Source organism: Nerophis lumbriciformis, linkage group LG09 (genome assembly GCF_033978685.3).
Source record: "Nerophis lumbriciformis linkage group LG09, RoL_Nlum_v2.1, whole genome shotgun sequence".
Classification (NCBI taxonomy): Eukaryota; Metazoa; Chordata; class Actinopteri; order Syngnathiformes; family Syngnathidae; genus Nerophis; species Nerophis lumbriciformis.
In genome coordinates this window covers 18636979-18695269 of record NC_084556.2, presented here as the reverse complement: position 1 = coordinate 18695269, position 58291 = coordinate 18636979, and the positions used below count along the sequence as shown (strand labels likewise).

General features: G+C 38.8%; 2 protein-coding genes across 5 annotated transcripts; one reads left to right on the top strand and one right to left on the bottom strand.

Moving 5' to 3' along the window:
- Window positions 1-11417: 11417 nt before the first annotated feature.
- Window positions 11418-21828, bottom strand: LOC133607607 (pyruvate dehydrogenase E1 component subunit alpha, mitochondrial-like). The gene is made up of 11 exons (XM_061962400.2): window positions 21682-21828; window positions 19778-19846; window positions 19528-19701; window positions 19333-19459; window positions 17041-17132; window positions 16812-16904; window positions 16570-16725; window positions 16420-16491; window positions 16260-16327; window positions 12455-12563; window positions 11418-12358 (listed from the first exon to the last, which is right to left on the bottom strand). The coding sequence occupies exons 1-11, from the start codon at window positions 21727-21729 to the stop codon at window positions 12194-12196; spliced, it is 1173 nt and encodes a 390-aa protein (XP_061818384.1). The 5' UTR covers window positions 21730-21828; the 3' UTR covers window positions 11418-12193.
- A 200-nt stretch (window positions 21829-22028) lies between these two features.
- map7d2a (MAP7 domain containing 2a) lies at window positions 22029-57931 on the top strand. Of its 4 annotated transcripts, XM_061962403.2 has the most exons (18): window positions 22029-22286; window positions 30024-30116; window positions 30201-30296; window positions 30374-30451; window positions 34014-34177; window positions 34359-34455; window positions 40731-40820; window positions 44805-44914; window positions 44992-45104; window positions 45178-45455; window positions 45532-45679; window positions 46554-46704; window positions 47715-47819; window positions 47884-47934; window positions 48143-48173; window positions 54164-54528; window positions 54601-54650; window positions 54723-57931. In XM_061962403.2, the coding sequence occupies exons 1-18, from the start codon at window positions 22250-22252 to the stop codon at window positions 54967-54969; spliced, it is 2304 nt and encodes a 767-aa protein (XP_061818387.1). In that variant the 5' UTR covers window positions 22029-22249; the 3' UTR covers window positions 54970-57931. The 4 variants fall into 4 exon arrangements, with proteins under 4 accessions (XP_061818387.1, XP_061818385.1, XP_061818388.1 ...); XM_061962401.2 differs by having other exon boundaries at window positions 54164-54650; XM_061962402.2 differs by lacking the exon at window positions 22029-22286 and adding an exon at window positions 22377-22766 and having other exon boundaries at window positions 54164-54650.
- Window positions 57932-58291: the final 360 nt, after the last annotated feature.

Sequence of the window (58291 nt, the reverse complement as noted above, 5' to 3'; positions counted from 1 at the left end):
CCCGCTGTAAGTTCTTTTTGCATTCTGGACGTTCTTCCTTAAAGCTCCCGAGTTTTGACGAGCTCCTCACCCTAGCCCATCTTTCCCACAAATGATTTTTCGCGCGCGGGGTCTGATTCCGGAGGTGGGGGTTGTTTCCGAGTGTGAGCGTGAGAGTATCGAATGAAAACGACAACGCCACATGCGGATAAAGCGTATCGTGTTTTTCCATACTTTATTGTTACAACCCATAATGCCAACGAACAATAAAGATGGTAACTTTGTTTAGAAATATTTATTCATACCGTAAATGTGCTGTTTATTACGTTGTTACATGAACACTAATAACTCTTAAAGTTTTGTCCATTTTTATAGCAATGAAAAGTGTTGATAAAAAAAAACAACTAGTAATCAATGTTTTGAGGACGGTCAAAATAGCGGTAATAAATATAAACAAAACAACACCAAAGCTTTCTTGATGTGTTAAGAAAGCCACACATATGTACAAAACACATTAACGTCTTACAAACAACAAGCGTTTTGCCTCTAACAATAAACGCTCTAAAACATTTACGAATTAAAACATATAAAGAAAAAACATATTTTAAAAACTCATATAATAGTAGAACAATATTTATAATGTTTGTTTTTGCTAAAGAAAGTATATTATATAGGTATGTTGCTAATGTTTTACGAATTAAAACATATAAAAAAAACATATTTTAAAACTCATATAATAGTAGAACAATATTTATAATGTTTGTTTTGCTAAAGAAAGTATATTATATAGGTATGTTGCTATCAATCAATCAATCAATCAATGTTTATTTATATAGCCCTAAATCACAAGTGTCTCAAAGGGCTGCACAAGCCACAACGACATCCTCGGTACAGAGCCCACATAAGGGCAAGGAAAAACTCACCCCAGTGGGACGTCGATGTGAATGACTATGAGAAACCTTGGAGAGGACCGCATATGTGGGTAACCCCCCCCCCCCCTAGGGAGACCGAATGCAATGGATGTCGAGTGGGTCTAACATAATATTGTGAGAGTACAGTCCATAGTGGATCCAGCATAACAGTAAGAGTCCAGTCCACAGTGGGGTCAGCAGGAAACCATCCCGAGCGGAGACGGGTCGGCAGCGCAGAGATGTTCCCAACCGATACACAGGCGAGTGGTCCACCCCAAGTCCCGACCCCGGACAGCCAGCACCCCATCCATGGCCACCGGATCTGTGTGTCTCCCCTTCCACAAGGGATAGGGGGGAGCAGAGGAGAAAAGAAAAGAAACGGCAGATCAACTAGTCTAAAAAAAAGGGGGCTATTCAAAGGCTAGAGTATACAAATGAGTTTTGAGATGGGACTTAAATGTTTCTACTGAGGTAGCATCTCTAACTGTTACCGGGAGGGCATTACATAGTACTGGAGCCCGAATAGAAAACGCTCTATAGCCCGCAGACTTTTTTTGGGCTCTGGGAATCACTAATAAGCCGGAGTTCTTTGAACGCAGATTTCTTGCCGGGACATATGGTACAATGCAATCGGCAAGATAGGACGGAGCTAGACCGTGTAGTATTTTATACGTAAGTAGTAAAACCTTAAAGTCGCATCTTAAGTGCACAGGAAGCCAGTGCAGGTGAGCCAGTATAGGCGTAATATGATCAAACTTTCTTGTTCTTGTCAAAAGTCTAGCAGCCGCATTTTGTACCAACTGTAATCTTTTAATGCTAGACATAGGGAGACCCGAAAATAATACGTTACAGTAATTGAGACGAGACGTAACGAACGCATGAATAATGATCTCAGCGTCGCTAGTGGACAAAATGGAACGAATTTTAGCGATATTACGGAGATGAAAGAAGGCCGTTTTAGTAACACTCTTAATGTGTGACTCGAAGGAGAGAGTTGGGTCGAAGATAATACCCAGATTCTTTACTGAGTCGCTTTGTGTAATTGTTTGGTTGTCAAATGTTAAGGTGGTATTATCAAATAAATGTCGGTGTTTAGCAGGACCGATAATCAGCATTTCCGTTTTCTTAGTGTTGAGTTGCAAGAAGTTAGCGGACATCCATTGTTTAATTTCATTAAGACACGCCTCCAGCTGACTACAATCCGGCGTGTTGGTCAGCTTTAGGGGCATGTAGAGTTGGGTGTCATCAGCATAACAATGAAAGCTAACACCGTATTTGCGTATGATGTCGTCTAGCGGCAACATGTAAATACTAAAGAGTGCAGGGCCAAGAACCGAACTCTGGGGGACTCCGCACGTTACCTTAACATAGTCCAAGGTCACATTGTTATGGGAGACGCACTGCATCCTGTCAGTTAGATAAGAGTTAAACCACGACAAGGCTAAGTCTGACATACCAATACGTGTTTTGATACGCTCCAACAAAATGTTATGATCGACGGTATCGAAAGCAGCGCTAAGATCAAGAAGTAGCAACATAGATGACGCATCAGAATCCATCGTTAGCAGTAGATCATTAGTCATTTTTGCGAGGGCTGTCTCCGTAGAGTGATTTGCCCTGAAACCGGATTGAAAAGGTTCACAGAGATTGTTAGACACTAAGTGTTCATTTAGCTGCTGTGCGACAATTTTTTCGAGGATTTTCGAGATAAACGGAAGGTGGGACACCGGCCGGTAGTTTACCATGAGGTCAGGATCGAGGTTAGGTCTTTTGAGCAAAGGATGAATAACCGCTTTTTTGAATGCTAGTGGAACAGTGCCAGAGGAAAGTGATAAGTTTATAATATTTAGCACTGATGGACCTAATAATACAAAAGCTCCTTAATAAGTTCCCCAGGAAATAGGTCAACTAAGCATGTTGTTTGCTTTGTCCCCTTAACACATCTTAACAATTCCTCTAATGTTATTTCATCAAAGAGAGAGAAACTATTTTGGAGGGCGGTATCCTTCGTAGATACAGTCGTATCTGTGTTAATAGAACCCAGTTGTAGCTGCGATGCATTGTCTTTAATCTCCTTTCTAATGAGTTCAATTTTCTTATTAAAGAAATTCATAAAATCATCTGCTGAGTGGGTGGAGCTACTGGGAGGAGTCCCTTGTTGGGTTAGCGATGCTACTGTACTAAACTAAAATTTCGGATCATTTTTGTTGAGGTGGATGAGATTTGAGTAATATTTAGCTTTAGCTAGGGTAAGCATGTGTTTATAAGTTATTAAACTATCACTCCATGCTTGATGGAAAACCTCAAGTTTAGTAGCACGCCATTTGCGTTCCAGCTTTCTACATGATCATTTATGGGCTCTAGTTTCTTCTGTAAACCATGGGGTGCGCCTTTTAGGGGCTCTTTTAAGCTTTAGCGGTGCTATACTATCAATGGTGTCGCGCAGGGCGTCGTTAAAGTTGTTAGTGAGGTTATCAATAGAGCCGACATAATTTGGGAATGGTGCCATTACCGAAGGCAGCAGGCCAGCAAGAGTCATCGTTGTGGCAGCATTAATGTTGCGGCTGCTATAATAGTTATTATTATTAGTTTGTTGACAATGAGTCAGAACTTCAAATTTTATAAGGTAATGATCGGACATTACTTTAGTACACGGGAGTATCGTAACTTTGGAGGTGGTGACACCCCTGACCAGCACTAGATCTATCGTATTACCGTTGCGATGCGTAGGTTCATTTATTATTTGTGTATGACCACAGCTATCAATTATAGTCTGGAGCGCCACGCACTGAGGGTCCGATGGGGTATTCATATGGATATTAAAGTCCCCCATTATGATTGTATTGTCGGGGTGCGTCACTAAATCAGCAACGAACTCTGAGAATTCACTGATGAAGTCCGAATTGGGTCCTGGGGGGCGGTAGATAACAGCGAGGTGGAGAGGCAGCGGTGTGACAAACCTCATAGTAAGCACCTCAAACGAGTTATATTTATTATTTAGGTTCGGGGTAAGAATAAAGTTTTTGTTGTGTATGATTGCGACTCCCCCACCCCTTTTAATGGGACGGGCAATATGCGCTCCCGCATAGCCAGGAGGAGACGCCTCACCCAGCGCAAAGAAATCGTCTGGTTTGAGCCAGGTCTCGGCGAGACCAATGACGTCAAGATTATTGTCTCTAATGGCCTCATTAACTAATAATGTTTTGGAAGATAATGATCTTATGTTTAAGAAGCCCATATTATAGGTAGTGGGCTGTTTTGAGGAGTTTTTGTTGAAATTATCCGTAGTAGCAATATTAATAATGTTGTGTTTATTATGTGTAGTGCACTTTAAATAATTTCGACCATATCTAGGAATTGATATGACAGGAATTTTCCGATTGTTTGCTTGATGTTGTGATAAACCGAACGCATCATAACTTGCCACCTCAGTAGAGTGCATGTCTACTTCTGACACAGAAAAAACATTTTTTGAGTTGTGTATTGTTCTAAAATAGTTGCCATGTGTGCAGGTATTATCCAGCCTGGCGCTGGCTAGTTCTATTTTAACAAACTTCTCACCTGGACTAGCGCTTCTTTGAGGATTAGCCTTTCGCTTTGTTGTTAGCCCCGCTCGGCATCCCCGCTTCTGCTTCCGCTCACACCGCTTACGTGTCTTCCGTTGATGGTCCCCGCTGGCACTTAACTCCGCTGTTTCAGAGGCCGCTGGATGTAGCCGGCGAAGTAATCCCATGCTAGCGAGGAGGTCGAAAGTACACGTATCTTTCAGCCTATAACGGCCCGATCTATCCACATCCAGAATCGTCTGTCGGTCGTATCTGATCACGAAGTGTCCACGCTGTGAGCCAGCCATGAAATAGACAGAATTGACGGGTATTTTTGCCAAATCGCTCTACACTTCCAAGAGCGTCTGCAAGTATTAGTTATTTTTGAGCACATTTGACAATTGTTGATAACTGTGATATGATTTTTTTTTTTTTTAAACATTTCTAATTTACATAAACTTGTTGTAAAGCCACCATGTTTGTTTCATGTTTTAACATTAAGGAAAGTTTGTATTGTTTATTATTGTTGTTTGGCACAGTTTATTTTTTTTAATAAGCTAAGCGTTTTATTAAAGTACATCACAGATTAACATTCGCACATGTCCAAAAAATTGTAACGTTGTACAAGTTGGAATAATAGTAGTAGTTGCAACACACAAACTGTCTGTTGTTTAGAAACGTTTTTGAATCGTTGAAATGAAAATGCTGTACACAATGTGTTTGATGAATAAAAAAAAAACATTTTATTGAAACAAAAGTTTTGTCACATCATTCAAGGTTTAGCCAATGCGTTAACAATGTCACTTTTTAACTTCTTTCCATTCTGGCAAACACACACACACAACAAATGGTTGGAATGTGCACGGCTCAGAATTTATACATTTACGACCGTTATAAAGAGACAGATTTAATGTCATGGGGTCACCCCGGTCGGAAACCAGGTGCTCTTTCTTTACGCGTGACCACCCAACACACACACACACACACACACACACACACACACACACACACACACACACACACACACACACACACACACACACACACACACACACACACACACACACAACACTTTTTAACTTCTTTACTTAATCCATTCCGTAATTTTTATTTTACATACTGATATGCTAAAAGTTTTAAGTGTTGTATGTGCATACAAAGGTTTAAAATGATTTTTTAAGGTTTTATTTCTCCTTTTTTTTTGTTGAGAATAATTGTTGTACGTTCTTGGATAGCAGAGGTGACAACATAGGTTGTAGTGTCCAAAGTTCATTGTCATCTGCAGTCGGTATTGTTTATCATGATGCTGGTTATTATTATTTAAAACATGACCAACATTAGCATTTGAATAGAACATACGTCCTCAAAGAGGTTGTTTCTTCCATTTGATGGATTGAATTATTACATGTACTAAAATATACATGTACTAATATATACAATACATGTATTGAGACAGAGGTCTCCAAATATTTTCCAGCAAGGTTTGCATACTGAAAAAACAAAGCCATTTTGATATTGTTATTACACACATACATGCATACATACATATACTACATATGGATATATGTATATTGTTATATATATACCGGTACATATATACACATACATATACATACTGTATATACATATCCATATATGTATATATATATATATATATATATATATATATATACACACACACACACACACACACACACACATACATATATATACATGTCTATATAAATAACTAAAAATGTTCAGCCTGTGCTAAAGGTGACAAAGCGTATCATTATTATTATTTATTAATATTGAAATGTAATGTTTTTGTCATTATATTACATATTTTTGCTCTTTTCAACATTTACATACTACAGTGGAAGAATGGCCGTGCGCGACCCGAGGGTCCCTGGTTCAATCCCCACCTAGTACCAACCTCGTCATGTCCGTTGTGTCCTGAGCAAGACACTTCACCCTTGCTCCTGATGGGTGCTGGTTAGCGCCTTGCATGGCAGCTCCCTCCATCAGTGTGTGAATGTGTGTGTGAATGGGTAAATGTGGAAGTAGTGTCAAAGCGCTTTGAGTACCTTGAAGGTAGAAAAGCGCTATACAAGTACAACCCATTTATCATTTATCATTTACTTCCGAGTCACATCAAGCTTGTATTCATTCAACTAACAACACAAAAAAACCAACAGTCTAAACTTCTTCTTCTTGCCTCTAACTCGCAAATGTTTCTTCATTTTACCAACAAAAACTTCTGTGACCGAAGCAAAAATATGGATACTTCAAAATACTCTGTGAGTACTAGTATTTCAAAGTTGGTCTTCTTTTGTGTGTAATACCCTGCTAGTATTGCAAACTTATTGTTATTATTGTTATAGTAATTGTCAATTTATTTACACAACGTATTGAACTTTCTGAAAAAACCTCAACTTGAAGTAAGAATACAAGAACACCTTTTTCCTATTTGAGATATTTAGTTGTAATCAAAATGCAATACGATATAATAACATAATAATATGTATGTGTATGCACATATTTATGGAATTTTATCTGATCATTTTCACACTGCTTTGTTTTGATTTTTGTAAAAAAAAAAAAGACTGTAAAGAATGTGTTTTTATTTGATTATTCTTTTTGTGTTAATGAAGAAATGTGGCGTCATAAACTCCTGGTGCATTACACAACATTTATATTATCTATTTATTTATATTTATATATTCTACTGTCATGAGTTGAGGATAAAATAGTTTTTTTTAGGAAATATGTAGGTACAGATGAATAAAGCATTTATTTAGATGTTGTATGAAATAGCAAAATTCCACCATTCATTTACATTTTACTCAATTTATGATGTATAAAATGTAATTAATCTTACTTTTTTAATCAAAGGGATCTGTAGCTTGAAGAAGATACAATAAGAGTGATAATATAAAAAAATGTATAATATGTGCAAGCTATAAGTAATAAACAACCTTAAGTTGCCAAAAGAGGCTAGCAGAAAAAGTATTTTTTCTCATCAAAAGGGGAGAAAAACAAGTTGAGATCTAAACATACTCTAAAACATTTGTATGCACAACATTGTATGTATTTGTATGTGGAATCAAAGTATGTAATTAAAAAAAAGGCTTGAAATAATATCAAATATGTATCAGTTTGAGAAACAGTATAAGCATATGGTGTTTTCAAAATACAACAAAGGAGAAGAACTGTACTTAATATCGTGTCAAACACTTCATATTTATTGAACATGATTTGGATCAAGTAAGTTTGGCTTCTTCACTCTCCCTTTTTTCTATGTGTTGAACTGTTTGAGTATTAATTGTTTATTTTGAATATGATCACAATAAACCGTATTGTTTTGTAATAATTGCGTGTGAAGCAGTCAACCCCATCTTTTTTATCACGTATTTGTAAAAAAAATCCTCTAAATGTTTCATGTAGCAACACCAGATTTAACTCTGACAACTCGATTATTCCAAAAATAGGTGAAATAATTTTCTCTTTTTGAAGCTTTTTTTTTTTGCTGCTGATTTTTTTTTTTTTTTTTTTTTTTTTTTTTTCTACCATCATATTTGACATTTTCCCTCTTAATAAACTGAAGAAAAATTAAGGCATAATTGACGGCCTTTAGAAGGAGCCCACAGGTCAAAGTGGCGTCTGACTCACGGCGTTTGGATTGTAGTTTTTACAAAATAAACGCAGGATTGGGACGCATCAAACAGCAGGTGCCGCAAACAGCAGCAGGAAGTAATCGTTCATTAAAAAATAGGGAGACCGAAAAAATGGCCTGCGATAAACATGTCGTCTGTTATTATTATTATTATTAATGATTACGGTAAAAAAAAAAACTTGAATCATGTGATTGTTGTAATTTTCCAAATAAACTTAAGATATGTCTTTTTCATTTTTAAAAAAAAAATTAAAAAAAAAAAAAAAAAATTACTGAAACGGACTTCTAATTTAGATTTTTTTATTTTTTTATTTTTTATTTTTTATTTTTTATTTTTTTAAAACAATATTTATCTTTGGTATAGAAGCACCTTTTTGCCGATAAGTACTAGAAGCGTGGGAAAAAAATAACTTGTTTAGTTGTATTTCTTCTTGCTTTTCTTTATAAATGTTGTATTATTTCAACCAACATACATTTACAGCACATTCTTATGACATCTATGTATATTTGTTCCCTCTAAAAAATGTAATAAAAACTAAGCTATAAATGTGATAAAACACATACTCCACGACTCAAAATACTCAGTTTCATCCCAGACAACTTCATTTTACAAGGTTCCGAAGCTGAAGATGACACATTTTAATAACAGCACTGAAAGTAACAGGAGTGAGATTTTAGATGAAATATAACCTTATGGCATGTACGCTAATGTCATGTTGACACAAAAAACATTACAATCATCAACAAAAACATGTATTTAAAAATAATAATAATAATGTATGTAACAGGACTGTGTTGAGATTTGAACCCCCCCCCCGTCATAGTGTTCTATATATGATGGAATATACATAACAATTTATAAACTTACTTTTAATGTTCCTTCCCTGTAGAGGATGTGAATGATGCAACTACCTGTGGACCATGTGACTTATGGAGGAATATTATGTCATGTGTTAAGGTAACGGCGTGGCGCAGTGTGAGAGTGGCCGTGCGCAACCCGAGGGGCCCTGGTTCAATCCCCACCTAGTACCAACCTCGTCATGTCCGTTGTGTCCTGAGCAAGACACTTCACCCTTGCTCCTGATGGCTGCTGGTTAGCGCCTTGCATGGCAGCTCCCGCCATCAGTGTGTGAATGTGTGTGTGAATGGGTAAATGTGGAAGTAGTGTCAAAGCGCTTTGAGTACCTTGAAGGTAGAAAAGCGCTATACAAGTACAACCCATTTATCATTTATCATTAACAGGACTGAATGAAAATAACTAAAGCGTACATTTTAACATTATATTAAAGTATAGTTTGGATAACAAGTAACACAAAAATGTAAAAATTTGGGTTGTAAAACTTTGCTAATGTGAATTATCAAAAATTAATGCATTAATTATGTATGAATTAAGATTAATCACACAATTGATTTTGTCCACTCTTTGACATTAAGTGTGGATATTTACCTGGAAGGTGTGTTGTTATACGTCAGTGATCAGGTCAATCAGCACACGTCATGAAAAAATATTTTTATGGTTAAGAGGGGAGGAGTATATTGACAGCTAGAATTCACCATTCTACATCCTGAAAATATGCAAACAAAACTGTGTTTAGATAATTGATACTTCAAACTTGCATAAATAAATCTTAAGGAATATAACATAACTTGGCTTCTGAGAGCTAAAATTAATTATTTCAAATATGTTTATTTTAATGTATAATTCTATGGCTGGATGTAATAAGGAGTCAGAAAAAATACAAAATAAAAATACAATTAATTTTGATGTTTTTAGCAAAATATAGTAAAAATGTATTTATTTATTTATTTTTTTTAATTAATAGATATATTTATTTTTAGGTAAGATAAACATAATCAGGGGCGCCGCTAGGGATTTTGGGCCCCATGAAAATAATCTTTACAGGGCCCCCAACACAGTGTCATTATTTTTTCTGTACTATAATTTCATCATCATTAGGGGCCTCTCTGGGCCCCCCTCCATCATGGGCCCCTAGAATCCGTCTCCTTTACCCCCCCCTTTTCGGCGCCCCTGAACATAATAATACAATGTATCTCTAGTCTGGATGATTTAGTTCTTGTCACCCTGTTGTCCTCCCGTCGTGAAAAAAGGCTGTCCTCACTCAGGTCCGCATGGAGTTGGGGGCCAGGCCCCTCCACCTCCGGCTGAAAATCGGGAGATTTTCGGGAGAATATTTGTCCCGGGAGATTTTCGGGAAAGGCGCTGAATTTCGGGAGTCTCCCGGAAATTTCGGGAGGGTTGGCAAGTATGGCCAAGGCACATTTTTTTCGTAGAAAAAATACGGAGGCACACCACTAGCAGAAAACGTAAAAAAAATCAACTCCACCGGGTTGTCGTGCTTTATTTTGAGTTTGTTGTTGTTTTCCTGTGTGTAGTGTTTTAGTTCCTTTCTTGCGCTGTTATTTTGGTGGCTGTTCCTGTTTAGTTGGTGTTTTCCTGTAGCAGTTTCATGTCTTCCTTTGAGCGCTATTCCTCGCACCTGCTTTGTTTTCGCAATCAAGACTACTTAAGTTGTGCGGACGCTATCCTTCTTTGTGGGGACATTGATTGTCATGTCATGTACGGATGCACTTTGTGGACACCGTCTGCTCCACACGCTGTAAGTCTTTGCTGTTGTCCAGCATTCTGTTTACTTTGTAGCCAGTTCAGTTTTAGTTTAGTTGTGCATAGCCATCCCTATACTTCAATGCCTTTTCTTAGGGGCACTCGTCTTTTGTTTTTGATTTAAGTGTTAGATACCCTTTTACCTGCCTCCCGCATATTGTGACCGACAAACCATGTTCCTGACATCTACAAAGCAATAAGCTACCTGCTGCCACCTACTGATATGGAAAAGTATTACACAGTTACTCTGATGAGCTCTAGACAGCACCAACACTCAACAATGGCACATTATAATTACTGGTTTGCAAAAAAACCCAATCACAATCTCCCACGGCACACTGGTTGAAAAACACTGGTCTACAGTTTAAAGCACCGTCAAGCTGCGGGAAAGGAGAGGAAAGCCGCGTCGTTACTAGTGATAAGAAGCTGATTCTGAAAAGAGTGCGTTGTAGCGCATAGTTAGTCAATAACATGTACACACAACACTATATTTAATCACTTATTTTTTTACATTTTAGGGTCAGCTGAGCTTCCCTTGCAGTCTTAGAGCAATCGCCTCTGATCCACACACAGTAAAGGAAAAGGAAAGCAAATAGAACTTATCAACCACCTTTTAATTTAATTACCCTGATTAACGTTTCTACTTCAGCATCTACTATTGACTCTAAATGAGATTTAATGAGTCGACCAAAGAATGCAGGAACTCTTGTTAGGACTTTTTAATACATGATGCGCACATACAGTAGGACCAAAATTGCCATGGAGTGTTTCTACAAATAATCATCATTCTTGCCATGTACAAGATACCAGTGGGAAATTATCAGTTTGTTGCAAAATATTTTTCTTGTCAAGATACTTCTCACATTGTGGAGGGGAAAAAAAATACACGTATTTTTTGACTCATAATATTCCTAATTCACTTGAACGGTAACTTGCTGTACAAATATAAGGGCAACTAAGGACATTTAAATGTTTGATTTGGAATGCAATACTGCCAGTCTACGGCACCTTTGGAAGACCACACCTTTCAGGCATAGTTCAGTTTCATAATCTGGCACTATTAACATTCCCCTTTGAATTTTTGGCAGCCAGCAAAATAATATTTAAAAATGTAACAGCTGTTGCTTTATGTGGCATAGAGTACAAATTTCACTGTATTCAAAGTGCTTAATTTAAAGAGAAGCCAACATATTTTCAAATATAGTACTAAATGTTACATCTAATCTAAGACTACATTTTAAAACATCCAACCTTAAAAAATCTTACATGTTTTTTTAAGGAAATTGGCACATTAATAGAATAGTCCTTTTTAAGGGGGAGCTTTATTGCAGGGGTATATTTTACATAATACAGTTGAAATAAAACAACTTCCACTTGCTGTGGGTCTGATGTGTGACTTAGCTTAATGGCTAAACGATGACGGCGTTAACGTTGGGCAAGCGGGCCGCTATATTGGAGTGGAGGAGGTGCTGACAATAATTTAACTGTGAGATTTGAGCTTGGTCCATGGGTTGGTGCCGCGCACCTCCAGCGGGGGATTATTGTGAAAGATATGGTTGCACAGTTCTTCTAGGGGTGGTTCAGGATCGGTGGTGGCAAACAGGGCAGCATCTTCTATCTCCTTCCTCACCTCAACATCGATCTCCTAGGGACACAAACAGACAGTTGACTTGTGAATAATAGCGCACGTGGACAAAATGCCGAGAACCATGCGGTATTGCAAAGTTGAACTGGTTGCTACCTTGAGCTCCTCCACACTGGCCATGTTGTTGCTGAGCATGCGGTCTTTCAGCAAGGAGATAGGGTCGCTCTTGCTGCGCACTTCCTGGATCTCCTCACGTGTGCGGTAGCTGTGAGGGCAAAGGTTGGTGCAGGGATGTTGTCAGGATGCTCAAAACAGAGCTTTACAAAATGTGAAACACTTGCTCAAGCAGCTTGTGAAGGTCTTTTTTTTAATTTTTTTTTTTTTACCTCCGCCAAAGTTGTGTATTCACTGAGCTTTATCCGTCAGTTAACAACATAGCTCAAAAATTAATCGGCGGATTTGTGTTAAACCTTCTAGAAATGTAAGAAAAGGGATAGGGAACAAGTGATTTAGATTTTGCAGGGGATCTTGATCATTTCTACTTCACTACCTTATGAGGCTGAACTTCTCTGTGTTTCTATGCTAGCCGTCCAGCCTCCACTCATAGACACAAAAAGTTGATGACTGACAAGAGGGTAGGCCTGGGAAAATAACACATTTTGCTGGACGACACACGCACAAATTATTGCCGATAAACGATATTATTGTCATTATTTTGAGATCAAATTAAGCACTACTGTAATCATAATATATTAGGGATGTAAGGGTATTGTACATATCGCGGTATTGCGGTTTCAAGATCAATAATAGTGACGTGTGACGGTATCAAACAAAAACTTGGTGAGTGTAGTTGTTTTCTGGCACTTTTGCTTTGGCGGGTCTGAAAATAAACTACATTTCCCAGAATCCTCTGCCCAGCGCGGTACATTAATGTGGGGGCGCGGAGCGACGTAAAAGTGAGAAAAAGAGGAAGTAGCAGATAAGAGAAATGTTTTTTTGTTTTTTGTTTTTTTTTTAAATCTGTCCGTTTTGAGTTATGTTGCTAACAAACCGACAAACAAACCTTGGCGAAAACATAACCTCTTTGGCGGAAGTAATAAAGGTCCATCATTTTTTAATTAACCTACATAAACAGACAAAATAAAATGGGCTCTCTGTTTGTTAGCAAAAATTGTCAAAAGTGCAGTTTTTCCCCAGTTGGGAAAACTGGGTTGTGTTTTTTTTTTGTTGCCATGAGTTTCCCAAAAAATTGTCTTACTGACCCGTTTGTCTGTGTTGATGGGCTCATTTTGGCCATTCGGTTTGAAGCTGAAATAATCCCACGCCAGGACATTTGCCTGTGCAATCACCCCACCCACCCCATCAATTTGTGTTACCCTGTGGTGCTTCTCACCAGTGACTAGCAAGGCTTTGTTGGTGCATCCTGAATGTGTAAGCTAGCAGCCCTCACCACCACCCACAGAGACAAACACAGTGGATGACTGACAAGAGGGTTTACTCTGTTCATTTTATTCTGCTATTGAACAAATGTGCTCAGGTGCTAAGATCAATGTACAGAGTGAACCTTCCTTCACCATGTTTGAAAGACTAAGAAAACAAACACAAAGACGTAGCAACTTATTGATGCCAACAAATTATCAAGTTAATATTCATTTATTGATTATCAGCCCAGTTCAACAAAAGAGCTTACTTTGTTTGTTCAATTCCGCTCTAGAACAAGTGCAATTTTGGGCGGATTTTGACTAAACTCTCAGGAAATGTCAGAAAAGGGATAAAAAAACAAGTGCTTACATTTTGCGGGTGATCCTGATCACCATTTAAAGGGGAACTGCCCTTTTTTTTGGAATTTTGCCTATCGTTTCCAATCATTAAAAGAGACAAGAACACGCATGTCTTTTTTGGGGGGATTTTAAAGATGATAAAAAACACTTGAAAGATGCGTCTAATGGGAGTCACCGTTGTAGCCTTCAAAGCCTCTAAATCAACTTTAAAATATTCGATCAATGTTCCGTATACACACTCCAAGTCTATATAAGTATTGTAGGAACAGACACGTTCATAACAATATGTAATATGTTCAATATTTACCGTATTTTTGTCATTTTAATCAATGCTGGAACTAATTTCTTCAACGCATTAATTTCTGTTTCTATAGCAGCACACGTCTGACTTCTGGCAAGAAATGTGTGTTCCTACTTTGGGAAACAAATGCATGTGTTTGTGTTTCAATTAATGGCAGACTTGGTAATAGACAACAAAGACGACTATTTTTGAACAAATGAGGATTCACAACCATATAATTTTGAAGCTGAATATAGTGAGGAGGAACTACTGCTTATTGAAGCAAGCACAACGTTGGGGCAGACGGAAGCCGAGAGAGTGAGGTGAAAGTGACTTTGACGTTATAAATGTGGAACTTGGAGCCAAGCTATTTTGGCATAAATGGAGTGCTTCCACAAAATCAATAAGAAAAAAAACCTCCCCGGACAGCTGAATCAGACTAACAGTCCATCGAGTAAGGCCCAATCCCAATACACCCCCTCACTCACTACCACTAGCCCTCACTCACTACCACTAGCCCTCACCCACTACCACTACACTTTTGCAATGAACAAAAAACAAAACAAAAAGAGTACAGCTTTGCTACGTCACTGCATAGTTTATGTTCGGGCACGTAAGAGACTACATAGTTACGTTTGCACATACGTCCCACCTAGAGTTGTACCGACACCAATACTTTGGTACCAAAATGTATATAGATATGTATTTCAATACTTTGATACTTTTCAAAATAAAAGACAACACAAAAAACTTCATTATTGGCTTCATTTTAACAGGACATAAATGATAAAACTTATGATTAAACATATCTTTCTTATTGCACTCAAATAACAATATTAGAAATAAAATTAAAATGGGCATTAAAACACATGGGCTTTTCCTATTGCACTCAAATTACAGTTTACAATTATTTTACATATTGGATAAAGCCTGAAATAATCAAGAATTATGTTAGAATAGAATAGAAAGCTGTCTCGACGTATTAAATGCTTCATGATTTATGGTTGTCAATTGTGACCTGTGCTTTAAGACAAATACAATATTTATTAAACACTGAAAACAATTTTGATGCTATAAATATGGAACTTGGAGCCTGGCTAGCTTTGTACAAAACATGAAATGTGGGCTAATATTAAACAGATACTGGAATATAATTGTTCATGTTTTTCAATCAGTACAGATTGTGTTCTATCGCATTGTTCTGCATTACAAACTCCTACGCGTTTTGTGTTGTCTTAGAAGCAAACTTATCTCTCGCCGTAGTTAGCTTTTACGGCTAATACCAAGGCATTCCGATGTGTTACTACGCTAGAAAAGGAGTTACAATGTCATTACAGCTCGGTTATTATACAGGTTACGGAACGCAAAATAAGCATTGTTGACAGTTTTAAAAGAATTTTTAAAGTGATTTAGAGGTATAATGGATTGCTTTCATTAGCTGCATTGCCAGCCACAGAGAACAAGTTGATTTTTACATGATGAAATGCAAAAAAACCCCAAAACCTTTAATCTTCTTGTCTCTCATCAGGATTGTGAACAATAGGCATATTCCCATAAAAGTGCACTTTCCCTTTGAATTCAGAACTTTTATTAAAGGATTGTTTTACTATCGGTAGATAAGGCTAACTTCAGCTACATGTAGATGATGACATTCCTCCATCCTTTTTAAATACTGACATTGAGAGACGAGACAGAAAATCAGTCATGACTGAACAGGAAACAGGAAGTAAACAATAAGCTAAAGAAAATGAATGTATTGGAGATTTGGAGAGACAAGTCGTGTTACATCTACTGTTTCTGACGGGAGGTTTACTGTGCCAAAAACTACCACTGTAGTATATACTTTTTTGATATGACTGATGCAAGAGCATGGGCAAAGAAACAACAACATGATTTGTACCTAACACCAGGATCGCTCATACTGTGACCGTGGTAGCGGTAAGTCTGAAGTTCCATTAGAACAGGACCCTGGGCAAAGAGCAGGCAACTAAATAAGACAGCTGTTAAAATAAACAACAGAACATTTTCTGATTCATATAATTAAATATGCTTTTACATACCTTGCCGGCTCGACACAAATCAGCTGCAAAGCGTGTTGCTTCCCGAACACAGAGGATATCCATCCCATCCACCTGAACTCCAACACATGATTTTGTTAAGAACACACTGCCACCTGCTGGCCAAAATGTTTAAGTGAGAAAGCCATGTACCCTAAGACCAGAAATGAACTCTCCTCTCTTGAAGTAGTCTGTACTAGCGGCTGCTCGCTCCACAGACGTGCCCATGCCATACCTGTTGTTCTCACAAATAAAGATGAGAGGCAGCTTCCAGAGTGCGGCCATGTTGTACGTCTCAAAGATTTGACCCTATGGAATACAAAACGGTGTCGCTAAGGTGTAAAAACCGATATGGTGTGTATGTGAAAACTATAAGGACTACAATAGTTACTAACCTGGTTAGCAGCACCATCACCATACAAACAAACACACAACTCATTGTTGCCCAGATAGTTGCAGGCAAGAGCAACACCAGCACCCAATGGAACCTGTGGAGAAGTTACATATGAACATGACAAGAACATACATTAAAAAAGTCAGTAGATTTTGATAAAGTTTCATAAGCACAACAAGACATTCACTGCTTACAAACTGATGAGATAGTAAACATTTAAGACATATTACCTGAGCTCCAACAATGCCGTTTCCACCATAGAAATGTTTACAGTACATGTGCATGGAACCTCCTTTTCCCTTTGCAATGCCACCTCTTCTCCCTGCACGTAAAAAAAGAAATGATGAAAGTCTAAGTTAAAATTTTTAAATTGTAGTCAGTACTGGTAGTTAAATGTAACGCATGCCCAGTCCCCTTTGAACAGAAGTCCTCAAAGGCCTACTGTTTGAGAGTTAAGTCGGCAGGGCAGGTCAATGAGCTAAAAGCCTCAGCTGTCAACTCACTGTCCAGCACAGCTTTTTAGGTAGGGATGGGCGTCGAAACCTGGTTCCATAATGGCACCGGTGCTGATTTACATGGCAGTAACTTGACCGAAAAAAGAAGCAGCTATTAGTGCCTTAATTCGGTGCTAAGTGAATGCAGACTCAGCCACCTGCAACAAGTGCTTGGTGGTGATATTGTAAAAGTAACATTCTTATAAGTAATGCAGCATCCCAACGCTCTTTTTCAACTTCATAGCCAACCTTAACACGCCAACAGTAGCTCTCATAACACCGTTAAGAACACAGCGTGAGCTTAGCCAGTAGCCATGATGACAATAACACACCAGTTTTTCATTATGCACCAATGTGGCAAGCATGGTTGCATTCAGGAACACCTGGAATTTTGAGCATTAAACATTACGATTCAAGTACCGTATTTTTCGGACTATAAGTCGACGTTTTTTTCATAGTTTGGCCGTGGGTGCGACGTATACTCCGGAGCGACTTATGTGTGAAATTATTAACACATCACCGTAAAATATCAAATAATATTATTATATCACATGTCAGCAATCGTCACTCACATGCCAACCAATAAGAATTCAGCGGGGGAGGGTCATGGCAGAAGTGCATTGTGGGTCATGGAATGCTAACTGCTATATGCTATAGGCTACTGCTGGAGCTATTAAAATGGATCACATCAACATTGGCGGTAACTTGTAAAAACTGAGAAGAGCTGAACTAAAATAGCACCAAAAAGGAAATCATATAATGCAGATTACAAGCCTGGACGTAGTGAAATATGCACCAGAAAACGGCGATCGAGCAGCAGAAAGAAAGGGAGCGGCACAAACCAGGAGTGACAACTAGGAAGAATATTAAATCGGATTTAGCGATCAGGAGTGACAGATTGTTTGGTTAACGTATAGCATGTTCTATATGTTATAGTTATTTGAGTGACTCTTACCATAATGTTACGTTAACATACCAGGCACGTTCTCAGTTGGTTATATATGCCTCATATAACGTACACTTATTCAGCCTGTTGTTCACTATTCTTTATTTATTTTAAATTGCCTTTCAAATGTCTATTCTTGGTGTTGGCTTTTATCAAATAAATTTCCCCCAAAAATGAGACTTATACTCCAGTGCGACGTATATATGTTTTTTTCCGTCTTTATTGGGCATTTTTGGCCGGTGCAATGTATACTCCGGAGCGACTTATAGTCCAAAAAATATGGTAAATCGTTTTTTACATGTTCTTTACGTTTTGTATTGCTGTAATAATTATGACAATTTTATTTCTTATTTTTGATTTATACAATTGAAGTATTTAAAAATACTTGTATGTTCAACTAAAATATCACACAATTCTATAAAAATAAAAATGCATTGCTTTTTTTTTTTTGCATAGTATTTTACAAAAAATTGCACCTTTTCAATTTTTTTAGTACCGGTTTGGGCACCGCTTTTAAGGTACCCTGTCCGATGCCAGTATCAGTTAAAATGTTCACGATACCCATCCCCACTCCTGAGGCAGTTGGAGGAGAGGTTCACAAAACATAATATCACACAGCCACACTAGCTCGTATCCATTACAGTCACCCCACCCCAACCTCACTTACAGCCAGGTCACAGCACCAGTGTAACAGTAGTCATCCCAAGCAGTGCTAACCAGTGAGCTAAAAGCCACAGGCTGTCAAATCATTGTGCAGCACAGCTCCTCAGGCATTAGGAAGTAAAGTTTACACAACATACTATTGCACACCACTAGCTGGTATCCGTAACATACTATATGATTTTATATTTTTATTTTTGTACATGTTCAAAAAAACTAAAAAAAAGTTCTGAAGTACTTTTAAATCATGTATTAAACTTTTAGTGAACATTTGAAACCATTGAAAGCAATATAACAACACAGAGTGGCCTAAAATGAGTATCAACAATTAGTATATACAAGAGGGTAATGGGCAGGAATGTTTTGGGTTTTTGTGTGTGCACTCAATTACATTTTACACAACTTAGAGAATGTAGCCTCACCAGTGAGCTCAGCCATGATCTCCTTCACGGTCCCTCCCCTGGTGTAAGTGTAGCCGTGGGCACGGTATGCGGTGATCAGGTGGTCTGACAAATTAATTGATGCTTCAATACCAACAGCACAAGCTTCCTGTGAGGAGGGGAAAAAAAGTTTGTGATGCTGATAACTACAGGTGTGAATAAAAAAAAAATGTCTACCTGGCCGTCGTACAAGTGACAGAAACCTCTAATGATCTTCTGCTTGTACAGCTGATCTGCCTTAAGCTCCATTCGCCTCATGGTCTGCATGGTGCGATAGTATTGAAGACCCTCATCGCGAGTCATCACCACCTGAGTGGCTGGAGCTTCATCCAGCTTGTGAATGTCGCATTTCTAAGAGGAAAAAGGGCGTTCATTCTAGACCTGTACTGGCACGGAAATTGACCCGCACAGCTTTGTATAAACCAACCTTTATCTCAAAGGTAGCCTGGGTTGTGAAGTCAGCATATGTTCTTGCTGACATGACCACGGCAGCACCCTAGAAAGAGACATGCAATGTCTAACGTTTTTTTTTGCAATGTCATAAGACACTTTGTAAAACACATTTTAATGTTAATGTTATGCCCATAAGTATTAATATTTCCCCAATCCGCATGTAAACAGTCAACTATACAGCGTTTCTCATAAATTTATGTTTTTACTGCCATAGGCGCCGATCCCGTGGGTGCTTCGGGGCCCGAGCACCCACGTGGGATTGATGGCAACTTTCAATCTTTAAAATAATTTTTGAAAAATCAATCTTGTCGTTAATTTTGTGGCGAGTTTGGTCCGTTTTACAAAATAATAAAGCCACAAATCATATGGGATATTAAATTCGCTGAACGTCTATTTTTTTTTAATACACACACACCGAGCACCCACTGGCAGAAATGTAGATCGGCGCCTATGTTTACTGCTGTCCGCCATATTAGATTTGGCACAACCTGTTGAGAATGCATGTTTATGTAAAGACTTATTTCGAAACATTTTAATTTTAGGATGCCACTTCCAGTTTTGCTTGTGTTTCATACAAACCTATAATCGCCGCTTGCTACAACGCTGAAGTCATTGGCAATGTGAGTTATTTTGCCTCTATTGGCCATCCATCCATCCATTTTCTACCGCTTATCCTGTTTGGGGGTGCGGGGGTGCTGGAGCCTATCTCAGCTGCATTCGGGCGGAAGGCGGGGTACAACCTGGACAAGTCGCCCCCTCATCGCAGGGCCAACACAGATAGACAAGATTCACACTCACATTCACACACTAGGGCCAATTTAGTGTTGCCAATCAACCTATTCCCAGGTGCGTGTCTTTGGAGGTGGGAGGAAGCCGGAGTACCCGGAGGGAACCCACGCAGTCACGGGGAGAACATGTAAACTCCCCACAGAAAGATGCCAATTATGTAAATGTATCAATGAGGTCAGCACTACAAGGTAGCGCAGTCCTGTTGTTGTAAAGTAAATTGTCATTTTCAAACAGATTTTCAACATGAATTACCGTAATTGAAAATACAGTACAAGACACAATTTCACCTGTATTCTCAATTACATTAAGCAGCTGTAATATTTCTGAATCTTCAACTTACTCTTCCATCCATCCATCCATTTTCTACCGCTTATTCCCTTTGGGGTCGCGGGGGGTGCTGGAGCCTATCTCAGCTACAATCGGGCGGAAGGCGGGGTACACCCTGGACAAGTCGCCACCTCATCGCAGGGTCAACACAGATAGACAGACAACATTCACACACTAGGGCCAATTTAGTGTTGCCAATCCATAATAACTTACAATGTTTTTTTAACACACATATGTTTATTGGCAACACTAAATTGGCCCTAGTGTGTGAATGGGAGTGTGAATGTTGTCTGTCTATCTGTGTTGGCCTTGTGATGAGATGGCGACTTGTCCAGGGTGTACTCCACCTTCCGCCCGATTGTAGCTGAGATAGGCTCCAGCGCCCTCCGCGACCCCGAAGGGAATAAGCGGTAGGAAATGGATGGGTGGATGGACGTATGTTTACATTCTGTAATATGCACCAGTGGCATGTTGATATGAAGTTACCTACTAAGCCAGTTCATGATCATAACGTGAAGTACTAAGAGGTCGATCTCTAAGGGTCTGAGGTCGTAAAAAAGACTAGAAAATGTCATTAAATGTGTTAGATAGATAGTAGCTTTTACTGCTTGCAGCCAGTTGTGTTAGCAAATAAGCTACTGTTCGGCCTTACAAGGTCAGGAGAACGTTAGCATTTTTGTTGTATGCATGGATATACACAGCTTTAGGCAGAGGTTGTTGAGGCATATGAAAATAAAGTCACCATAATATCAAAATACTTACATTCTTCTGAGCACACGCCCTCAGCACATTAGATAAAACTGACATCATATTTCCTGAGCTAAATTGCTACCGCCCTACACGGCTACGTCCTTCTGACATGTACTTCCGGTTCTACTTCCGCTTCTTCTTCTATTGCGATTCCAAAATGAACTACGCTCTGCTGCTATCTGCTTTTAGCGGTTAAAGTTGGTACGGCAATAGAATAAAACAACACGCCAGTACTATATATTTTTATAATGCATTTTTTTAATCGATTAAGAATCATTAAAAATAAGAATCTAGATTCATTCGATTTAAAAAAAAAATTTTTACACCCTTAATATATGTATGAAAGTTCCAAAGAGACTCCCCCCATTTCCAGGCTATAGTGCGTCACACGGTCAGTGCATGCTTACTGGGTACTGCATGTCAGCATCTCTCTCCTACATCCTCACTCAACTCTCGACCTTCATTTGGAACCTTTTGCTGCATGCTGAGGTAGAAATTGTATCCCTCGCCGATGAAAAAGGCCACCGAAGCTGCATAGCGGAGTCACTGCAGCTAGTTTTGTCCCCTTTCTCTCGCAGCCATGGATAAAACAGTAGCATCATCCGACACGATGGCAGGTAAATAGTCATATTCTTCATTTTCAGCTTTTTTTTTTTAATCGGTGTAGTGTTCTGCACGAGGACTTATTGCAGATGACGTCATTGTTTTCATACAGCTGCGTGCTCGATTCAAACAACACTTGATGATGATGATGATGATGATGCAGCAGCATGGCCATGCTTTACTTCCGTGTAAACATAACTGAAATGCACGACACGGACGTCCTCGTTTCCTCCTCAGTGGTTTAATTGTTCTTGAATATGGATTTGTGCCAGCTGGTTATTTAAAAGCAAAACGCACGCGTACGTCGTTATTGCGGTGACGTCATTCAGAGCTTTAAAGGGTGCTATAAGCGCATTGATATGTGCGGCCCCTGGGGACTGTATTATGGTGTTTTTTACGACCACTCTAATGATGGTGATGATGATGATGATGATGATGATAGTTGAAGTCATTGCAAGGCCCTCCACACCCTGAAAGAAAAGAAACATCAGCAGGTCAGTAATCACATTTGCTGTAGCCATGTCAGTGATGTCCAACTCCATGTTATGTCACAATTCTTTTAAACAGCTTCAACAACTTTTACCACACCGAACTAACTGTCTTTCATTTGACAGTTTGGGTCCATTTGCTTTCCAGAAAAAAACATAGTTGTCTCATTATCATAAAGCACAATGCAAACTGTAATATTAAATGTTTGGGCAAATTTATGACAGTTTAACCCAGATTGCACATTCTCAGAAATGTGCACATACATTTTTAAGGGTATGGTGCTCAAACCAGAAAAAAGGTCACTCATCATAAAATAATAATTAGTAGGGGTGTGGGGAAAAAATCGATTCAAATTCGAATCGCGATTCCCACGTTGTGCAATTCAGAATCGATTCTCATTTTTAAAAAATCGATTTTTAAAATTTTTTTAATATATATTTTTTTTGAATATTTTTTTTAAAATGAATCAATCCAACAAAACAATACACAGCAATACCATAACAATGCAATCCAATTCCAAAACCAAACCCGACCCAGCAACACTCAGAACTGCAATAAACAGAGCAATTGAGAGGAGACACAAACACGACACAGAACAAACCAAGACTGGTGAAACAAAAATGAATAATATCACCAACAGTATCAATATTAGTTACAATTTCAAAAGAACAGTGATTAAAAAGCCCTAATTGACATTATCATTAGACATTTATAAAAAAAAAAAAAAAAAGAACAATAGTGTCACAGTGGCTTACACTTGCATCGCATCTCATAAGCTTGACAACACACTGTGTCCAATATTTTCACAAAGATAAAATAAGTAATATTTTTGGTTCATTTGATAGTTAAAACACATTTACATTATTGCAATCAGTTGATAAAACATTGTCCTTAACAATTATAAACGCTTTTTACAAAAATCTACTACTCTGCTTGCATGTAAGCAGACTGGGGTAGATCCTGCTGAAATCCTATGTATTGAATGAATAGAGATTAGTTTTGAATCGGGAAAAAATCGTTTTTGAATCGAGAATCGTGTTGAATTGAAAAAAAACAAATTGATTTTGAATCGAATCGTGACCCCAAGAATCGATATTGAATCGAATCGTGGGACACCCAAAGATTCACAGCCCTAATAATTAGTATCATGATAAAAATGTGACAGCACCAATACAAACTCAAATGATCAAATTGAATGAAAAAAAATGTGTACTGTCCACACATTTTTTTAAACTGTTTTCTGACGGTTAAAGCATATAAGCAGCATCACACTAATAATATATCACCTGTGTGAAATTACGCCCCACCTTTTGTCCAAATCGCCCCAAACTTGTCCCAATTGTTTGTGCGTTGTCTTTTGCTGCAACATTTTTTAGTTTGCGCCTTTACGGTTTTAAGTTATTCTAAAATATAGTTTCTGGCTAATAACGTCATCCAACCCCCACTTTGTCCAAATCAACCCAAACGTGTTGCATTTGTTTGTGCTGTAAAAATATTTTGTCTAACTATTATAGTTTTTAATTGGCAACACTAAATCGGCCCTAGTGTGTGAATGTGAGTGTGAATGTTGTCTGTCTATCTGTGTTGGCCCTGCGATGAGGTGGCGACTTGTCCAGTGTGTACCCCGCCTTCCGCCCGATTGTAGCTGAGATAGGCTCCAGCGCCCCCCGCGACCCCGAAGGGAATAAGCGGTAGAAAATGGATGAAAATGGATGGAAGTTATTAAAGCTTCAGTATTCATAACCAGCCCTCCCACCTTGTCAAAACCTTTCCAAACGAGTCCCAGGCGTTTGTGCTCCGTTTGTGCTGCAAAAATTTTGGGAAAATCTTGGGATGTTCAGGACCAGTTTGGGGCGATTTCGACAAGGGTTGGGTCCAACTTCACACAGATGAATTACACCATGTTAATAACTTAAAAATTATAATAGACCAACAATTTTTGCAACAACAAACGAATGGGACAAGTTTGGGGGGGGGTTTTACATAAACGGGGGAGGGGAGGGTTCGTTAATATAAAACAACAAAATTGTATTAACTTAAAAACTATAAAAGTCATACTAAAAAAAATTGCAGGGGGGCCAACTTCATACAGGTTAATAACCTCACAATATACCTCACCTGACCGTCATTGCTTAAGTTAAGACCCACCTTACATCTCAACAATTACGTTTTTAAATGAAACTAAACTAGTGAATTTATCTAATTTCTAGAACAGTGAACTTTTGTTAAAATAATTGCCTGCTCAGCTACATTTCTCCTAGGATCGATAGCTCAATGGTTGTGATGTTTCTCTTGTCAAGGATGTTTGTTCAAACTCTGGACAGAGGGTATTCAAATGTTTTTAGTTTTTTTTTTTTTTAAACTGATTTAAAATGAATTTATAATGAAAATAAAAAACTACAGGTGTCCCAATCTGATATTGATATAAAAACAAGTATCGGATGATATCAGCTTGCATGTAAAATCTCCGATATAAGCTCTGATACAAGCATTCCTGCTTTGTGTTTCCTTGTGCAGAGATGGACAGCCAATCAACATCTAAATGTATTTTAGTGAAGTCATTTACAAAAGGTAATACACATGGTAGGCTATATAGACAACTAGGAGCTAGTAGACACACAACAGCTAAGCACACAATAGCACCCAATCTAGACATACATATACAGTATGTGTCCTTAATGGAATAATAATGCAGTCCAAAACACCACATTTGTCAATAAAATCAAATATCAAATAATTATAGTTGCATATTACTTACACACACAAAGTTTTCAAGGCAGAAGCGAATTAGAAAGTATTCAGTAACAAATGTGTGAGCATCATTCAACTTACTGCGTCATTAGCCTAATTTAATTATTATGTAATAGGTGTTGCCAAAACACAAATTCAAAATCAAAAATAAGGTTTAGGTATTATCAGACTAATATCGGCCAATAGCTAAGGCTCTAATATCGGCATTGTATCAGTAGTAGAAAAGTTGTATTGGGACATCCCTATAAAAATGTATAATTTTTCCACGAAATTTCACATATATTGAATATTACAAACGTCAGTAAACAGCTGGACTAGGCTGTGAGTTATTTTTCTATTTTGTTCAGGAAACATCGGACCAGTAACGACATAATGTTTTCAGCGACCTGTCTGCCTGATGCAGCGCGTCGGAGGAGGTGTACTGTAGGGTGCAGTCGTTTGTGCTGGCGCTCACACTACATTATGGGCTTGTGAGCGCTGTGAAACAGTTTGGGGAGGAATTCGTACAATACCTCAAATGTATGCTCTGTCAGATGTCAAAACATTTTGAGGGGAATTGATGACTTTCATTCTTAAATAAATGGAAAAAATTCCAGCAGAAAAGGGCACTTTTCTGTCGAAGAGCAGAAGGGCAGTTGCTTGAGCACTACATGTGTGCACATACATGCCTGTTGATTCTAAATCATGTTACATTTACACTATAACCTAATCTTTATTGTTTATTTTCCATATTTATCCAAATACTTGATAATCAATACGATATTTCTCTGTGTGTTGTGGTATTTCCTGTGTACTACATAAGCTTGCTGCTACAACCACTGACATGAAAATATGGTATTACCAGACTTGGAGGATGTTCATTCAATTGTTCAATTATGTAAAAAAAAAACAGATAACAGACATGACACAAATCCAGTTACTTCAAATGGCAACTTTCTGGCTTTGAGAAACACTAAAATAAATCGAAAAAATACACTGTTGTAGGCAGTAACAGTTTCATTTTTAGATCAAGCAGAGTTAAAATGATGGAATCACTCAATTGTGAGGAAAAAATTATGGAAATATTGAATGAACAACCCTGTAAATTTTCAGTCTGCAGCTGGAGAGGACCCTTCGTATCACGCATGCGCCAGTCTCACTGAGCGGGATAAAACCCGGAAGCAGATACCATTCAATAAAAACAGCAACAATTGTAATGAAGAGTAGACTGTTTATTTGCTTCACTAATTAAAAAGAACTGAACATTTTGAAGTGCATCGATGGTAGAAAAAAAGAAACAGATTTATTTAAGAAGGTAGCTAAGGAATTGTAGAATGCCGGATTACTTTGGAGTCCCGAACAAAATACGAATGAGATGAAAGATAATGAAGCGGGTATATAAAAGGCGAATAATAAAGCGTACACAAACCTCTTCACGCTGCATTTTTTTTCCTGTGGATTTAAAATTACCAATCCACAGAGCCTTTTGAATGAACTTTGAGACATTCAAAGGTTTTGTTTCCACGATTTTCGTCCAAAAATTCATTCGAAAAAACTATTTTGCCGCATTTCTTTGCATCCGACCCAATACATTCTTGGTAGTAGCGTCATATCCGTAGCGCAATCCAAGATAATTTCCTGATGCTGTCTGCTATTTAACATAAACAAACCCATTAAAGACGTAATATTTGTAATCTGTGCCAATATTATAGCGGAAATCAGTTAAAACAAGTTGTAAGGATCCGCAATCCTAGTGTGACGTTGTTGGTCAACCAGAAAAGTAATACATTTATCAGCGCTAAATTGAAATAAGCGCCCCCCAGTGTACGGGTAGCACATGGCGTATGACCAATAGTCGCATTTGAGAGTGTGCATGGACACTTGGACTTCACACGTAGGTGTGAAAATAAAATACAAAAAACGAACTAGTTGAGAAATCAGACTAATTTAGTGCATGGAAACGTAGTGATTAACATATATATACAAACAGAAAAAACAAGGGTACAGTGGGCTGAGGGAAAGCAATCGTGGACTATGGATGACTGGATGAAAATAATATTCAGTAATGAATTGTGAATGTGCATTGGGCAAGTTGATGATGCTGGAACTTTTGTTTGGTGCCGTTCCAATAAGATTTATGAAGACGACAGCCTGAAGAAAACATGCACATTTCCACAGTCATTGATAATATGGGGCTACATGTCAGGTAATGACACCGGGGATGGCTGTCATTACATCTTCAATAAATGCACAACTTTACGTTGACATTTCGGACAATTTTCTTATTCCATCAGTCGAAAGGATGTTTGGGGGTGATAACATCATTTAATAAGAAGATAATGCATCTTTCCATAGAGCAAAAACTTTCCTTGAAGAAAGATACACAAGGTCAATGTCATGGCCTGCAAATAGTCCGGATCTCCATCCAATTGAAAATCTGTGGTTGAAATTGAAGAAAATGGTCCATGACAAGACTCCAACCTGACAAGCTGTTCCGACATCAGCAATCAGAGAAAATTGGAGCAAGATCGACGAAGAGTAGTTTGTCACTCGTTAAGTACATAGACTCAGAGACTGCAAGCTGTTATAAAAGCCAGAGGTGGTGCAACAAAGTCCAAGTGATGTGTTTGAATGTTTTAATTTTTTTCATGATACCATAATTTTTTTTCTCAGAACTGAATGGTTCCATTTTTTTTTACTCTGCTTGATCTAAAAATGAAACTGGCACTGACTACGACAATTTATTTTCATGATTTAATTTAGTGTTTCTTAAAGCCAGAAAGTGGCCATTTGAGATCACTAGGGATGTCCGATAATGGCTTTTTGCCGATATCCGATATTCCGATATTGTCCAAATCTTTAATTACCGATACCGATATCAACCGATACCGATATCAACCGATATATACAGTCGTGGAATTAAGACATTATTATGTCTAATTTGGACAACCAGGTATGGTGAAGATAAGGTACTTTTAAAGAAAATTAATAAATTAAGATAAATAAATTAAAAACATTCTCTTGAATAAAAAAGAAAGTAAAACAATATAAAAACAGTTACATTGAAACTAGTAATTAATGAAAGTTAGTAAAATTAACAGTTAAAGGTTAGTACTATTAGTGGACCAGCAACACGCACAATCATATGTGCTTACGGATTGTATCCCTTGCAGACTGTATTGATATATATTGATATATAATGTAGGAACCAGAATATTAATAACAGAAAGAAACAACCCTTTTGTGTAAATAAGTGTGAATGAGTGTAAATGGGGAAGGAAGGTTTTTTTGGGTTGGTGCACTAATTGTAAGTGTATTTTGTGTTTTTTATGTTGATTTAATTAAAAAAAATAAAAATAATTACCCCGATACTGATAATAAAAAAAACGATACTGATTATTTCCGATATTACATTTTAACGCATTTATCGGCCGTTAATATCGGCAGGCCGATATTATTGGACATCTCTAGAAATCACCATAGTTTTGTCTCATGTCAGTTATCTACTTTTCAAGCAAAACTAAACAGCTGAATAAACAGCAACTGTGCACCATTGCTAACAATAACCACAACAATAAACATTGTTAAAAAAGTGCCAGTCAAAGCGCAGCATTATTGCATTTGTAAAGACAACATGTTTGGATTGCTGTTGGATCACATTATTAGTATATCCTACCTTATTCTGACACGAGTATCTAACATCATTTATAAGCCAGAAAAGACAAGAATCATCATACATCATCTTTAATTATTCTGCCTGTCATTATTCTATCTATGTCATGCCTGGCATGGATAGATCATCAATCAATGTTTATTTATATAGCCCTAAATCACAAGGGTCTCAAAGGGCTGCACAAGCCACAACGACATCCTCGGTACAAAGCCCACATAAGGGCAAGGAAAAACTCACCCCAGTGGGATGTCGATGTGAATGACTATGAGAAACCTTGGAGAGGACCGCATATGTGGGTAACTCCCCTTCTCTAGGGGAGACCGAATGCAATGGATGTCGATTGGGTCTGACATAATATTGTGAGAGTCCAGTCCATAGTGGATCCAACATAATAATAAGAGTCCAGTCCATAGTGGGGCCAGCAGGACACCATCCCGAGCGGAGACGGGTCAGCAGCGCAGAGATGTACCCAGCCGATGCACAGGCGAGCGGTCCACCCCGGGTCCCGACTCTGGACAGCCAGCACTTCATCCATGGCCACCGGACCTGTGCCCCCCCCCCCCCCCTCCACAAGGAAGAGGGGAGCAGAGGAGAAAAGAAAAGAAACGGCAGATCAACTGGTCTAAAAGGGGGGTCTATTTAAAGGCTAGAGTATAGATGAAAATTATTTGTAGAAAATGTATTATTTTCAGAACAATTAAGTGAAATTTGATCATTTCTTATGGCACAGTGGTTGGGAATCACTGCATTGGCGTGTGCAGGTGTCCGTAATTAAGTTTCCCATTGATGTAATTGCGACCAACATGACTACTGACTGAGACAGCATCATGACGAGCTTCACGTTTTTTCTGCCCTGCAGTTGCTAAGATGGCGCCGCCAACTGCTCCTCTAGTTCCCGACAAGAGAAATGTAACAAACGGCCGCAGCTCGCCAGCCAGGACTGGAAAACCAAGTGAGTAATCCTAATACACCCTGCTTGTTTTGAGAAACAAACCCCCAAATTGTTCAATCTTTCTTTCTGCCTTGCTGATGACAGCTCCGGCTAACGTGGAGAAGAAGCCGCTCCTAAATGGATTTGCATCGCCTTCACACTTGGTGGCTAATGTCAGTACCAACCATGTGGGCAAACCAAGTAAGTGTCACTCTGTTGTTTAAGCCACATTTTTCTTTCTGTTTGAATTGTTTTCCTCTTGTTTGTCCATCCTTCAGTGGTCGAAGGTTTCTTGAAGACAGACGACAGGATGCGTTTAGCCAAAGAGAGACGAGAGGAGAGGGAGAGAAGCCTTGGTAAGTAATTGAGCTTCTTTTAGTGCGCAAAAGTTTGTTTTTTTTTGTCTGAAAGGATTTAGATTGTTCATCCTGGCATGCTTAATTGCATGGCTTTGCCAGTGGAATGTTCCAGGGGAGTTCACTGGCTTGCTGATGTGATGAGCTGTGTCAGAGCAGAGTCTGACCTCCTCACATACAGTAGAGCGCAAATGTGGGTCTCCTACTCACTCACAGATAGCCGAGAAGTTGCCTCACAATGACAGTCATTTGTCGCTGACCTAAAATGACTAAAGAAGGAATGAAATGAGGATATAACGCTGTTAAACACGTCACAGCTAAACATAGTTGCTTAAAAAGTGCAGTGTATATTTAAAATACAGTTTTATGTATCATTGCATGGTTTTGTTTTGACTTCTGTCGAGCAAAAGTGTGATCAAAGTACAAATTCAACAACTACGGATAAAGTTGTAGACTAAGGGCCTGATTTCCTAAAGAAAGGTTTGCGTGCACTAAAACATGAGCAAACTTAATAGCACACGCAAGGCTGATCTACTAAACGTGTGCAAAGTGGATTGTGTCTGTTAAGTGAGCAGATTAAGCCATGCAATCCATTTTGCGTCTGTCTTCATTAATATGCAAAATATATGCTGATTATCAAAACGCCCACAATACTGGGAGGAGAAAATGCAAATATATTATACAGCACACGCAATGTGATCTATCAACAGTCATTTAGTTGATCAATATCATGTACCCAGAAATCATTTTTTACATTTTATCTCTTTAAAACACGCTGTAAATAAATGCATATCTTCTGAAAGTATGTCCTTAAATAGCCATGAACTGGAAGATGCACTTTTTAATCAAGATACAATTAAGAAATTAATTAAACTATTTTATGGAATAATAAATGAACACCACACTAGAAATGCAAATGATGCGTGTGTTCGGAAATGGATGATGGACTTAAACAGTTTAGATGAAAGAGACATATCATGGAATGATATTTGGAAAAATGCCAATAAGCCCTTTAGAAGCATTAAAGATAAGCTGACTCAATTTAAGATATTGAATAGAATGTATTTGACATCTTCTCAGCTGTTTAAAATTGGTGTAGTAGATAGCAAGTTATGTATGAAGTGTCGGGCAGCTGAGGGAACTCTTGTTTATTCATTGTGGGAATGTCAGAGAATAAAAGAGTTATGGTTGAAAACAACAAAAGAAGCAATCACATTCCTGAATATAAACATCCCAATGACACTGCAAACGTGTATTCTTGGGGATCTACATCAATTTAGCAACGTGTCATCAAAGAGTAAAAATACTTTTCTTTCAATATGCATAATAACAAAAAGGGTAATATTTAAAAAATGGATAGCTGTTGATAGTCCAACTCATACTGACTGGTACACACAAGCTATGGAGATGATATCAGTAGAACAAACTGCATTTAGTTTAGATAATAATGAGTCATATATTGGAATATGGGATCCATTATTTAAATTTGTTTCAACTAATAAATGAACCAAAATATGACTTATTATATCTTTGTGGAAAATGTTGGACGCGGTGTGTTGTCGGGCTTATGGGATGTGATGCAAGTGTAAGCCACTGTGACACTATTGTTCATTTCTATTTTTATTTTTTTTTATTAATGTTTTTAATGATGATATCAATGAGGGTTTTTTTAATCACTGCTATCTTGAAATTGTTATTAACATTGATGCTGTTGTCGTTAATGTTCATTTTTGTTTCACTACATTTGGATTTGTGTGTCCTCAATTGCTCTGTTTATTGCTGTTCTTAATGTTGCTGGGACGGCTTTGGTTTTGGAATTGGATTACATTGTTGTGTATTGTTTTGTTGATTGATTAATAAATTCATTAAAAAACAAAAAAACAAACAAACAAACAAAAAACAGTCATCACCGTTTTGGAAGCACTATTTTGCATTTTGTTTACCACGTCTGAAAAGGACGCGCAAACTGAAGAGGAGTGTTTGTGCTGCTCAATAAATAGAGAAGCCTTTATCCTATGTGTACATTTCAACGTATTTGGACGGTCAGAAATAAAACACATTAGACACAATGTCTATAGCTGCAACCTTGCAACAGGCGCTGCCATTGACTTCTCCCAAAGCCAGTCTGAACGTTGTTTCCCATCACTTACACAAACGAGTGACCTGGAGACAGTTCTTCTGCAAAATGTAATATATTGTTGATCAGTAAAGCAAACTGTTGAGCAGCTAAGCAACACAATATATTTTTGTTACTGCAATCAATTATCTTGTCTTTTTTGTCTTGAAAAATGTTTGTCCAAAAACTGGTTTTGATGTAGAAGGGTCATCTAGGTCATCTAGGTCATCTAGGTCATCTAGGTCATCTAGGTCATCTAGTAAGGGTCATCAACAACCCTTACTATAGTAAGGAAATTTCTCGTCCAATATTCTGGTCAATATGTTCAGTATATGAATCACTGCCTCATTCCCTATTGGTGTAATGGTACATTTTTCTGCCTTCAGTGGAAGGGGGCGTGAGTTCGATTTCTGGCTGGGGTTGTGTCTGATTTAAGAACTAAACCAAAAAGCGTCATGAAAATTTCTCGTGGCGAGTCCAAATAGGAAAAAAGACGAAAAACAACATACAGAAAGTATCAATGAATCAAGAGTTGTCGCACAGCTGTTGAGCAGCTCGAAACAAAATATTCACATTTTGTAACTAATTAAAATCAATTGGATTTTCTTTATTTTTCTGTCTTTGATTTTGTGTCGACCCCAAAAGGGACAAGCGGTAAAAAAATGGAATGGATGGATGGATGGATTTTGTCTAAAAAAGAAGGATTTTGAAGAAGACGGGTTATTTTATATTTAGAGTCGTCTTATATTTGGGTCAATCCGATATCAATGAGTCAGAGTCATGGAAACAACTTTCAACAACTGAGAACAAGCGGTAGAAAATGGAAAGATGGATTAGATATTTTTCCAAACAAAAGCGTCTGGAAGAAGAGAAATCGTCTTATATTTAGGTCAACACGGTTTTTGACAATGACGCAGGTGTATTGTGTGTATGTTTAAATCAGGGGCCCCCAAACTTTTTGACTCAGGGGCCGCATATATGTATATATATATATATATATATATATATATGTATATATATATATATATATATATACATACATACATACATATATATATTCCGAGCGCGATGATGTCACGTTATCAATAGGAAAATGCATTTTTAGACAATATGATTTGCCTGAGCGGCTAGGAGACACAGAGAGTAACAAGCGGTACAAAATGGATTAGAAAGGAAAGTTTAAAAAAAAAAAAAAATGATTCAAATTATTTATTTATTTATTTTATTTTATTTTTATTTTTTTAACTTGGGACTTTCCGCGGGCCGGATTTTGGACGCTGGCGGGCCGCATCTGGCTGTAGTTTGGGGACCCCTGGTTTAAATGAATCTCATTAATGGTTTTTTGTGGTTCATGTTCAGGAATCTACAAGAGAAGCTGAGAAGCAAAACGCTGCTTGTGTGGTTTCAGGAAGCCGTCAGTAACCAGTAGCTTCTTGTTTCTTTCAGTGGCCCGAGAGCAACTGATCAGGGAGAAGGAGCGGCGATCTCAGCTGCAGTATGAGCGCACGGTGGAGGAGCGCTGGAAGCGTCTGGAGGAGCAGAAGCACAAAGAAGAGCTCCGCAGGGCCGCGGTGGAAGAGAAGCGAAGGCAGCAACTGGAGGACGAGAGGGTCAGCTGAGTCCAGATCCGTCTACTAATCACGCTCTGCTCTCACTATATGTCGTTAACGTCACCTGTATGATTTGTATTTAAGTGTCTCTCTTTATGTCCAAAATGAACCAAAATAAGCTGATTGTATGATGAAGAAAAGGTAGGATGACAAAAAAAACGCTTTGCTATGATGCGTTCAGGAGCGGCTGGAGGCCTTGATGAGACGCTCTCTAGAGCGCAGCATACACCTGGAGCACAGACACAAACGCTGGAGCAGAGGCTACCCTGCAGGAGCAGGTAAGATCTGAAGCTAGGACAGGTTATAGAGGAAGCATATGCATTACAGTGTGTATGCAGTCTTTAGCCACAACATTAGGTACACAATCTCATGTGAGCATGAGAGCTCCACGGACACAGACTGACTCCCCCTCCCTTTCCGTTGCCTTCCTCACGCTCATGGGCACAACTACCGTATTTTTCGGAGTATAAGTCGCACCGAAGTATAAGTCGCACCTGCCGAAAATGCATAATAAAGAAGGAAAAAAACATATATAAGTTGCACTGGAGCCCGGCCAAACTATGAAAAAAACTGCGACTTATAGTCCGAAAAATACGATACCTACCTTAGAAGGGTTATGCAAACACATCACAGGTGCCCTCCTAAACCCTCTTCTTTTTTTTCGATCACTGGTGCACAGAGTTGACGTGTGTGTGTGTGTGTGTGTGTGTGTGTGTGTGTGTGTGTGTGTGTGTGTGTGTGTGTGTGTGTGTGTGTGTGTGTGTGTGTGTGTGTGTGTGTGTGTGTGTGTGTGTGTGTGTGTGTGTGTGTGTGTGTGTAAGTGTAATAGAGAAGGGCGAGAGGAGAAGTGTCTCAGTGACTATGTCTTTTACACATGCACCACATTTATCAGCTCTAAATAAACGGCACCCCTATGCTCCGTATACTAGCCCGGCAGGCACAAGACATTGTTACAGCGTTGATTATTCATACACGTCCTCTGAAACTGACTTTGAAACAACGTTTCTAAATAGTTGTATTTGTAAAGTGAGACAACGTTGATGTCTAACTGTGGATCCATGTTGTTGGTTAGAAAACAACCACATTTCAACGGTCAATTCAACGTCACTTCCTGACATTGAATAAACGTCATCAAAAAGCATGTTGTTTCAACGTTGTATTTGTGTTGTAGAATATTGGTTAGGAAATGACCAAAATTCAATTGTCAAATAAACGTCAGAAACCAACATTGATTAAATGTTGGTTAAAAGAATGTTGTTCCAACATTAAATTTGAGTTTCTCAACGACGACCTAATTCAACAAGTTCTCAATGTCATTTTAATGTCTTGTGCCTGCTGTGAGGGATACTCAAAATTTTTTATTTACGATTTGATTTGAGATTTGTATTTATTCCCGTTCTAAATTGATTCATAATGTTTAAAAATCAATCAAAAAAATAATAATAAAAAAATAAAATATAATATATATATATATAGATATATATATATATATATATATATATATATATATATATATATATATATATATATATATATATATATATATATATGTGTATATATATATATATATATGTATGTGTATATATATATATATATATGTATATATATATATATATATATATATATATATATATATATATAAATATATATATACATATATATATATATGTGTATATATATATATATATATATATATATATTATATTTTATTTAAAAAAAAAAAATATATATATATATATATGTATATATATATATATATATATATATATATATATATATATATATATATATATATATGTGTATATATATATATATATATATATATACACATATATATATATATATATATATATATATATGTGTATATATATATATATATGTGTATATATATATATATATATATATATATATATATATATATATATATGTGTATATATATATACATATATATATATATATGTGTATATATATATATATATATTTTTTTTTTTATATATATATATATATATTTAAAAAACAAAACAAAAACAAAAAAATATATGTATATATACGGTGTATGTATATATATAATATTTTTTGTACTTGTAATTTTTTATTTACTTTTTTAAGAATTAATTTAAAAAAGTTTTTTAGGTCATCTTTACGGTGTTCGACAGGGGCAAACATGCAGCGATGTCAAAAACACACACAATTCCCCAAAACACATGCAATACGGAGAAAACACAACAGAAGTACAGTGAAACCGGAAGTAGTCATGTTACAGTAGGTAGGGGATTCATATGGTCCCACTCGTCATGGTTTACCTAACACATGAAACGCGACAAATTGGGATCCACTTTCGCTGCCGGATGGCAGTAAAGTGTTAAATATCTTCAAATGTGTTGCTACATAGAGTGGCGATTTCCATCGTTTTTAGCAGACTGCATTGTAAAATGAATAACCCTCACCTTCCTCCCACGTAAGATCCACCTAGGAATGGGGCCATATGAATCCCTTCCCTACTTTACTAGTAAATAAGCCCCATAGATATGAATATGTAAATGCCGCCTCTGACCTTCTGTCTGTTGGAACAATTTCAACTTGACCGCCATGTTGAGCAGGGGGAAGCTGTGTCTATTTACTGCATTATTCAACTGAGACAGATGTCAATGATTACAATTTTGGTACAAGTGAGACGCATACCAGTCTGATAGGTCTGACGAAACTCCTGCTCAAGATGTCGGCCGTGTTGATGTTATCAGAAGCTGGAAACGCAGCTTAGTTGCGTGACCCCAAGGACGCTGAGACGGGAAGGCAGACGGTGAGTAAAAAGAATATTATTTTTTAAAAACAGAAAACTCGCCCACAAAAGGAGTGGAGAAAAGAACAAAAGAAGGCGAGTGCAAAAGAAAGCGCACAAGTCATGGAAATGATTTAATTTTTTTCCCCATTTTTTATTTTTCATTTGTATTTTTTGTGTTGACCCATATATACAATTATTTTGGCATTGCAGACAGGGTCGGACAAAAAAAGGGGACTAATTGGCAACCGGATGTCCTAGTTGCCAATCAGGCAGCAGGTGTGGAAGCCTGCACATGGCACGAAAAATAAGGGCAAAGGACAGGAAGTAAGATACCACACACAGAGAAAAAACCAACAAATGTGCAAACACAGTTACAATCAATCAATGTTTATTTATATAGCCCTAAATCACAAGTGTCTCAAAGGGCTGCACAAGCCACAACGACATCCTCGGTACAAAGCCCACATAAGGGCAAGGAAAAACTCACCCCAGTGGGACGTCGATGTGAATGACTATGAGAAACCTTGGAGAGGACCGCATATGTGGGTAACCCCCCCCCCCCCCCCACCCCCTCCAGGGGAGACCGAATGCAATGGATGTCGAGTGGGTCTGACATAATATTGTGAGAGTCCAGTCCATAGTGGATCCAACATAATAGTAAGAGTCCAGTCCATAGTGGGGCCAGCAGGACACCATCCCGAGCGGAGACGAGTCAGCAGCGCAGAGATGTTCCCAACCGATGCACAGGCGAGCGGTCCACCCCGGGTCCCGACTCTGGACAGCCAGCACCTCATCCATGGCCACCGGACCTGTGCCCCCCCCCCCCCCTCCCCCCTCCACAAGGAAGAGGGGAGCAGAGGAGAAAAGAAAAGAAACGGCAGATCAACTGGTCTAAAAGGGGGGTCTATTTAAAGGCTAGAGTATACAAATGAGTTTTAAGATGGGACTTAAATGCTTCTACTGAGGTAGCATCTCTAATTGTTACCGGGAGGGCATTCCATAGTACTGGAGCCCGAATAGAAAACGTTCTATAGCCCGCAGACTTTTTTTGGGCTCTGGGAATCACTAATAAGCCGGAGTTCTTTGAACGCAGATTTCTTGCCGGGACATATGGTACAATACAATCAATCTTTATCAATCAATCTTTATTTATATAGCCCTAAATCACAAGTGTCTCAAAGGGCTGCACAAGCCACAACGACATCCTCGGTACAAAGCCCACATACGGGCAAGGAAAAACTCACCCCAGTGGGACGTCGATGTGAATGACTATGAGAAACCTTGGAGAGGACCGCATATGTGGGTAACCCCCCCCCCTCTAGGGGAGACCGAAAGCAATGGATGTCGAGTGGGTCTGACATAATATTGTGAGAGTCCAGTCCATAGTGGATCCAACATAATAGTAAGAGTCCAGTCCATAGTGGGGCCAGCAGGACACCATCCCGAGCGGAGACGGGTCAGCAGCGTAGAGATGTTCCCAGCCGATGCACAGGCGAGCGGTCCACCCCGGGTCCCGACTCTGGACAGCCAGCACTTCATCCATGGCCACCGGACCTGTGCCCCCCCCCCCTCAAGGAAAAGGGGAGCAGAGGAGAAAAGAAAAGAAACGGCAGATCAACTGGTCTAACAGGGGGGCTATTTAAAGGCTAGAGTATACAAATTAGTTTTAAGATGGGACTTAAATGCTTCTACTGAGGTAGCATCTCTAATTTTTACCGGGAGGGCATTCCATAGTACTGGAGCCCGAATAGAAAACGCTCTATAGCCCGCAGACTTTTTTTGGGCTCTGGGAATCACTAATTAGCCGGAGTTCTTTGAACGCAGATTTCTTGCCGGGACATATGGTACAATGCAATCGACAAGATAGGACGGAGCTAGACCGTGTAGTATTTTATACGTAAGTAGTAAAACCTTAAAGTCACTTCTTAAGTGCACAGGAAGCCAGTGCAGGTGAGCCAGTATAGGCGTAATATGATCAAACTTTCTTGTTCTTGTCAAAAGTCTAGCAGCCGCATTTTGTACCAACTGTAATTTTTTAATGCTAGACATAGGGAGACCCGAAAATAATACGTTACAGTAGTCGAGACGAGACGTAACGAACGCATGAATAATGATCTCAGCGTCGCTAGTGGATAAAATAGAACGAATTTTAGCGATATTACGGAGATGAAAGAAGGCCGTTTTAGTAACACTCTTAATGTGTGATTCAAACGAGAGAGTTGGGTCGAAGATAATACCCAGATTCTTTACTGATTCGCCTTGTGTAATTGTTTGGTTGTCAAATGTTAAGGTGGTATTATTAAATAAATGTCGGTGTTTAGCAGGACCGATAATCAGCATTTCCGTTTTCTTGGCGTTGAGTTGCAAGAAGTTAGCGGACATCCATTGTTTAATTTCATTAAGACACGCCTCCAGCTGACTACAATCCGGCGTGTTGGTCAGCTTTAGGGGCATGTAGAGTTGGGTGTCATCAGCATAGCAATGAAAGCTAACACCGTATTTGCGTATGATGTCGCCTAGCGACAAAGTCACATCTTAAGTGCACAGGAAGCCAGTGCAGGTGAGCCAGTATAGGCGTAATATGATCAAACTTTCTTGTTCTTGTCAAAAGTCTAGCAGCCGCATTTTGTACCAATTGTAATCTTTTAATGTTAGACATAGGGAGACAAGGATGCAACAGTCTGGAGGGGGCACCTACGTATTCACATCATAATTGTGCGTTCCATTAACTTTGGAAGTTGGAAGTCAAAGCTGGGAATGACGTCAAAGTCGAATTATGATTGATTGATTGATTAGGATTGATTTCCGAGGTCGTCAATCAGGATGGCCACATCTGCGAAAGCTCTTCCTGCGCTAGCCTTATCTGAATATAAACAACTTATGTAAAAATACAGTATGCACTCCATCTGCAACCTTCAAACACAGAGGATGAAGAGGAAATAAAGACACTGTTGCTAGCAATGTAGAACGCATAAAACTCATGACAAAATGGAATTTACACGACAGTAACTACCATATATAAACGTCCAACAATACATTGTCTATGGCTGATTTAATGCGACACAACATAGTCAGAGGTGCTAATAACGGCTATTATAGAAGCTTATTTTATTGCTTACACTCAGAGCAGCAATCTTTGAAACCAACGCACGCGTGGGGAGCACTCTCTGACTTTTTGAGAAGGAAATCTAACCTCGGGGGGGTTTTTCAGTTGAAATTTCTAACTATATGAACTCGGAAATTCTGACTTTCCAGTGCTAATGGAACGTGCCGTAAGCCCTGATAGGGTTATACAAATACATGAGCGGGATGCCCAGAAGAAAGTTGGCGGCATGAAAAGGTACATTTTCCGTACTTAAACTCCTACTGTTTAAAAAGTTTTATAACGCGTGTGCTTAAGGGGTTTGTGTGTGTTTTGGATTTTGCTGCGTATTACCCGCACTTGTGTGTTGTGTTATGTAAAGTTGCACGTGTTTTGGCGGTTTGCGTATGTTTTGGGCATGAGGAGGAATGAGTGTGCTCCTTGATCCCCTCAGAGACAGGGTGGAGTGACATATCTGCACTGGCAACTGTGTAGCACAAACTACTGCATGAGCTTCATACAAAAACATGATCCACACAGATTGGCACATCAAAGTATGGTTGCATGAAAAATGTTTGCACAGCATCCAAGCAGGTATCTAAACTCACATCCGGGTCTGGACAGCTGGATGAAGACGATTGAGATGAAATGTTCATAATGCTGTGCTCTGCTCCACCTGCTGACTTTAGGTGACAGTGAGAATGCACCGCTCTCTTTCTCTGCTGCCTCCGCCCTTTCCCATGGCCTTGCCTCCCCTCTTCCTGCTGTCAGCGAATCTGGTAATGTTTAGCTCTCCTCTCCCCCACCGCTCCTCTACTCCTATATCAATCTCTTCCCAAATTAGGTGTGCATTTGTTTGTAGTTGAGTGGGATTTGAATGTTCCCCCGAACAAAGGCAAACCAATGTGATGCTTGCATGTTGCTGTTTGTTTAAAAAAAAGTTATAACACTCCGTAGGTATTGGTTTATTTACAGTTATATCATCATAATATTTTACCACAATAAAAGTAACTTCCAATCTTCAACTTTATGGACAATCTAATGACCTTCACTAGAAAAGCTGTAGAGAATATATGCCTTTACAAAGATAACTTGATAAATTGAAAGTGAAGTATACTCAAAACTTGTGTTTTGTACATGTCCTATTTTGTGATCTTGGCCATGTTTGTGATGCCTGTTATGTGGTAGGTCTTTGCATTGCATATCTCTTGCACGTTTAAATGGATCTCTTGATCTTGCTGGCTGCAAAACAAGTTTACCTTCGGGTACTAATAAAGTAACCTAACCTAACTTAAAAGTGAGTACATCCCTCACATTTTAGAAACATTTCAAATATCTTAAAGGACAATCATAGAAATTAAACTTGGAAATGACACAGCCTGAGGATCTACTAAAGGTTTGCGTGTATTAAAACATGCAAACTTGATAGCGCATGCTAAGCTAATCTACTAAAATTGTGAGCAGAGGATTGTGTCTCTTAAATGAGCAAAAAAGACACTCAAATCCACATAGTGAGTCCGTCTTCACGAATATGCAGAATATATGCTGATTATAAGAACGCCCACAGTACTGGAGGGAGATATAAATATAATAATTTAGCGCTCGCAATGTGATTTATCAAGACTAAGACCGGTCTGCGACTGGTGTTTTGCGTCTATATTTAGCACGTCTGAAATGTGCATGCAAACTGGCACAGTTACACACAAAAATCTATGAGAAAGGTGACGTTCACACTGCAAAAACGTATGATAGAGAATCCTACGTCGTACGTGTGTTGGTCAACATATTAGGAATCCCCTCCCAAAAAATGTACACTGTCTATTCAGCATTAATATTTCATAATTTGGTAGCTGCATGATGACTTAAGGGGCTCATTTTAAAACATTTTGTTATCTTAATGTATATGTATATATTGGAGACATTTTATCATAATGTATCTCCTATATATAAAAAACTTGAAATAGGCATTTGTATGTGTTTGGATCATTCCAGACACACCATAATAACACCACAGTGCAAGTTTAGCATTCTAAAAGTAAGGTCTGTTGTCTAGATTACGCTTCAATACCCTAGAAAAGGTGGTACATTTTGTATTTGTGTGCTGCTTATGGTCTATGATGCCATAAATGTGGCGGGAAATGAGTGTCTCCATGATCACAGCCGACATATATGTACATGCCAAAACCAAATTTAAATAGAAGTCAATTGTACATGCAGTCTTAGTAGCTCATTTGCCACTAATAGTACATGCGATTTTATAATTTGCACACGCTGTTTAGCACTTGTTATCTGGATTTTAGTAGATCAGGCCCTCAGTACTGTAGTAAGTGTTAAAAGTGTGACTGTTTGAAAGTAATATATGTCCGTCAACAATGCACTTGTCATTTTGGAGGTATAAATGTGGGTATCTTGAACATATTATGCAGATGAGTTCTTTTGAAAAAGTACTTAAATTATGCCCAAACCCTCCATCCATCCATTTTCTATACCGCTTATCGTTGTGTACGCTGGAGCCTATCCCAGCTGACTTTAGGCGAGAGGCTGGATACGCCCTAGACTGGTTGTCAGCCGCTACCTCAAAAAAGAAAACATACACATTTTGTCAAAAAAAAAAAAAAATTAAACAAATTGTGACAAGAAAGTTGGACGAAATAGCAATTTAAATACTTCAATATTACAAACAAATATAACTAAGAAATACCTTCACCAATATGAAATCAAATAATAAGGAAGTGTTGCGCTGCTGGTGAGAGCCACAGAGAAATGTGTTGGAACTGAACACTGTTGTTGGTGCATTAACATGATAATGTTAATAGGGCGCCAGATTTTGTTTACCTCCATGTTTTTAGTTTTTCGGTCTGGTTACTACTGTTTATGTGCAACACTGAGTTTCGGCAGACATTCCTTGAAGATGTTTTTGCTTCCTGGTTATGGATCATGCTCTGCGCCTCAATTTCTCAGTACATGTTGGATTTATGTTTCCCCTCATTGAAGCTCCCCATTGCTAGCAGCACTCATGTAATCCCAGACCATGATGCTACATCCCCCACACTAAACTGTAGGCAAGACACAATTATCTTGCTACTGTGTCGTTTATAATGAATAGTAAATATATGTTGCTGCGTATGTACACTGACTACTCTAAAGTATATTCAAGTTTCATTTCTATTGTACTGGTCTTTCAGAGGATATGATGCAATGAAAATGGCTGAAAAAAAATAAGAGGGGCACTGACTTTTGTGAGATACTGTATATTAAAGTTTATGTCATAATAGTTTTGATACCAAAAATCCTAACTGTACGCAAAGACAAAAAACAACAAAAAGGTTTAATTAGGAATTCTTCAGACTGGTTTTGTTGCGAATGGGTCACATGTCTGCAAAGGTCGTGTGCCCGATTTGCAGAAGGAACGGCAGGAAGCAGCTTGAAGAATAGGAAGATGTTTTAATTCCAAAACCAGAGCAAAACAACAGCACGTGTCGCAAGGAGTGCAGGTGAAGTGTCGTGACACGACATAAAGCTGTAGCATAGCATGGAAATAAATGTTCACAGTCGCCCGGACTGAGTGGATAGCGAGGCAGGTATGAATAAGGGGCGTGGTTACTACACAGGTGAAAACTCTAATCACAAGGTAAATGCCGGTGCATACTCTTAACGCCAGCAACGGAATGTAAACAAAAAAAGGGAGCCAAGCCAACAGAAGTGACTTAAACAAAGGAAGAATAATACTAAACATAAACCAGGATATGACACGGGAAACACATCATAACAGGTTTTGTCTTGAGAAAACTAGATTTAATGAACAATTCTCTTTTGGATGAATCATACCAGCATATAATAATCACTAACAGGCAGTGCAGGAAACCTGATTGATTCCAATTAGTTACAACAGGTTTGTATCAATTAATCAAACTTTATTCATAAAGCATTTTTAACACAGCCAAGTTGCAACACACACAGCGCTATTGATATTACTTTGAGGCATCCACATTGGAGAATAACTATTTACTGACATCTAAAAATGTTTTTATAAAAGAAATTAAATAAATAATAAATTGGTAAATAAATAAAAACATAAAATAGCCAAAATAATAATAGTAATAATCGCAATAGATAAAATAGAATCTATTAGAATAAAAATTAAGAACCTAAGAAGAGTTTAAAATTATTTTTAAAAATGTGTGCCTTTTAACCTAGTGTGTTATGATTTCCTAGTATCATTGAGATGACCCCCTCAAACCCGATGAAGCAGATTATGAATACCATTTTTTGTGTGTGTTTTGGAGATTAATTGCAAGTGACCTAGAACAAAAAAGCGCACACCAGCAAAATAGTTGTCGCGGTGCCACTCTTGAGAGATTATACTTCACAGATGGTGACAGATGGAAGGAGAGGTCATGTGACATGGCAAGAAAACAGTTTGTACTGTTGTCTGATGATGCGTGGGGTTCTATTTTTGGATTGTGTTGTACACAATCGAGTGTTGGCCTTTATTTTCTTGCATCATATCAAATTTTGCAACCGTTACCAATTTTGTGTTTGACTGTAGGACGTCTCGGACATTCTGATCTGCACAGTCAGGCTTGATGCGGCACAAAACATACTGACTGCTATTGAGCTTGGAGGCTGCACTGATATATTTATAATATGAAATGGATATCCTAATGGGCCTCTATAAGCCTTATACAATGTACAGACAAGTCTTAACTGATTTCCTTTTGCCGACTTTTGACTTGATAAGCATCGTGTTTGTCGTCATGCAGCGCCCTGCAGCCCTCGCAGGTCACCTTTGTGCAGCTCACGCAGCCCCGCTGATCCCCACAGAGCAGCGGGAGTCCTGGAAGGCTCCCGCTCCACTCCCAACACACCCAAGGTGAGGCATGCTGAAATTTCACATGGAACCGTTGTTATAAGAATTAGGGCTGAACGGCAATTCTCGGCTGCTGGCAGAAAGAGCGTCTGCACAGGGAAAGAAGAACCGCCTCCCCGGGTTGTGGATTTATCCTGAGAAGATCTGAATCTCCTCATATCCCCAAACAGCTGACCTCTACAACTACTTCCAAGTTGAGATCATTTTTTGACCAGTTTTTATTCGTGCAAGTACTTTTTTGTGAATTAACAAATAAATACATGCAGGCTGGCTTCTAAGAAGCACACCCAGTCTCCTAGCAACATCTACGAGTACCACCACTCCCCCTCTAGACATCGGTCAACCCATGTCAAGAAACATGACGATAAAAAGATGGAAAGACACAACAACAAGCTCTCTGCAGGGAAAAACAACCTCCACATACCCAATTCGACTGACATCGGTAAAGCCAGATCTTCTGAAGGCTTCAAGGGTGACACACCAGAGAAGAAAGTGGAGCAGAAGAAGACAGAGACTGTCAGTCATAGTGGAGATAAGAAAAGAGGTGGACTTGCTATGAATGACCACGTTAACCTAAATAGCGTTGGGTGTCTTATCATTTATATCGGTTTGTTTAACAGAATCATCGCCATGCATGGTCACAGGGAAAGCGGCAGCCAGCATAACCAATGCCGAGGACGCCAGCAGGCTGTTAGCGGAGCGTAGACGCCAGGCCCGGGCGCAGAAAGAACAGGAGGACAAAAAACAAATGCAGGCGGATGAAGAAAGGTGAGGTCATAAAACCAAGGGTTCACTTAAGGCAGGGGTGTCAAACGTACGGCCCGCGAACAGGTTTTATCCGACCCGCAAGATGATTTTGGTAAGTATAAAAATTTGAATGAAAGAAACTGCTCTTCTAAATGTGTCCACTGGATGTCGCAATAGCAATTCTTTGTATCCCCTACCGCAAGAGTGCGCATGGCTTCAGAGGGGGCGGAGCTATGTGCCCGGTTAAGATAGAGGACTGGGGTTCACATTATCTGGGCGCACATAAATATGCTGAAATAACATACTCTCCTGAAGGAATCAATAAAGTACTATCTATCTAACTTCATGTGTGATTCATGAAATTAATCCAAATTCACAGGTTTTGTTGTAGATGATGCTACATATGTACAGAATAAACCACATGATGTTAGTACATCAGTTGAGGAAAAGGAGTAAATTATATTAATAACATCCTGTAATCTGATTTTGATATTACTGTTTTACATCTTCTGATAGATTACAATTTTACACTAATGAGAGCATTATAAAACTCTGCCAGACTCACACCTGTTTGACTGATGAATATTATCACATCATTTATTCAGAAATAATAAATCCCGACAAATGAAGATAGGCTACTATGAACAGCAACACGTAAGTGTAAAAAAAACCAAAACATTATGATTTGTATGTTTTCAGATTGTGCTTGTTCTATTTTTAAACAAAGAAAACAATCTGAAGTTGTCTTTATTTTGAAGTTATCATGACACAATTTTACCAGTTCAGCCCACTTGGGAATAGATTTTCCTCTATGTGGCCCCTGAGCTAAAATGGGTTTGACACCCCCTGATTTAAGGCATTAAAGGGTTGAATTTGTCAATGCTGCCCCTGCCAGGCTCAAAGAAGAACAGCTGAGGAGGCAACTTGCACAAGAGCAGCAGCAGCAGGAGCCCAAGGCGAAGAATAATGCAGACTCTCATAAGACGAAGCAAGGAGGAGACATGGGACAGGAGGATGTGCAGGAGAAAGAGTTGATGGACACAGAGGTAAGACATCAGTGCGCATGAAGACCTCTTTTAACAAATGTGCCCTTTTGAAATGCCCATGTCAAATTGTGTGTATCTGTATTTGTTAATTAATTTCCTCATAAATAGCTGCAAAACACACACAAACCCCCGAAATACATGCATGGCCGTAACTACCATTGAGGACATCGAGGTCTTGTCCTCTGTATTTTTTTAAGTGACAAGAAGATATGACAGACAGCAAATGTACCATGTTTGGGACATTGTGTGCAAAATGCATATTGCGAGACATTTTTCATAAGGGAGATATTTTGTAGTATTGTAGTAATGTATTTCCTAAATGGAAAAAACAAACACCATTAATAAAAACCACCAAAATACATCAATGGAATTTGTTTTATTCAGCTCCTTTAGTCATCCAGCAGCTATAAGATAACACAATAATATTGCTGAATAGACGATTTATCTGATATGTTTTATTTATGACAGTTTGAATATGTTGACACACACACACACACACGTAGGACAAAGGATTCTCGATCTGCTCAGCTGTCTTTGCAACATGATCCCCTCTTTTTCCTTTTTCTCACAGCTATATGTTTAACCGTGCCAGATTTCTCACGTACAAAATAAAGACGCAAATAGCGCACGCGGAACAGTTTCAGCATTGATAAATCACGTTGGGATTAAAATTGCATCTCCTCCTCCCACTATTGTGGGCGTTCTGATAATCAGCATATATTCTGCATGTTTATGATGACACACACGCTAAATGGATTGCACTCCTTATTCTGCTCACTGCAATCCTCTGCGCACTAGTTTAGTACATCAGCAAGTTTGCACTTGTTTTCATACATGCAAACCTTTAAGATCAGGCCCAATGTGTATTATTTTGAGTGCTCTTTGCATCTTCAGAATGACTGAAAGTGCACTGAAAATGTATTCTACTTAAAGTGTGGAGGTAATGTGCTCTTAGCTAAAAACAAATAAGGAATATGTGTTGAATTGCTACGTCCTATCTGTGTTTTAAGAGAGAAAAGGCCAAAGTTCAAGCACAAGAGGAAGCCGAGCGTCAGCGTCAAGACCGAGAGCATCAGGTGCAGCAGGAAGAGGAAGAGAGGCAGCTGAGGAAAAAGGTGACCTCAAACGTACATGTATATTTTTTCAAATGCATGTTTACAGTTTGACTTGTTTTTTCAGAGAATCGAGGAAATAATGAAGAGAACGAGGAAAGGTGACACTGACGTGAAGGTACTGTAAGAGATGTCCTCATACAGTCGCCCTGCTGCCTTCAAACACCCGCTGACGTCACTATGTCTTTCTGTTCTTTCCAACTTTAATTTATTCAACTTTATGTTGCTAATGTATTTATTAAATTCTATAATTGATGATACTTTGGTTTTTGCGTCCTATTTGCCGCAAACAATTTTTTTTTATGGTTGGTTTTTCCGCATTTAAGGACGAACAGGTGGAGACCGAGTCACCACCAGGTTAGTATTTTACGAAGTCACAATGCAGATATTTCGAAAAACATTTTGCCTGCTGCTTGTGCTAATGTTGCTTCTCTGCATAACGCCTTGCAGCTGCATGCATGGCATACAGCTTTATTGCTGTGGCCTGGCTCATTTTAAAAGGAGGAATATGTTTACCACTGCCAAGATTATGCATAAACTACTTGATGAGCTTTGTGCTGACATGGTGCCAAGCAAGAACCAATCTTTTTTTTTTTTTAAATATAAATAAACAGTGCAATATTTTTAAACATTTTCCTCCACCAGTAATTTTAATTGCATATCGTAGGTGAATGTATTAAAGTAGTGCTGATCCATTTTAAAATTATTTGGCCTTGGCTGAAGTCTGCGCTCCACTGCATTATCTTTTTCATTTGCATTTCTTTAATTTGTCAAATGTTCGCTTTAGCCAAGAGTGAGTGGCTGAACTCTCTTTTCTACATCATGTGTCACTCTTATAATGTTAGCTCATGGACTACATACTGGAATATGCACCAAGGGAGCTGGCTATAAATGAATGTGCCCTTGAGGTGATTATTGTATACTGAACACAAATATAAATGCAACAATTTTGTTTTTGCTCCCATTTTTCATGAGTTGAACTCAAAGATCTAAAACTTTTACTATCTACAAAAAAGACCTGCTCCTCTCAAATATTGTCCACAAATCTGTCTAAATTTGTTTTAGTGAGCACTTCTTTGCCAGGATAATCCATCCCACATCACAGGTGTGGCATATCAAGATGCTGATTAAACGGCGGTGAGTATGCTGGCCATGCAAGAACTGGTATGTTTTCAGCTTTCAGGAATTGTGTACAGATCCTTGCAACATGGGGCCGTGCATTGTCATGCTGGAACATGAGGTGATAGTCTCGGGTGAATGGCACAACAATGGGCCTCAGGATCTCGTCACGGTATCTCCGTGCATTCAAAATGTCATCAATAAAATGTACTTGCGTTTGTTGTCCAAAACATACGCCTGCCCATACCATAACCCCACCCCCACCATGGGCCACTCGATTTACAACGTTGACATCAGCAAACCGCTCTCACACACAACGCCACACACGCTGTCTGCCACCGGCCCTGAACAGTGAAAACCAAGATTCATCCGTGAAAAAAACACCCCTCCAACGTGCCAGACGCCATCGAATGTGAGCATTTGCCCACTCAAGTCGGCGTCACCGAACTGCAGTCAGGTGGAGACCCCGATGAGGACGACGAGCATGCAGATGAGCTTCCCTAAGACGGTTTCTCACAGTTTGTGAAGAAATTATTTGGTTACGCAAACCAAATGTTGCCGCAACTGTCCGGGTGGCTGGTCTCTGATGATCATGGAGGTGCACCTGCTGGATATAAAGGTCCTAGGCTGGTGTGGTTACACGTGGTCTGCGGTTGTGAGGCCGGTTGGATGTACTGCCAAATTTTCTGAAACGCTTTTGGAGACGGCTTATGGTAGATAAATTAATATGTAATTCACAGGCAACATCTGGTGGACATTCCTGCAGTTAGCATGCCAACTGCACGCTCCCTCAAAAGTGGCAACATCTGTGGCATTGTGCTGTGTGATAAAACTGCACATTTCAGAGTGGCCTTTTATTGTGAGCAGCCTAAGGCACACCTGTGCAATAGTCATGCTGTTTAATCAGCATCGTGATATGCCACACCTGTGATGTGGGATGGATTATCATGGCAAAGAAGAAGTGCTCACTAACACAGATTTAGACAGATTTGTGAACGATATTTGAGAGGAATATGTCTTTTGTGTATATAGTAAAAGTTTTAGATCTTTGGGTTCTACTCATGAAAACGTTGCGTTTATATTTTTGTTCAGTGTAGTTCTTCTACAGTATGGTATGTGAGACCTCAGTTGACTTGACAGTCCAGCTTTCTAGTTTGGACCGTTTTGTAGTTTCAGTTTTTAAAACATTCAAGGGGAACTGCACTTTTTGGGTTTTTTTGCCTATCGTTCACAATCATTATGAAAGACAAGAACACACATGTCTATTTTTTTCAGGATTTTAAAGATGATAAAAACGGGTCGCAAGATGCAGCTAATGGGAGTCACCGTTCTAGCCTTCAAAGCCCTCTAAAACAACTTCAAAACCCTCCATCAATGTTTTATTTACACGCTGCAAGTCTATATATAATGTAATAATAGACACCTTCATAACAATATGTAATATGTTCAATATTTACCGTATTGTGGTAATTTAATGGACAGCCTGAACTAATTCTTTGGCGCATTTATTTCCGTTTCCATAGCAGCGCACTTCCGGCTTCCCGCAACAAATGTGTTCCTTGGTGATAGACAACAAAAACGGCTATTTTTGGACAAATGAAGATTCACAACCTTATCTTTTTTTAACTAAATATACGGAGGATGAACTGCTGCTAATAGAAGCGAGCACGAAGAAGAAGCTGAAATGTTGGAGCAGACTGAAGCCAAGAGAGTGCAACATGGTCACGCTGCAAATCTGGAACTTTTGAGCCAAGCTATGCTGAATTAATGGAGTGCCCTAATCAACTGGAAACGTCTGCTGCCAGCTTGACCAAACGGACAACTGTCCATCCAGTGAGTCAGTATACCATTGTTCATGACAGTACATACACTATTGACCTTACTGTGTACAAACAAAACATGAAATGTGGGCTAATGCTTTACAGATACTGTTCCATGATTGGTTATGTTTTTCAGTCAGTACAGATTGGTGTCATTGCATTGTGTTGTGTATTACAAACTCAAACATGTTTCATGCTGACGTAGAAGCTAGCTTATCTATTGTCGTAGTTAGCTTCTACGGCTAATACCGAAGCACCGAAGTTCTTCAGTGTTTGCTTATATAATAACAATTAGAGGTGTCCGATAATGGCTTTTTTGCCGATATCCGATATTCTGATATTGTCCAACTCTTAATTACCAATACGATATCAACCGATACCGATATATACAGTCTTGGAATTAACACATTATTATGCCTAATTTTGTTGTGATGCCCCGCTGGATGCATTAAACAATGTAACAAGGTTTTCCAAAATAAATCAACTCAAGTTATGGAAAAAAAAATGCCACCATGGCACTGCCATATTTATTATTGAAGTCACAAAGTGCATTATTTTTTTTTAACATGCCTCAAAACAGTAGCTTGGAATTTGGGACATGCTCTCCCTGAGAGAGCATGAGGAGGTTGAGGTGGGCAGGATTGGGGGCGGTGTTGAGGTGGGGGGATACCGATAATTTCCGATATTACATTTTAAAGCATTTATCGGCCAATAATATCGGCCCCCAATTGTTATTGGGGATGTCAGATATTTTCGGACATCCCCAATAACAATGGTTATTATACAGGTTACTGAATGAAGTATTGGTGCCGGTTTTTAAATTGATTTTTAAAGTAATTTAGAGGTACGATTGATTGCTCCCATTAACGGCATTGCTAGCTACCAAGAACGAGACGATGCTTATATGTTAGATAGCGAAAACACTTTGTTGTCTTCTTGTCTCCCATAATGATTGTAAACGATAGGGGGAAAAAAGTGCAGTTCCACTTTAAAATCCTAATTGGGTATATTTGATTTTTGTGACGAGGGTGCTAGGATGTTTAGTCACTTAACTGCAGCGAGTACTAGGTATATGTACAGACGACACATACTTTTGTCTTATAGTGAAAATGGAATGTAACTGCCTCATATTTGCCATTTCGAACGTGTAACCCGTATAATAACCAAGCTGTAGTGACGTTGTTATTGTAAGAGTGAACACTGAGGAACTTGTTTTCTATCGTAGTAACAGATCGGCGTGCTTCGGTATTAGCCGTAAAAGCTAACTACGGCAAGAGATGAGCTAGCTTCTACATCAGTACGAAACACGTTTGAGTTTGTAATGCACAACATTATGCGATAACACACTAATTTGTACTGACTGAAAAACATGAACAATCATTACAGTATCTGTAAAGTATTAGCACACATTTCCTGTTTTGTTTGCACACAGCTGAGCTAGCCAGAGAGTCTATGTACTGTAGTTGTAATTGATTGATTGATTGATTGAAACTTTATTTAGTAGATTGTACAGTGAAGTACATATTCCGTACAATTGACCACTAAATGGTAACACCCGAATAAGTTTTTCAACTTGTTTAAGTCGGGGTCCACTTAAAAATGATTCATGATACAGATATATACTATTTTCATAATACAGTCATCACACAAGATAATCATCACAGTATATAAATTGAATTATTTACATTATTTACAATCTGGGGTGTGGGATATGGAGGAGGGGGGGGTTAAGTTTGGTTGAAATCAACACTTCAGTCATCAACAATTGCATCATCAGAGAAATTGACATTGGAACAGTGTAGGTCTGACTTGGTACATATGTACAGCAAGTATTGACATGCATGATGTACTGCGTGTATCATGATCGATATGAAATGTGACTCACTCGATGGACAGTTGTTCGTCTGGTCCAGCAGGCCGGGGAAGTTTTGTGTTGATTTTGGGTAAGCACGCCATTTATGCTGAAATACCTTGTCTCCAAATTCCACATTTGCAGCTTTGAGTGGCATTCACCTCACTCTATCGGCTTCTGTCTGCTCCAACGTTTCACCCTCTTCTTTGTGCTCGCTTCTATTAGCAGTAGTTTATCCTCAGTATATTTAGCTTCAAAAGTATAAAGTTGTGAATCCTTATTTATCCAGAAATAGTAGTCTTTGTTGTCTGTTGCCAAGTCTGCCAGGATTAGAACACACACACGCGTGTTTGATTCCGGAAGTAGGAACATACAAGTTGCCAGAAGTCAGACGTGCTCTGCTATAGAAACAGAAATCAATGCGTGGCAGAAGTCAGTCCCGGAAATGATTAAAATTATCAAAATACGGTAACTATTAAACATATTACATATTGTTATGAATGTGTCTGTTACTACATTATATATAGGCGTGCAGCGTGTTTATAAAACGTTGATGGAGGGTTTTGAAGTTGTCTCAGAGAGCTTTGAAGGTTACAACGGTGACTCCCACTAGCCACATCTTTCAATCGTTTTTTAATCATCTTTAAAATCCTAAAAAAATAGTAATGTGGGTTCTTGTCTCTCATAAAAATTGTGCAGTTCCCCTTTAAGAAACTTCTCTAAGACTTTTGCTCCAGACTTTTTCTGTTTGTTTGATATTGTCATTACTGCCACAAGCGTGGAAAAGTGTATTACATCTAAGTACCGCTGTGGCCCATATAGACCACAAATGAGAAACAGATATTTATGACAGTTTGGGCCCTGGCCCTATGGTTAAGAAACACTTTTTAGGCTGCTGTTTTGTTTAATCAAGGACACATATTGTTTGGCCAGTGTGCTGTTGTGTGCTTAGTCGTTGTGTAGCTGTTAGCTCCGAGTAGCATTTAGCCTACTATATTTACCCTTTGTAAATGATTCCATTTAATACAAGAAAAGACCAATTTACACATAGAAACCCATTGCAGTATCTGAGATTTTGGATGCAAGCTGATAAAATCCAATACATGTATTTATTTTGCTGATATCGAACCCATATCGGGATCGGGACTACTATTTATGCTATGTTATCCCATTGGGTTGAGTTTTTTCTTGCCCTGATGTGGGATCTGAGCTAAGGATGTCGTTGTGGCTTGTGCACCCCTTTGAGACACCCGTGATTTAGGGCTATATAAGTAAACATTGATTGATTGATTGATTATGCGAAATACACACGCTGATGGCTGTAATGCTGACCAAATCTTGGTGTATCATACCAAACGAGTGGTTGTAAATTACTTTGTGGCATCAGGAATGTGTTTATGTATTTGAATTTAGGTGCAGTGTCTTTTAGAATGTTGGCCACTTGATGATACAGCATACTGCAGGCACCATCTCTTAACTCAAACCCAATGCCGTTGATGTACGCTAAACTGTGCAAACAAAGTGAAGCCCACTATGATGTTGGTTATTCTCCACAGGAAAGGGAAAGACTGGTCAAAGTGAAGCTCAGGAATACTTTAAAGAGGGTAAAGAGCAGGTCACAAGCCAGGGCGAGACAAAGGGGAAGAAAGAAGCTTCAGCACAGATGGATCATCATGGGGACATCAGCACCCAACAAGTAATGCCAGCACACAGTGTTCCTGACAAGAGGCTGGACACTAGGGAAAGAGAGGACAAGGAGGGTGGGCAACACCAAAGAGAGGTACTGGTGAACAAGCAGCCCAAAATGGGCATGATAAAAGCCATGGATCCTTTTAAAAAAGCACCAACAGATGTCAATAGTCAGCAAAAGGAGATGAACGGAGTGGTCAAAAGTGCAAAGAGAGGCCACGTGACAGCGGAGGTAAGCAAACCGCATGTGGGAAAACCTGAAGGATCGCCAAAGCTCAGATCACCACCTGTCATACACCTACAGCCACTGGAGGTGAAGCACTTTTGTGATGAGATGCAGCCAATGGACGTCAGGTAGGCCACACTGACTTTCACAATAAGATACCTTGACATCAAGAATAATCGAATTCTAACTTTACATTCCAGCCCAGCTTCCAAGGAGGAATTGATTTCCATCCCAAAATTCTCGCCGGTAAATGAAATCCCACACTGCGGGATAAGTAACAGCCGGGCCCTCCGGGACCTGATGGACCTGACAGGCAGCGTCACATGCTCCAAAGTCACCTCTGATGGCAACATAGGTGACTGCAACAAGAACCTGATCGAGGGGGTCGTCAGCCCCGTGTCGGATTCTAAGCTCACCGCGACGTCAAATCAACTTAGCATCCGCTAGCGCAACCGTAACACTAGATATCACATTTATAAACCGTATCACTATATGTATGGGAAGAGAGCCATAGTATGCACCTACCAACAAACCCTTGCAGCTTTACAGTAAAACAATGCAGGGGTGGGTATTTAAGAGAATGTATGGGAATGATCTGAACTCCTGTTTTCATGCCAGTGTCATATTGAGCAGAGTGCAGTGGTACCTCAGTTTCTTTAGGAATCTTTCGCCACAATATTGCCCCAGTTTTTTTGTCTCGTTTATCGTACGGCACCTAACAAACTAGTCCATCGTACGACACCTAACAAACTAGTCTATCGTACGGCACCTAACAAACTAGTCTATTTGTCTAGAATTGAGTGCCCCAAAAAAGAATCCCACGTGTTAGGGACTTTTTTGTTTTGTTGTGGCATTGGACGCTTTGTTTTGTTGTGTTATTAATACATTGTGTGAATCCAACTGTGTTTGTATTATTTATTTCAAATCGTGCTCTCAACTCTCCCACTCGGAAGTAATTCTCAGCTCCGTCGCCCTTCTGTGACATCATCTCTTGGTGACTCTGTGGGTCTTTGCTAACTAACACAGTCACATCGTAATTCTAAATACGGCTGCAAATAACCCAGAAAAGCCAAATAATGGGGGCCAGAGAAAGTTGGGAGTGTCAGCATGTGATGTTACATGTTCATTTATCCATTTCAATGGTCATTTATATTTATTCTGCATTGTTTTCTGCATGGAAAACGAACTGTTCTGTGTAAAATGTATTTTGTGTTAATAGTTGTGGGTGTCTGGAACAGTTTTATTGGATTTGCAATACTTTTAAGAAAAATTGCTTTGGTTTTTATACAGGTCGGTCTTCTTCTGACCTTTTGGAATGGATTACAGTAGTACCTCAATTTATGATCTTAACTATTTCTGTGACGGAGCTCTTAACTCAAAACGCTTGCATCTCAAATCAATGTTGGAATGATTGAAATCAATTTAGTAGGTGCTTGGCCACCCAAAACAGGGCCGTTTTAACATCTAACATGCCCTTTTAAAAGAAAAAACAAACTATTAGATGAGAAATGTTGTATTGAAACAATACAATAGAGTAATGATTCTCAAACTGTGGTACATGTACCATTAGTGTTACGCCAAAGAATCACTTGATTAAAGTACAGTGTTTTATTTTCCTTTATTCACACACAGTGCTACTGTTCAAACTGTGTGTAAAGTTACCGTGGCGAAAAATATTACATATACGTGTTGAATAAAACCTCTGCCTTGTTTTAATGAACACTTAGGCCTTGTGTGCTACTGTAATTTAATGTTGGCCGATTTGGTGTTACTTGGAAAGACAAGTTTTTTCTGAGGTGTGGAGTTTGCATATCCTCCCCGTGACTGCGTGGGTTCCCTCCGGGTACTACGGCTTCCTCCCACCTCCAAAGACATGCACCTGGGGATAGGTTGATTGACAACACTAAATTGGCCCGAGTGTGTGAATGTGAGTGTGAATGTTGTCTGTCTATCTGTGTTGGCCCTGCGATGAGGTGGCGACTTGTCCAGGGTGTACCCCGCCTTCCGTCCGATTGTAGCTGAGATAGGCTCCAGCGCCCCCCGCGACCCCGAAGGGAATAAGCGGTAGAAAATGGATGGATGGATGGGTACTAGATGAAAAAGTTTGAGAACCATTGCAATAGAATGTACTGGTAACAACTACAGTACTTTTAAAATAATAATGTACAACATTTATCTTGGAGAGTGGACTTGTATGGCGTCTCCTTTCAGCTGTGTCTCCGTCAAACCCACCATCAGCAGCTTTTCCATATTTTTATGGATAAACGTTTGCCATTTATTTATTGTTTAAACATTCTTGGCTGGCATTCGACTCAGTCTGCTACACATTCTGTCACGTTTTTAATTATTTCTTTCTTTAATTCAATGACTCTTCCCTTGCCCAGATGCAGACAGCTCTTATCTCAAAACATTCTTAAGTTGGGGCACTCTTTAATTTGAGGTACCACTGTACTAACAAAAAACGAGGTACCACAGTATTGCTGTCATTGTGGAGGATTGTGGAGGATTGTGTGTATGTAGCTCAACTTCCTGTGGCCATCATAGCTTTCTTTATGCAGCTTACTCGTTAAGACTAAATCAGCAGTGCCTCTGTTTGTTTCGCAAAGTAGTGCACTCCATTTTGTCTCGGTTGCTTCAAAACACAATTTAGCGACAATCGTTTTTTTAGTATATCGTTCATCCCTAAAGGAAAGTAAATGAATCAAAAGTATCAGTCAGGTTTTTGAATATGGAAAAAATGTACAGAAAGTTGAAGGACTTTAAAGAGTCTCAAGACTATACTGAGATTTCCAAATAGCATGTAAGATAACAGAGTTGATACTATTGCTTGTTAAAATGGGGCTGCAGCTTTTAGTGAATCATTTATACGAGCAACTTGGATCTTGCTTCTAATGTTTAACAAAAATATTGCAATGAACTATCGTTATTTTATAGACATAATCAGTTAGAAAATTCATTCAATAGGAAATAAGACTTCAATGCTGCAGTTAAATCGCTGTGCTCCTTAAAATGCTTGCTCAACTCATTAAAAAAAACACTCTTAGCTTTCAGTCTTAAACTGTACATCCGGTATAGAAACAAACGCCTTATGTAGAAATATTCAATATATGGTCAATTTGCAAATCATTGTTTTTCTTACTGTATTTTGTTTCAACATGCAGGGAAGACATTGACCTTTAAGTGTGTGACCTGTAATACTTGAACCTCATTTGCACATGTTGTTGTGTTCACTAATGACATTTATTTTAAAGAGTAAATATTTGCTTTGCAGACATGGTAAATTAAAAGAAAGAGTCATCTGATATTTCAAAATAATCTCGCTGTAAAGTGAATTTAAAGCTTCTGCTGTAGAGTTGTGCAAGGTTAGCATGGTCATAGCAATGGCAAACAATAAAATATAAATGGTCAACATTGTGTTTTTATTGTTTATACACTCAGGGGTGTCTTTTTTTCTACTGAGGGCTACATGCATAAAAATTAGAGCATGGAGCCCACTTTGATGCATTTTGCACATTAAAGTTGCTAAAACAACCCAATGTAGGCCATACTAATATCTCTCACCTTACCTGTTCACGCTCTATACCTCAGACTTCAGGCATGACTCCAACCGCTGCCATCTGCAGAAGTTCTCAGACGACTCCGCAGTGGTGGGATATAGTGGTGGGATATGTGTCTGAGGGGAGCGAGTTCCATCCATCCATCCATCTTCTTCCGCTTATCCGAGATCGGGTCGCGGGGGCAGCAGCCAAAGCAGGGAAGCCCAGACTTC

What these genes read in the sequence shown, in the direction of transcription:
- LOC133607607 (XM_061962400.2), bottom strand. Translation starts at nt 21,729, where the DNA reads ATGATGTCAGTTTTATCTAATGTGCTGAGGGCGTGTGCTCAGAAGAAT. An exon ending in GATCATGGCTGAGCTCACTG is followed by an intron (nt 17,133 to 19,332) that starts GTGAGGCTACAT and finishes TTTTACGTGCAG; the next exon opens with GGAGAAGAGGTGGCATTGCA. An exon ending in ATTTGTGTCGAGCCGGCAAG is followed by an intron (nt 16,328 to 16,419) that starts GTATGTAAAAGC and finishes CTCTTTGCCCAG; the next exon opens with GGTCCTGTTCTAATGGAACT.
- map7d2a (XM_061962401.2), top strand. Translation starts at nt 22,250, where the DNA reads ATGGATAAAACAGTAGCATCATCCGACACGATGGCAG. An exon ending in CAACCATGTGGGCAAACCAA is followed by an intron (nt 30,297 to 30,373) that starts GTAAGTGTCACT and finishes TCCATCCTTCAG; the next exon opens with TGGTCGAAGGTTTCTTGAAG. An exon ending in AAGAGTTGATGGACACAGAG is followed by an intron (nt 46,705 to 47,714) that starts GTAAGACATCAG and finishes CTGTGTTTTAAG; the next exon opens with AGAGAAAAGGCCAAAGTTCA.